At 31.8% G+C, this 72,089-nt stretch overlaps 3 protein-coding genes, 2 long non-coding RNA genes and 1 pseudogene across 7 annotated transcripts; 4 read left to right on the plus strand and 2 right to left on the minus strand.

Annotated features, from left to right (window-relative positions):
* The first annotated feature begins 1,040 nt into the window (after positions 1-1,040).
* Positions 1,041-2,311, plus strand: LOC146945988 (uncharacterized). Its single transcript, XR_015026561.1, has 2 exons — positions 1,041-1,543; positions 1,626-2,311. It is a non-coding gene; the product is annotated as an uncharacterized LOC146945988 (long non-coding RNA).
* A 12,380-nt stretch (positions 2,312-14,691) lies between these two features.
* PSBX (photosystem II subunit X) lies at positions 14,692-15,287 on the plus strand. Its single transcript, XM_085744247.1, has one exon. It carries the CDS (start codon positions 14,813-14,815, stop codon positions 15,170-15,172), a length of 360 nt encoding a protein of 119 aa, XP_085600373.1. The 5' UTR covers positions 14,692-14,812; the 3' UTR covers positions 15,173-15,287.
* Positions 15,288-15,599: 312 nt separating this feature from the next.
* On the minus strand, positions 15,600-19,995 carry RPA1A (replication protein A 1A). The gene is made up of 2 exons (XM_085744244.1): positions 19,655-19,995; positions 15,600-17,519 (listed from the first exon to the last, which is right to left on the minus strand). The coding sequence occupies exons 1-2, from the start codon at positions 19,924-19,926 to the stop codon at positions 15,815-15,817; spliced, it is 1,977 nt and encodes a 658-aa protein (XP_085600370.1). The 5' UTR covers positions 19,927-19,995; the 3' UTR covers positions 15,600-15,814.
* A 1,659-nt stretch (positions 19,996-21,654) lies between these two features.
* Positions 21,655-25,468, minus strand: LOC146945991 (cinnamoyl-CoA reductase 1-like). Of its 2 annotated transcripts, none has more exons than XM_085744246.1 (6): positions 25,238-25,468; positions 23,938-24,107; positions 23,547-23,732; positions 23,192-23,354; positions 22,483-22,672; positions 21,655-21,963 (listed from the first exon to the last, which is right to left on the minus strand). In XM_085744246.1, exons 1-6 carry the CDS (start codon positions 25,368-25,370, stop codon positions 21,825-21,827), a joined length of 981 nt encoding a protein of 326 aa, XP_085600372.1. In that variant the 5' UTR covers positions 25,371-25,468; the 3' UTR covers positions 21,655-21,824. The 2 variants fall into 2 exon arrangements, with proteins under 2 accessions (XP_085600372.1, XP_085600371.1); XM_085744245.1 differs by having other exon boundaries at positions 23,547-23,744; positions 25,238-25,456.
* A 7,415-nt stretch (positions 25,469-32,883) lies between these two features.
* Positions 32,884-34,538, plus strand: LOC146945992 (uncharacterized; annotated as a pseudogene). Its single transcript, XR_015028051.1, has one exon. The product of XR_015028051.1 is annotated as an uncharacterized LOC146945992 (transcript).
* Positions 34,539-58,685: 24,147 nt separating this feature from the next.
* LOC146945993 (uncharacterized) lies at positions 58,686-62,686 on the plus strand. Its single transcript, XR_015026563.1, has 3 exons — positions 58,686-58,837; positions 58,955-60,189; positions 60,851-62,686. It is a non-coding gene; the product is annotated as an uncharacterized LOC146945993 (long non-coding RNA).
* Positions 62,687-72,089: the final 9,403 nt, after the last annotated feature.

Raw genomic sequence — 72,089 nt, forward strand, 5'->3', positions numbered from 1 at the left:
ACTTATTTATGCAAAACAACGTATTTATGCAAAACAACTTATTCAAAACAGCTTATTTATGCAAAACAGCTTATTTGAAACAACTTATTTATACAAAAGAGCTTATTTGTGCTAAACAGCTTATTCAAAACAACTTATTTATACAAAACAGCTTATTTGTGCAAAACAGCTTATTCAAAACAACTTATTTATACAAAACAGCTTATTCCGATTAATTTTAAAAACCAACTTATTCAAAATAGCTTATTTATGCAAAACAGCTTATTCGAAACAACTTATTAGGATGACTTTTTTTAAAACCGCTTATTCAAAACAGCTTATTTATGCAAAACAGCTTATTTGTGCAAAACAGCTTATTTATACAAAACAGTTTATTCCGATTTCATTTTAAAAAACAACTTATTCAAAACAACTTATTTATGCAAAACAACATATTTATGCAAAACAACTTATTCAAAACAACTTATTTATGCAAAACAGCTTATTCGAAACAACTTATTTATAAAAAATAGCTTATTTATACAAAACAACTTATTCCGATTTCATTTTAAAAAACAACTTATTCAAAACAACTTATTTATGCAAAACAGCTTATTCGAAACAACTTATTTATACAAAAGAGCTTATTTGTGCAAAACAGCTTATTCTAAACAACTTATTTATACAAATCAGCTTATTTGTGCAAAACAACTTATTTATACAAAACAGCTTATTCCAATTTCATTTTAAAAACAACTTATTTATGCAAAACAACTTATTCAAAACAGTTTATTTATGCAAAACAGCTTATTCGAAACAACTTATTTATACAAAACAGCGTATTTGTGCAAAACAGCTTATTTATACAAAACTGCTTATTCGAAACAACTTATTTATACAAAATAGCTTATTTGTGCAAAACAGCTTATTCAAAACAACTTATTTATACAAAACAGCTTATTTGTGCAAAACAGCTATTTTGCACAAAATAAGCTATTTTGCACAAACAGCTTATTCGATTCCTAGGTCGCCGATCCCAAATGGAATTGCAGATTATCCCTATTCTTCTGAGGTATGTGTGTATTGTAATTCGTGACAAGTTTGCGTGATTGTGAATTTGTAGAGATTTCAATTTTGAATTGCGGAACGCTATGCGTGAAATCGTGTAGATTTATAATTATGAAGATGTGGTTACTGATTGCAAATCTCACAAGGTTGTTGTTAAAGGAGAAAAAGCGGATCCATTGAAGGTTCTTGAAAAAGTTCAGAGGAAGAGTCATAGACAAGTTGAGCTTCTTTCTCCGATCCCAAAACCACCTTCAGAACAAGAGAAAAAAATTGAAGAGAAAGAGAAACCTAAGCCAGAGGAAGAAAAGAAAGCTGAAGAGGTTAATTAATTATGTTTTTTTTCTTTTTAAATTTATCTGAATCTGTGATGGATCATTTTTATCATTTTTATTTTATTATATGGTGCAACCTAAGGTTATGATAATGATTCTGAAAGTTCACATGTATTGTGAAGCTTGTTCACAAGAAATCAAGAGACGCATTGAGAAAATCAAAGGTATGTTACTGTGTTCTGTTTTGATTGAAATTCATATTTTCTTCACTTTTATTTCATTCACTTGTTTTGGTTCAATTCTCAGGTCCCATCCTTTCAGGAATTTGTCAACTGTTACTACCGATGATTTTGTGTTTGAATTCGAATCTTGCTATGATTTTCAATTTTGGTTACATATAGATGATGGGTTTGATTGGTTTGGTGATGAAGTTTGCTGGAGATTTTCAATTTCCTTTGCATTCTTGATTTTTGGAAGAAAAAGGACGACGTTGATTGTGAAAGGACGACGTTGAAGAGGAGGAGAATTGGGAGTAATGAGTTGGAGGGATTAGGGATTGATTTGAATTTGGGAAAATTGATGATGGACTTGGTTTGAGAAATTGTCGAAATCAAATTGGGAATTTTTCTGAGAATTGTGATTCTGTTGCTAAGAATTCAAAGTTGGTGCCTGAATCTGATGGTTTTGAAAATGTTCTGTTATGGTTAGAAAATTCCATATGTTTTTTATTTTTGATTGTGATATGCACCATGTTGGATCAAAGAAAACCATTAAGTACATCTAATGGTTTTGGAGTACAACTCACATAAACCATTTCCACAGCAAAATGGTTTTGGAGTACAACTCACAGAAACCATACCCATAGCAAAACCATTAAACAATTAGTTTGGTTTCGTGTAGAACACTATCAAAACCATTAAACCACACTTATGGTTTCAGTAATAGTTTTTATTTAAAATCATTTGTCAATAATAATTTTCACTATTCTTTTATTTTATTTAGCATTTGACAATTATTTTTCTTTCACATACAAGTTTATTAAAACCATTAAAGCGCGATTATATTTAGAAAAAGTCAGAAATTCATTTTACAACGTAAGAAATAAAAGAGAGATGACGAGGCTTTACAAAAAAGTGGTTACTTATTGATTAATTCACATTAGGTTATAAGTGTGCACTATTAAGTGGTTACTTAATAATGATTTAAATGTTTATCACAATTTTTTTTATTACAACACCATTTTCACTGGAATTGGGAAATGATTCGATGTGAAATCTGTTGGTATAAGCTGGAATTCGGATTTGATGAATTATTGAGAATGTTGTGATGAATTTTGTTGTTTATGATCAATCCGGTTCGGATCTGGTGTTAGCATTACTCACGGAAACCATTTTCACTGCAAAATGGTTTTGGAGTCTAACTCACGGAAACCATTTTCACTGCAAAATGGTTTTGGAGTACAACTCACGGAAACCATTTTCACTGCAAAATGGTTTTGGAGAACAACTCACGGAAACCATTTCCACAGCAAAATGGTTTTGAAACCAACTCACAGAAACCATAGCCATAGCAAAACCATTAGACAATTATTTTGGTTTCTCATAGAAGACTATCAAAACCATTAAACCATAATTATGGTTTTAGTAATAATTTCAGTGTATAACATCTTAATCATTATTCAAAACCATCTAACAATAATAATTTCATTAAAAATCATTACACATTTATCTTGGTTTCACATACATGATTATCAAAACCATTAAACCATAATTATGGTTTCAGTAATAATTTCAGTGTATAACATGTTAAACAACGTTCCAGTAAAGAAACTCATAATCCATACTCATTTCTCTCTCTAACTCATAAAAAGCTTATTCAAAACAGCTTATTTTGTTCAAAATAGCTGTTTTGCACAAACAAGCTGTTTTGTATAAATAAGTTGTTTTGAATAAGCTGTTTTGCACAAATAAGCTATTTTATATAAATAAGTTGTTTCGAATAAGCTGTTTTGTATAAATAAGCTGTTTTGAATAAGCTGTTTTGCACAAATAAGCTGTTTTGTATAAATAAGTTGTTTTGAATAAGCTGTTTTGCACAAATAAGCTATTTTGTATAAATAAGTTGTTTCGAATAAGCTGTTTTGCATAAATAAGCTGTTTTGAATAAGTTGTTTTGCATAAATATGTTGTTTTGCATATATAAGTTGTTTTGAATAAGTTGTTTTTTAAAATGAAATGGGAATAAGTTGTTTTGTATAAATAAGCTGTTTTGCACAAATAAGCTGTTTTGTATAAATAAGCTGTTTTGAATAAGCTGTTTTGCACAAATAAGCTGTTTTGTATAAATAAGTTGTTTTGAATAAGCTGTTTTGCACAAATAAGTTATTTTGTATAATTAAGTTGTTTCGAATAAGCTGTTTTGCATAAATAAGCTGTTTTGAATAAGTTGTTTTGCGTAAATATGTTGTTTTGCATATATAAGTTGTTTTGAATAAGTTGTTTTTTAAAATGAAATCGGAATAAGCTGTTTTGTATAAATAAGCTGTTTTGCACAAATAAGCTGTTTCGTATAAATAAGTTGTTTTGATTAAGCTGTTTTGCATAAATAAGCTGTTTTGAATAAGTTGTTTTTGCATAAATATGTTGTTTTGCATAAATAAGTTGTTTTTGCATAAATATGTTGTTTTGCATAAATAAGTTGTTTTGAATAAGTTATTTTTTAAAATGAAATCGGAATAAGTTGTTTTGTATAAAGAAGCTGTTTTGAATAAGCTGTTTTGCACAAATAAGTTGTTTTGTATAAATAAGTTGTTTTGAATAAGCTGTTTTGCACAAATAAGCTATTTTGTATAAATAAGTTTTTTCGAATAAGCTGTTTTGCATAAATAAGCTGTTTTGAATAAGTTGTTTTGCATAAATATGTTGTTTTGCATATATAAGTTGTTTTGAATAAGTTGTTTTTTAAAATAAAATCGGAATAAGTTGTTTTGTATAAATAAGTTGTTTTGAATAAGTTGTTTTGCACAAATAAGCTATTTTGTATAAATAAGTTGTTTCGAATAAGTTGTTTTGCACAAATAAGCTGTTTTGAATAAGTTGTTTTGCATAAATAAGTTGTTTTGAATAAGTTGTTTTTTAAAATGAAATCGGAATAAGTTGTTTTGTATAAATAAGCTGTTTTGAATAAGCTGTTTCGCACAAATAAGTTGTTTTGTATAAATAAGTTGTTTTGAATAAGCTGTTTTGCACAAATAAGCTATTTTGTGTAAATAAGTTGTTTCGAATAAGCTGTTTTGCATAAATAAGCTGTTTTGAATAAGTTGTTTTGCATAAATATGTTGTTTTGCATAAATAAGTTATTTTGAATAAGTTATTTTTTAAAATGAAATCGGAATAAGTTGTTTTTGTATAAATAAGCTGTTTTGAATAAGCTGTTTTGCACAAATAAGTTGTTTTGTATAAATAAGTTGTTTTGAATAAGCTGTTTTGCACAAATAAGCTATTTTGTATAAATAAGTTTTTTCGAATAAGCTGTTTTGAATAAGTTGTTTTGCATAAATATGTTGTTTTGCATATATAAGTTGTTTTGAATAAGTTGTTTTTTAAAATGAAATCGGAATAAGCTGTTTTGTATAAATAAGCTGTTTTGCACAAATAAGCTGTTTTGTATAAATAAGTTGTTTCGAATAAGCTGTTTTGCATAAATAAGCTGTTTTGAATAAGTTGTTTTGCATAAATATGTTGTTTTGCATAAATAAGTTGTTTTGTATAAGTTGTTTTTTAAAATGAAATCGGAATAAGCTGTTTTGTATAAACAAGTTGTTTTGCACAAATAAGTTGTTTTGCATAAATAAGTTGTTTTGCATAAATAAGTTGTTTCGAATAAGCTGTTTTGCATAAATAAGCTGTTTTGATTAAGTTGCTTTTTAAAATGAGATCGGAATAAGTTGTTTTGCATAAATAAGTTGTTTTGAATAAGCGGTTTTTAAAAAATCATTCTAATAAGTTGTTTTGCATAAATAAACTATTTCGAATAAACTATTTTGCATAAATAAATTGTTAAGAAAAAATTATAATATGGGGCTTTAATTTAGTGGGCTTGATGGGAGCTTTTTTAAGTGGGCTTTGAAATTTGGGGCTCTATTGACACCTCTACTTATTAGAATTAAGCTTTCACTTGAGGTGTAGAAAGCAATTATGTTGGATGTAAAAAGCAATTATGCACGGTGCATAAGGATCTCCTTATGCACCATAACCACACCCTCTCTTTCCAATGTACATAATACAATTCATGAGTGTGATTTCGTAATTTTGCACAGACTTAGTTTTTTATTTTATTTTTAAATAAGCACATACTTATTTAAAAGGGCATTTTTTTAATGTTATAGATTACCCATGAATTATTTCACATCTTCGGTTATATTGGTCAAACAATTTGTTTCAATTACTATGTTGTATTGTTGCTTTACCATGGTATATGATCAAGTATTGCAATGTTACTTTTTGTTTCGAATATTGAACACATACTCCAAATAATTAGGGGTGGCAAAAATACCCGTGCCCACGGGTACCCGTGGATAAAATCCATCACGGGCACCGGGTGGGCAGCTAAACGGGTATCCACGGGTATAATAAACGGGTATTTGACTACCCATTATTATATGGATATGGACACGGATTTGATCGTACCCATATCCGATAATAAATTAAGTAAATTACTAAAATATCCTTATATATCTTATCTTATTACTTAAGATTGTTACCTTATTGAAAGAAATTTTACCGTCCACCTAAGATTCCTCATTAATAAACTATTTTTATTTTCAATCTTTTTAATTCATCTTATTAAGTTCACGTTTCTACTTCATTCACATCATAAAACATATCATATGGATTATGTAAGAATCATGAATTTTCTATGGATTATGTATGATTTATGAAATTTTGAATGGATTATGTATGGATGTTTAAAAGTTGAAGTTTTTTGGTAATTAAAAAAAAGTTATTGTTTGTACAAAAAAAAATCCATGGGTACCCATGAATACTCATGGATACCTCAATACCCGCGGGTACCCGCATAGTGGGTACCCACGAGAGTACGGGGCGGGCTCGAAATGGGTACCCATTGACATCCCTACAAATGATGTTAAAGATATGACAAAATGCACTTTTTCAATGAAAAATTGATTCTGCAATTTTGTTTTAGTTTTGGAAGGATTGCTTTTTTTGTTACACTATTTTTTCTTTTGAAGGATTTTTTGTTACACTATTAGAATTTAGTTGAAATTATTTATTCGTATTGCCTATTTTAGTTTATTCTACATGTTATTCTTGTTTCTCACAATGTGTGTGTATATATTTCTGTTTTTTTTTTTTTTTTGCCATTGGATTAAAATTGAGTTTTAGTGTCAAGTGCAAGTATAAAACTAGACGTCTACAACTAAATAGTACATTAAGACAAATGATTTTCTATTTATGAGATAATTTATAGGATAATAAAACTAAAAAAGTTAAAATAAGAAAATGAGAGCTTTGAAGAGAAAAGTTATAGTAGAACTTGTGAGATTATAATAATTGAGTTATGGGGGTTGGGTATCTATATGATTATAACTAAAAGTGATATTTTTTTTTTAATTTAATTAATATAATGAGAGAAAGAGAGAGAAAAGTCATTGTAGAATTTGCAGGGTGTTAAGATAGTAGGGATGATCTGGCTTCTCCGACACCTATAGCTTTTTTTGTTTAAAAAAATGACATATTTATAAAATCTCATCGTAATTAATGTATAGATAAAAAAAATAAGAACAATAAAAAAAAAGTTTCATAGTTATGCAAAAGGGTAGGATTAAGATTGTATCAAACATATTAAAATCAAATCAAAAGGAATATGAAAAAATGAAAATGAAATCCTCAAGAGGAAAAAGATGGACTAAGATTGTACCAAATATTGTAAAATGAAAACTAAATATTGCTTCTCTTTATTTTTTTTTGAGCAGATTATTATAGAAAATAATAGCATGGGATAAGAATGAGTAAAAAGTTGTTGAACTTTTTCATCAGATATTGTGTGCATGCATCAAAAGTGTTTCCTCTGGAAAAATAAATAAAAAATAAGAATCAATACATGAAGAGAGAAGAAAAAAAGATAAATGTATCGAGAAAGGAGGAAAGTAAACATGCAATTGTTACAACAATTGCATGTAGTAGGTGTGGTATGTGGTTCGAATAGTTTGCTGATTATGAATTTACTCATGTATACCGTGTATTTATCAGTGATGTTGTTTGTGGATAACTTGATCATGAGAATGGTGGGATAGTGGTATAATATGGGGGTTTTATTGTGTTGTATGTGTAAGTAATGTGAGTTAGTGGGGATATATAAGTTTTTTTTTCTATTTTTTAATTTAAATTTCTATTTTCTTAATTTAATGATAATTAATAGAATTAGAGTTTTGGAGGGAATATTTTTTAAGGAGAACATTTTTTTTGTTTTGTTTTTTTGTGTTGTCTGTCTAAGTGATGTGAGTTCGAGGGGATATATAAGTTATTTTTTCTATTTTTTAATTCAAATTTCTATTTTTTTAATTTAATAATTAATTAATTAATAGAATTCTAGTGTAGCCAACTGTCGTTCGATGATAGCAACAGTAATTAACAGCAGTTGACCTCCACAACGGTAGTTAGCTACCGTTGCGATTGAAATTTTCCCAAAATCAACATACCTACTCCTACCTCATTATTCATTCATCACCCTTTTTACCTCATCCATAAAAACTCCTAAAGAGTAAAAACAAAATTCTCCAATCTTTGTTTCAAATCATGGAAGAATGATTGCTAAAAGGTTTTTACACACATTTGACGTTAAGAAACAGGTAAGTTTCTTTTTTAAGGGAGCATGAATAAATTGAGGGAGCATAAGGGATTCTGGTGCTTAAAAAAACTCCCTCAAACTTGTTCATGCTCCATATGCATGTGTTTAGAGATTGTGATTATGTGAGACTCTTATGGGAGTATATCTTTAACATTGATCATTGGAGTAAGTTCTTTAGTTTGGGAACTTTGGCTTGGCTCGAATGAAATTTATCTGCTAATGATATTGCAAATATAGCTTGGTCTTGGATGTGTTTTGTTTGGGGTTGCCGTTAATATTTTGTGGAAAGACTGTAACTCTCTTATCTTTAACCAACACCCATAAATGGGTAATATTCTTTAGTGCAAAGTTATTAATCAAGTTGATGATAACCATAATCATATGAAACAGCAGTATGATTAGGTCCAGATCGAGAACCAGAAGTATCACTAGACATATTTTTCTCAGATCTTTTTCTGTTACACTGTTAAATGTTAAGACAACAGACCAAGGCTCTAGATACCAATTGAAGGTGAGAAAAACACAAGAAGGGGGGGTTGAATTGTGTTAGCTTTTTCTTCGTTTTCTCCTAAGCTAAAAACACTAATCAGAAGTAAAGTGAGAACTGCTTCTGAAGTGATATTCAGAACTAATATGCAGTGGATAAAAATAGAGAGAGAGAGAGAGAGAGAGAGAGAGAAAGAGAGAGAGAGAGAGAAAGAAGAAAGACACAAAGCAATTATACTGGTTCCTTCCACAAACCTGAAGTAGTCCAGTCCCCCTTGCACTTCCAAGGAGAGTTCACTAAAATGTAATGACAAATTACAACTGCTCACTGCTAAACTTAGCAAGAGACTTCAAATTGCTCAAGCACACAAGCAAGAGACTTCTTATGCTCCTAAACACAATCAAGAGACTTCTAATGCTCAAGCACAAATGCAAGAGACTTCTAATCAAACAGAATTACACAGAAAAATGTTTGAGGTTGAACACTTGATATACAATCAGAGGTGCTCACAATACAAATCAGATACAGACTTTTAAGACTCCAGAATTTCTAAGATATGAACTTGAAAACAGAAATTCTAAGTGAACTTTGAATACGGAACAATTTTAGCTGAGTTTTGGCACTTGTAAATTGTAGTTGAGTCTTGTGTTCATCATTGCCAATCTCTGAGTCTTCACTCCTTTATATAGAGGTGTGAAAGAGACGTTGCGAAATTGCTAGCACAATAAAAAGAGTCGTTTGAAGCTTTCATCAATCACCAATGATCTTTTACCTGATATGGTTGTTGTCCTATGAAGAACCAATTTCAAATCCATTCCCATTGTGAAGGAACATTGTTGCAGGCAGAGCTGTATTTCAGAGCTGTTTTCTTGTCTTGTAGTGGAGACACTGCAAAGTAGTGGAGATAGTGGTTGTACACTTCATACAGTTGTACTTTGTCAACGCTTTTTGAAGATAAGCTTCCAATGCCTTCAAATCTCTTCAAAATGACCGTTGCTTTGTATTCCCAGTCTTCTGCATTGCTTTCGAATCCATTGAACAACTTTTGAAGTATTAAATCTTGAATCTTCAGCTTCTGGTGATTTTCAGCTTCTGATGAAGTCGCTTCTGATGAACTCGCTTCTGATGAACTTCAGCTTCTGATGACGTCATCATCTTCATGAGCGCTTTGTCTTCAGGAGCACTTTTGTCTTCAGGAGCACTTCTCTTCAAACGCTTTAAGCTTCCTTTTTGTTGATTTCTAAGCTCTCTTTTGTTCATCCAAAACCTATTTATGATGTAAATTTTTGACTATGGTCCTGTACACTTAAACAAATATTAGCTGGTCCAGTTGTCAATTTTTAATACCTTGTTATCATCAAAACTCTCAAAGGTTTATTGTTAAACACATTTTGATCCAGCAGTCTAATACTATCAATGTACCCTTTTTTTTATAGGTATTATTAGTGTACTTAAACATGTCATAAATGTAAAGTAAAATATGTCAAAGGAAAAGTGATGCATATAATATTAGTTAGATGTTATAATTGGAAAAAGAAATTTTTTGTTATTGTATTAAAAATTGAAATGGATAATTTGTTTTGGAACATTATTATTATTATTATTATTATTATTATTATTATTATTATTATTATTATTATTATTATTATTATTATTATTATTATTATTATTATTATTATTATTATTATAAGATAATTTTGGGATGAATAAATGGGTAGCACGGTCTAATACAACAATCACCAAGTTTATTAATAGCATCTTGTTTTGTTTCTGTGTTTAACAAATTAATAGTATTATACATACTTATTTTCATATAGTTTGTATCATAATAGTACTATATATAACAATAGTGCTGATCACACAAAATCGAGCCCCAACAAGTATAGAATTATGACACATTCAACCGGTGCCAATTCAAGGAAGTTGATTGAGGTGAATTGAAAGGTCTGAGAAGACATAGCATCAATGCGGAGGAAACCACTGCTAGAGTTACCAAAGAAAAGACTATGTTTTCTTCATATGACGATTTCTTCTTGCTTTTATTGCAATGATGATATTCTTTCTTTTCTTGGACCTCTTCAACAATCACTATGTGATTTCAAAGTAAGTTCTAGACGAGTCCCATTTCTCTTTTTAATTCAAGATTGGTCTCTCTCATAACAATTTAATTCAAATTTTGTCACATCTTTCTCAAATGTATATAATACAATTCATGAGTGTGATTTCGTAATTTTGCTCAGACTTAAATTTTTTTTTTTAATAAGCACAGACTTATTTACTAGGGCATTTTTTAATGTTATAGATTACCTAGGAATTATTTCACATCTTCGGTTATATTGGTCAAACAATTTGTTTCAATTACTATGTTGTATGATGTTTTACCATGGTATATGAACAAGTATTGCAATGTTACTTTTTGTTTCGAATATTGAACACATACTTCAAATGATGTTAAAGATATGACAAGATGCATTTTTTCAATGAAGAATTGATTCTGCAGTTTAGTTTTAGTTTTGGAAGGATTGCTTTTTTTGTTACAATACTAGAATTTAGTTGAAATTATTTATTTGTAGTGCCTATTTTAGTTTGTTCTACCGATTATTCTTGTTTCTCACTATATATATATATATATATATATATATATATATATATATATATGGTTTTGCTAGAAGACACATTTTATGAAGGTGTCTTTTAGCAAAATTATAACTAAAAAGTGGAAATCACACCTAAAGGTGTGGATTGCTAAAAGACACCTTCATGGGGTGGCTTCTAGCAAAACCCATATATATATATATATATATATATATATATATATATATATATATATATATATATATATATATATATAAACTAAAAAAAACATTCAAATAATCAAAAAACAAATTTCACAAAAAGAATTCTTTTCTAAAAAAAAACCTTGATTTTCAATCAAGTGATTTTCCATTTTTATTTTCTTAATTAAAAAAAAACTTTAATCCATTTTAATTATCTTTGAGTCTTTATTTTAAAATTAATAAAAAATACCAAACAAATCATTCGGTCTTTTTACCCCGAACTACGTGGTTTTGATCCATCACGAGTACGTAGGCAAAAGATACTTGTCTTTCCAAATCAAAAAATAATAAAAAAACATTTTCATTCTTTTTACTCACCACATTAATCTTTTTATTTAAGCAAATAAAACAATTTAGCCAAAAATAAATAAAAGCAAGAGGTTCATATAGAATACTATAGACGTTTAGGGTGCTAATACATTCCCTTCACGTAACTAACCCCTGAACCTTATATATATATATATACATTTATGTTTTTTTGCCACTGGATTAAAATTGAGTTTTAGTGTCAGGTGCAAGTATAAAACTAGACGTCTACAACTAAATAGTACATTAAGACAAATGATTTTCTATTTATGCGATAATTTATAGGATTATAAAACTTAAAAAGTTAAAATAAGAAAATGAGAGCTTTGAAGAGAAAAGTTATGGTAGAACTTGTGAGATTATAATAATTGAGTTATGAGGGTTGGGTATCTATATGATTATAACTAAAAATGATTTTTTTTTAATTTAATTAATATAATGAGAGAAAGAGAGGGAAAAGTTATTGTAGAACATGTAGGGTGTTAATATAGTAAGGATGATATGCCTTCTCCGGCACCTCTAGCTTTTTTGTTTTAAAAAAATGACATATTTATAAAATCTCATCGTAATTAATGTATAGATAAAAAAACAAATAAGAACAATAAAAAAAGAGTTTAATAATTATGCAAAAGAGTAGGATTAAGATTTTATCAAACAGATTAAAATCAAATCAAAAGGAATATGAGAAAATGAAAATGAAATCCTCAAGAGGAAAAAGATGGACTAAGATTGTACCAAATATTGTAAAATGAAAACCAAATATTGCTTCTCTTTATTTTTTTGAGCAGAATATTATATAAAATAATAACATGGGATAAGAACGAGTAAAAAGTTGTTGAACTTTTTCATCAGATATTGTGTGCATGCATCAAAAGTGTTGCCTCTGAAAAAATAAATAAAAAATAAGAATCAACAAACAACATCTCTAATATATGGAAGAAAGAATGATGGGATGGTATATGAAGAGAGAAGGAAATAAAAAAAAAAGGATAAATGTATCGAGAAATGAGGAAAGTAAACATGCAATTGTTACAACAATTGCATGTAGTAGGTGTGGTATGTGGTTCAAATAGTTTGCTGATTATGAATTTACTCATGTATACCGTGTATTTATCAGTAATGTTGTTTGTGGATAATTTGATCATGAGAATGGTGGGATAGTGGAATAATATGAGGGTTTTATTGTGTTGTATGTGTAAGCGATGTGAGTTAGTGGGGATATATGAGTTATTTTTTTCCTATTTTTTAATTTCAATTTCTATTTTCTTAATTTAATGATAATTAATATAATTAGTGTTTTGGAGGGAATTTTTTTAGGGAGAACGTTTTTTTTTGTCGTATGTGTAGGTGATGCGAGTTAGTGGGGATATATAAGTTATTTTTTCTATTATCTAATTTAAATTTCTATTTTCTTAATTTAATAATTAATTAATTAATAGAATTCTAGTGTAGCCAAATGTTGTTCGATGATCGCAGCGGTAATTAACTGCAATTGGCCTCCTCAACGGTAATTAGTTACCGTTGCGATTGAAATTTTCCCAAAATCAGCAGACCTACTCCTACCTCAATATTCATTCATCACCCTTTTTACTTCATCCATAAAAACCCCTAAAGAGTAAAAAAAAAATCCCCAATCTTTGTCTCAAATCATTGAAGATTGATTGTTAGAAGGTTTCTACACACATTTGACGTCAAGAAACAAGTAAATTTCTTTTTTAAGGGAGCATGAATAAATTTGAGGGAGCATAAAGGATTCTGGGGCTAAAAATACTCCCTTAAACTTGTTCATGCTCCTTATGCACGTGTTTAGAGATTGCGATGATGTGAGACTGTTTTGGGAGTATATCTTTAAAATTGATCATTGGGGTAAGTTCTTTAGTTTGGGAACTTTGGCTTGGCTTGAATGAAATTTATCGGCTAATGATATTGCAAATATAGCTTGGTCTTGGATGTGTTTTGTTTGGGGTTGCCGTTAATATTTTGTGGAAAGACTGTATCTCTCTTATCTTTAACCAACACCCATAAATGGGTAATATTCTTTAGTGCAAAGTTATTAATCAAGTTGATGATATCCATAATCCTTGATGATATCCATACCGCGTGTAAATTTATCACGAGTTTTTGTCTCAAAAACCAATCAAAACTATATTGCGGATACCCCTACTCCAAATGACTTCGGTGGCTGGGAGTGGCATTCTTTCACCCCTAATTTTTGTGTCTAACGCATACTTTATTTGACCAAAAAAATAAATTTCATAATTTTAAATTTATATTGAATACTATATAAAGGAAGGAATTGTTCATTCAAAATCAATCAAGACAGGGATGGTGACTTTTTTCTAGGTTTTGTTGGTCTTCAACAAGATTAAGATTTGAAATTGTCCTTCCCATATGAACTTCAAAGTTGATTGAGTTTAAAAACTGCCCACTCAAGAGACAAGGAATAAATTATTTTACACGAATACAATCATATTTGACTACGGTGTGTGTCGACAAAACATATGATTTTGCCAAATTTCAATATGCATTTTATTTATTGAACATTGTAGAAATTTACAATTACAAATAATATGGTTATATCATTGTGATTACATTTTTTCTATTTTTTTTAAAAAAGGTTAACCCAAATACCGAATTTGAACAAACCCATTCAAAATCAGAATCTGTTATTTAATTGCTGCCCCACTAACAGCTATAGACAAAGAATAGTATGCCACTTGAGGACCTCAGAATAAACTTTCAATTTAATAGATGCTGATTGAACATTTGAACAATGAGATAACCTTATCGGTCAATTTCCAATGGAGAAGCTGCCACATCAGATTCATGCAAATATGCCCAAAATGTCCACCTCTCATTCCACGCATGCCTCCACTACCCTTCTACTCAAAGCAAAACAAAAAATCACACCAAACCCATTTCCTCATTATACACACAAGCATCAAGCAAGTTAAGAGCTAGCAGGGGAAGAAGAAACAATCTACAGAAAAGGAATGGCCTCCACTTCTGCAGTTTCAGTGGCAATGCCACTAACTTACACCAGCCAGAAGAGGGTGGTGAACAGCTCCGAGGCATTCTTCAATCCACTGTCTCTTTGGTCCTCAAAGGCTACGGGATCTTTGAAACGCAATGGAAGATTTCAAGTTAGGGCTTCCATGAAGGAGAAAGTTGTATCGGGACTCACAGCGGCAGCATTGACAGCTTCAATGGTGGTTCCTGATGTGGCTGAAGCGGCCGTTTCACCTTCTCTCAAGAACTTCTTGCTCAGCATTGCAGCTGGGGGAGTTGTGGTTGTAGTTATTATTGGTGCGGTGATCGCTGTATCCAATTTTGATCCCGTCAAGCGACGCTGATAAATTTTCGTTTTGCTGCCCGGGACCTTTTTTTTTTTTCCTTCTCTTATCATGACGTGTACATCAGTATATGTAATATTCTTCAGTAATGAATTGAACTGCTCTTGTGTGTTAACTAATATCTAACTTTTGAACTCCACTTGAGCAGAAGCTTTTCAATTATTTAAATGCGATGTTCATTTTCATACATCGTAGAAACAGATTATTACAAGACTCTGCTGATGGGAACAAAACTAACTCGCAAACTTATAGCAGATTTTATTTTGAAGTAATCCAATATGGAGCATAAACATAGCTGACAGAAAATTTAAAACATAAGATAAGACAATAAGTAGAATAATGGTTGATAAACGTAGTGTGATTACCGTTTATACATATGATGCAATAATCCATAATCACTAATAGTCAATTCTATGTAAAGCATGTATACTAATGCCAACATGTATGACTCATAGCTGACAGAAAATTTAAAACAAACTATCAGACTGTAAGTCGAATAATAATAGCTGATAAAAACGTATTGTGATTACACGTATGATGCAATAATCCGTAATCATGGATACTCGACTCTACATTAAGCTTATAGACTAATGCCAATATGTATGGCTAATCACTTGAAAATATGCTGCAACCAAGCTACAATCACTGCCTACAGAACTTGGAAATAAAATCAAGCATGTACCTACTCTCTGCAGAATAATTCACCTTATCTGCCTTAACTACTGTAATCTTCACCTTCTGTTCGTCATTATATAATTCCTCTTTGATTTTCAGCCTAAACACAAACTCATTGAAGAGTCTACTCTTAATTATATCTCCAAACTTCTCATCATCCTCCTGTTCATACTTCAACACATACAGATCTTTTGCTGAGTACCCCATAATCTCCTCCCCTGCTTCCTGGAAAGCAGTTACCCAAGTTAATCCTGAATGATCCTGGATTTGAGCTTGGAGAAGGTAACGATAATCACATTCCTCAAACTCCTGGTTGCATCTATCACACTGCCATTTTGTGTCTCCTGACTTCGTCACTTTCTTATTGCACGGTCGATCTCCAATCATCAGAGGGCAAGCTGTGTAACAAAATGGATCGGTCCTCATGAATGATACGGTTGCCCTCATTGTTATCCAGTCTGGCTTGCCTGAACGCCCTAGATCTTCATCTTTAATTTGAGACACAGTTTTGCGTATCTCATTCTTGGGTCCCCCATGAGTGATGTCCTTAGAAATGGATAGAGAAGCAGAATCTTTCCCAACTTGATCAAACCAGGTTCTTAAGGTCTGAGCTTCAGGGAAATCTGGATTTATGAAAAGCTGTGTAGTAGAAATAGAGCCTATAGACTTTCCACTGAATTCATTAACCTTACCAGCCTTTACTGCTAAAATGGGGAAAACCCCAGCATCCACCATCTCTTGAAGCTTTTGTCCTTCCCTGTTGCAGAATTCACCCCAAAGTGTTAGCTCAACACTCTTGCCAGAATTGTCCTTTAGATTCAAAACCCTTCTCAGTGTTTCCATTCCATTCTTCCTTACGATGGGAACTGAAGGATTTACAGATGTCACAACCCCAATAACATCAAGGATAGCATTACTCTCAACAGTCTCAATGTCACTGATAGGTCTGAAGGAGAATTGTTGTCTAGGTATAGAACCATCCTCATCTGGGCAAAGCTCAACCGTTGAATTTAAATCCAGCATAATTTCCCATTCATTCTTCAAATGATTGAAATTCTTCTGTGCAGGTTTCAAGCTACCTTTCGATATCAAGTAAACTTTACCAACCTCAATTGCTTCATAGAAACGGTCAACAACAGCATTAAAGCAAGTTACCCGTATTTCACCTCCATCGGAATCAAGGAGATCAAACGAGAAGACTTTTCCATCTCCACGAGCATTGTTATAGCGGCGCAAATCTCCTTTTGCAGTAACCCTTGCCTTGATGGCCCACCTACCCTGATAGGGATTTAAAGCAGCTATAGGTATTACACGTGCTGGCGCCTCATTTTTCATAACTGCACCACGACCTTTGTAAAGCGGAGGAGGTTGGTATGGAGGTTGAACTGTTGGCCTGAAATTCTGCCCATTACTACCAGCATTTGGAGCAGCCAAATTTTTGTTGTAAAGCGGAGGAGGTTGGTATTGAGGTTGAACTGTTGGCCTGAAATTCTGCCCATTACTACCAGCATTTTGAGCAGCCAAATTATTATTAATATTTCTGGACGAACCAGCCACAGTGTTATCAGGCAATGCTTTCTGAACTGGTAACTCTGAATCCACAAATGACTTTGGATTCCCAATGATTTCACAATCAGGTATTATGGTTTCCATGTTAAGCACCATAATAATCCTGTACAAGGAAAAACAAACACAGAAGCACACAAATCAAGTTTAGAGAATAAACCTAAAGTCAGTTATGATGCATTTCATCTGTAACATTCTTTCAACTCTTAAACATCCATAAGCTCTAATGTATCATCTATAATGTTTAGGGTGAAAATTGGAATGATGCAAACAACGAAATTCACATAAAATTCAAATCGCAACAATCTTAATTAAACTATCACAAAAAACTAAAACTTAATTCAACTACCACAATTCTTCACTGAAGTTACATATCACTCATCATTTGTCAAGTGACCAAAGAATATAACACTTATGTAAAGTAACCAAATGCATCATCTACAATGTTTTAGGTTGAAATTTTGGAATGATGCAAAAACTGATATTCACATAATATTCAAATCGCAACAATCTTAACAAGACTATCACAAGAGACTAAAACTTAGTTAGATTATCATAGTTCACTACCGAGGTTCCATAACATTAATCATTCGCCCAAGAGCCACAAGAAGCTAACACTTATGTAAAATAACCAAATGCATCATCCATAACATTTTAGGTTGAAAATTTGGAATGATGTAAAAACTGAATTTCGCATAAAACTCAAACACAGCAATCTTAAGTAAACTAACACAAGAAACCAAAACGTAATTTAACTATCACAATTCATCACTGAGATTCCATATCCTAATACTATCACTAATCACTCTCCCAGGAGATAGAAGAAGCCAACACTTGTGTAAAATAATCAATTGTATCATCAATAACATTTTAGGTTGAAAATTCAAATGATACAAAACTGAATTTCACATAAAATTCAAATCACAACAATCTTACTTAAACTATGACAAGAAACTAAAACTTAATTCAACTATCGCAATTGACAATTCATCACTGAGTTATCATATCCTAATTCTTACACTAACAATTAACCCAAGGGATACAAGAAACTAAAACTTAAGCAACAAATTTTGAACTAAAGCAATGGATTACAACAGTGTTATTGTCAAATAGCTACTATAGCATCACACAATTGTCAAATAGCTACTATAGCATCACACAATTTTTGAACAAATTGTTATTGTTTCACAATACACTATTTAGTACAAAGTGTAGTCAAATAGCAACTATAGCGGCACTATAACACTTTATTGTGGCGGAATTTGAACAAACCGCTATTTTATGCAATATGCGATTGACAACACAAATTTCAAACGTGTCTTAAGAAAATTTGAACTAAAACATTGTTAATAACACTTTTGTAATCCATAGTACCGCTGATGTAATCCATTTGAACTAAAGCACTGCTGACAACATGTATTACAAGAAACTAAAACTCAAGTAAACAATAGAACTATTACAACAGTGTTGTCAAATAGCTGTCAAAACATGGCACAATTAGAACAAATCGCTATTGTTTCACGATACACTTCAGTTCAAAATCTTGTCAAATAGCCACTATTTTCCACGATCTAACAACACTGATTCCAAATACATCTATCAGAACGTTTTATGTTCAAAATTAGAATGACCTAAAAAGTGAAATGTACATAAAATTCAAATTGCAACAAAATCTTAATTAAACTATCACAAGAAACTAAAAGTCAGTTATCACATTTCATCAACAAGGTTCCATATCCTAATTCTTAGAAATACAACTTCTAGAACGATTAGGTTCAAACTCGAAATGACCTAAAAAGTGTAATGCACATAAAATTCAAATTTCAACAATCTCAAATCAACTATCACAAGAATCTAGAACATAGTTCAAATATCACATTTCATCAATATAAGATTCCATCACCTAATTCTTACAAATGCAACTTCTAGAACGTTTAAGTTCAAATTTGAAATGACCTAATAAAAAGTGAAAATCACATGAAATTCAAATTTCAACTATCACAAGAAAATAAAGCTTAGTTCAACTATCACATTTCATCAACGAAGTATCATATCCTAATTCATATACTAATTCTTACAAACGCAACTTCTAGAACGTTCTAGATTCATCTTAAAATAACCTAAAAAGCAAAACGCACACAAAATTCAAATCGAAACAATCTAAATACACCGATAATCAATTAATCACTTAATCGAAGAACAAATTAAGCAACAAAAAAAAAACGAAGCGAAGAGTAATACTTGCGATTCTGAAGCGGAGTGCAAATGTAATCGAGAAGCTGAACGATGGAACCTTGCTTAACTCGACCGGTATTGACTCGGTCGTTGAGTTGAGCGGCGAGCATAGCGTGATGAGACGAAACGGCGTCGGAGAGAAGAAGACGGTAACGTTGTTGGTGAGAGTTTTTGGTGCTTACGATTGTTGCAATGTCGAGAACTTGAAGTAACGGTTTTGCGTCGACATCGCCGGCGATTATCGCCGGAATAGCGTTCGCGGTGAGATTCACCGCCATTGGTTGTGGTTGTTGCGATTGTGTGTGGAGAAAGAAATTTTGGTAACAGAAATGGAAAGAGAATGTGTTGTGTAATAGAGAGCGAGATTTTGATATATAGAATCGTTTTAGGTACTGAACCGGAGATAAAAAACCGAACCGGGTTTGCTAGTTGTGAAATGAAGAAGTCAAACAGTTCAGTACTACTCTTCGGCTCCTTGCTTCTACAATAATTTTCATATTATTGATAGATGTAGGTCTCTTGAGCCTAACTCAATTGATAGGGCAATGTATAACATACGCAGGGGCTGAGTTTGAACCTCAGACACCTCATTTCTCCACGTTTAAAATGTGTGAGCTCTAACCACTAAGCTATTTGACAAAGAAAAAATGATTTATAGATCATTTCACAAAAATTGTGGAAATATCAATCATTAGTGTAAAAAGTTTATACATTCATATATTCTTTAAAATAAAATAAAAATACATTCAAACCCATTTGGGTTGGTGATAGGTCCGTAAGTGCACGGTAATATTGGTTTTAGTATAAAAGATGTTGAATTTCACAGAGATCAATGTCAAGTACCGTTATCTATTGTCACGTTGTTTATCTAAGGCGATGCTAATTAACTTGGTTGTAAAATTCGAAAAAATAACTTTGTTTGTAATTAACTTTAATAGACCGGAATTTAATTTGCGTCAACCATTGATGCTTTGTATTTTATTATTGTAACAGGAAAATACTTTCGTGTGTAAAAATGATTAAATTAAAGGGGTCGCTAGCTTTCGCGTGTACGACACTGAATATTTGACTTTGTAATCTATTCGACCGCTTTCGCGCGTACGCCTTACAACTTCGAAGCTCCGTTTGAAAAATAATCAATTTACGCATGAAAAGTTATTTTTAGTAGAAATTTAATTTAAAGGTTCAGTTTGCTTTCGCACAGCTGGAACCGTATTTTAAACTCACAGACGCCAACTTTCGGGTGTACGGCTACAAGTTTAAAATAGCGTTGTTGAAAATCAATAATTTCAAAATTAATTATAAAAATGATGTTACCCATTTGGGGGGTTGGCCTGGTAGTTGGCTTGGAATCTTGGAGTGTGCTTCTCTAAAGGTCTCAGGTTTGCTTTGGCTTAGAATGGAGCCCGGCAAAAAAAAATATAAAAATGATGTTGCTGAATTAAGAATGGTACGACAGTTATCATATTCCGGACTCTATAATATTCGTGAGCTTGAAAAGATTGAATGCTTTTGATTTGTCAAATTCTTTTATATCGGATGAGTTTCTTTTCTCAGTGCGAACGGTGCTGTTGATTGTCTGAAAAAACTTGCAAGACTGTTGCAACTTTACATTTACAGGAATCTTTTATGTTTTATCCAAATATCAATATGTTCAATGCTTAGATCTTCGAAAAGCTGACTTTATAAATAATCAATGTATCAACAAGTTATCGACATTTCTTCTTAAATTGACTTCTATAAACCTTAGCGGTTGTTGCCAGCTAACGAACTCAACCTTTTTCGGACAATACTTGGGTGCCATTAATGGCACCGTGCCATTAAATCCTGGCCATTGATGGCACCCAACACACACATCACACACACACACACACTTGGGGCAATGTGTGACCCTGATCTAATGGCATGGTGCCATTAATGGCACCAAAGTGCCATTAATGTCCCTTACTCAGTGAGATCAAAATGGAGAGAACATATATCGGGGTAGAAGGTGAAGAAGATTCCAATTCCATGTCGAACTTTGTCGTCAATCATCAAGTAAAAGCAGTTTATTTTGGTGATAATATTTTACTGAATGATGCAAGTTTAATCAAATTTTCTTCCATTTGTCTTAGATTACAACTTCTTGACTTACATATATCATTTCTTGTTTATTTTATGTTCTATATTGTACTAATTATGCTGATTGTAGTAGTCCAGCCTCCTTATAGCTCTCAACAGAATCAATGAGTGTTTCCTCCAATGACCTGAATTTCCAACCCAAACTTTGCAGTTTCTCTGAGCTCAGAATTTTGTAATCATCCATCTCAATATAGCTGTCAGCAAGGAAAACTTTTAACATAAGATTGTAACCATCAAATCTATATAGGCAAGCTACGAAACACCGACAGATTCAACGGACACGGGCACGCTGACACCAATGATAATTTGAAAAACAGAATTATTGAATTTAAACATGTGTCAGTGTCGTGTCAATGTCGGACAAGGGACACACTTTCAACGTAAATTTTCGGTGCTACAAAGCAACTATTAAGATTGAAACTGCAACTGCAAGTACTCCATCGTACAACATTGTTTGCAATTTTTCCTTCCTCATTCTCCTTACTCAACAATTTTCCTGATACAAGTATTTATCTCTCACAAGAGCTTGCTTAACAAGTAATCTCCTTTACATATACTGCTTAATTAATGGCTTCTTTAGTTTTCTGTTAAAAAAATTCTTATTGTTCACATTTCTTGCATATTTCATATATATCTTGATATTATTAATATGACTGAAAATATTTAAATTTAGAGGTGGGTTTATGACTACTACTTTAGAAAATGAAGCTTACTTCGTAGGGTACTTGTAGTTTGGATATATACTCCTCAATTTCTCCACCAAATCTCGTGTCTCGATAGTGTGTGAAGTGCATATGTATCTCCCATCTGCCTTGTGATTCTCATAAGCCGAAAGTATTGCATCAACTACGTCTCGTACATCAACAATCCAACAAAGCTTATTCTCCAATGAGTCATGGCCTTCTAAGAAAGACAATTGAATAACATGAAAAATGATTTTAGTATTTATATGAAATCTATAATATATGAAATTAGTTAAATTATACTGGCAGAAAAACAAGTTATGCAGAGAAAAATCCGAGCATATTCGTAATTCATGATCTATCTATTTAGTAGCAGATAGTGTAGCTTAACGGCCGACTCCCAAAACACTATAACGGTGAAGCGGGTAGTGGTATGGACATACACATATAAAGGCTAAAAAATAGAAGAACACACAACTTAACACATATTTATAACTAATCATCAAATTTTTTTGCTACTAATATTCAAACATAATATCCAAATAAATATTGACGCCAAAACCTGAATCTGTTATGCACAAAAAAAATTAAACGCCACTGTTACACGACCAAAGGATTTTATATAGAAGTTATGTGGTTATCATTATCATGTAAAACAACAAGGAATTTTAACTCGCATTATACAGTTCAAAAATATGCATGTTGTAATAAGAACTTGATAAGGCATATTAGTAGGTACCTTTTAAAAGTTTGACGAGAACCAAGCTACTTGAATTTGCGGTTGACTGTAAAATTGGTCCCAAAACAAGAGTAGGGCAAATGGTTACCACGTTAAGTCCAGTTCTTTTCGCGAAATTCAGGGCCTGTTCTTCTGCTTCTGTCTTGGCATAAGAGTACCAGTTCTGGATCACATGCGAAGTATAAGCTTATTTACATTTCACAAAATTCTATGATAATTGAAACATATATAGCATATTTTGCAACTTAAACATCTGAATAAAAAATTGTATAACAGATACTACTATCATATGATTCATATCATAAGGCTAGTGAAAAGTTCATGTCATGCACAAATATAATAAAATCTTAATGACCTTAGTATTTTTGCAGTAGTCTTTGTTAGACCAACAAGACTCATCAATCGCTTTATCTTTTGGTAAATTAGGGTTGATAGCAACAGCAGCTGCAGATGATACAAAGACGACACGTTCCACATTAGATTTGAGACAAGCTTCAAGTACATTAGCAGTTCCCTTCACTGCAGGCTCAATCACTTCCACCTGCAGATTAAGCTTCAGGTATATTATGTCACTTCAGACTTTTTCATGGATGCCGTGTTTACTAACATGATCATTTTCGATGACAATGATTGATAAGCTGATAAACTTTCAACTTACTGGTGTCTTTTCACCATGAAGGCAAAACTAGAACCACGCGGTGACATATCAAGTTAGTCTTCATATAAGAGAACATTAGAAACGTTACCTCAGGATTAGGTACAACTGTTGAAGGTACAGGGCTAGCAACATGGAAAACTGCACTGCATCCAACAATTGCAGCGTAAACTGATTCGTAATCCAAGATATCTGCTTTGAAGAGCTTAAGGTTCTCAGAAGCTTTTTCCAGTTTCAGCAAGTGTTCATATTTCGGACTACCTGCAGTTGTCGGACATACGCTTCAAATGAATCACAACAACACTTGTACCTCAAAACAAAGAGAAAAGATGCATAACAATACTTGTATACAAAATAGTATACTAAGAAATATGGTATGAAGTTCTCTGAAATGAGTAATTAACCTTATAACATAAACTAAATAATATTAAGTATTAGCTAATGATGAAAAATCAACAATTTATATTTACATATACAAGTATAACATGTTGGTCTGTTTAAGATGGTTTGGTCTAAATTGAGCTTTACATAACAATTGCAAGAGTCATTTACTACAATTTTTAGGTCCACCAACTTGTTGTTATTCTAGTAGAGAGGCTTGGACTAATTGAAATGCTAGAAACCAATCAAAACTTTCTTCAATTTTTTTTACTGCTGAGCAGATTTTTGAAGAGGTCATATACAGGTCATGGAGTTGGTTGAAATTTGAAAACAAAATATAAAGGGTTCTCACTTCTCATATGATCTATGAAGCATAGACGCCTATGGGATTTGGCGTCTATGTGTTGACACGAGTCGGTCCGACAATCCCAAAAAAACTTTTTATTCTTTGTATCGGCACATGTTAGACACTTCTTTGACACATCTCAAATATATATATATATATATATATATATATATATATATATATATATATATATATATATTGGTGTCAATGTCCTATGTTTTTGACGTTAAAAGTATTGACTTGTCTGTGTCAATGTCCTACGATGGTCATAAATGGAGGAAATATATATTGTTAATTTGCTCTAGTTTTGCAAGTTGCTACGTATGGGTTGACTTTCATTTAAACAACTAGCTTTTGGATTGAATCACCATTTTAGTCCCTAAAATTGAAGGTCATCACAAGTTGTTTAGAGTATGTATCCATAAATTTGTTTAGACTTCTCTTGATCTCTCTTAGTGCATCAGAATTACGTGTCCTTAAGCCTTGTTTCTTTCCATATATAGTAATGAAATTCTTTGCTTATTAAAATAAACTTATACAATACATATATAACATTAACAACTAATGAATGTATTAGAATATTTTTGAATAATAACCAAGACATTTTTAATTAATTCTAAAAAAAATTGAAAATTAATAGGAATAATGAGATGAGAAATAGTACCAGGTTCTCTAACAGTTCCATGGACAAAGTAACCTTTGGAAAGGAGAAGTTTAACAAGCCATGATGCTACAAACCCTCCTGCTCCAGTTACACACACCTTCTTATTGTTAGTAACACTCCCACTTGTTTCCATTTTCTCCTCCTCTTGTTACTACAAAAAAAATCTCAATGAAACAAACACAACTCTGAATCCTTAAATAAAATTCATTCGTTAACTTAACTCACTTAACAATAATAGTGTGGAGTCAAAGAAAGAACAATTATATTATTCAGGAAAATTCCACTCATGTCATGTGATTTAGTGGTCCATCCATGTTACGTGTACATTTTATTTCTTAGCCATGTTAGGATAATAAATGGAACATTGTTTATAGCAATTCTAAAACGGCACTTCAATTACTTTTACTATTTCTAGAGAACACAAAAATGCTGAATAATTTAAGAGAAATGATATTGATGACAGGTCGTTATTCTTAACATTTTTTCAGTCATTTTCAGTAGGTTTTAGCAGCAAAAAGGAGGACTATTAGAGTAATTGCCTATGATTTCGGGACCTTTTGTAACGTTTTCTATATTTGAGTCTGTAATTCTAGTTTTCCAGAAACATAGCAATTTTAGGGTTTTTTTTGAAGTAATTTACGAAGAAATCATGCAAATCGGCAAATCAAGAACATCTCAAGATTTGTGAAGACTTTGAGAAGACCAAGAATGAAGATTCGAGGCCTCATGAGACTTTACAATGGGAGGAATTCTGTTCCCAGGTCTCGAGACAAGTTATTTGGAGGAAAAACCTAAAATGACGGAAAAACAGAGAATTTGGGCTCAGAACGCACAACCATGCGCCTATGGCATAGCCATGCGCTTAGGGCATGGTGCAAGCAGCACTCACATGCGCCTAGGGCATGTGTTGTGTGCCCCGTGCATCCAAAATGCCCGGGGCGAAAGTGTCTTTTCTTGCTTTTTTGTGGGTAAAACCCGCATTTTTAACCCAGACCCAGGTAGAAACTCTCATTGTAAATATCAGCCTTCCTTATTCAGGATTTCTCGTTCAGAACTGGAGCAGTTCAAGAAGAAGACAATTCTAGAGCTTCGGAGGAGTTTCTATCTTCTCCTTGTTTTTCTAGAGTATGTTTATATCTTTAGCAATTTGTTTTTAGTTACCATGTGTAACTAAATCTTTTTAGTTTTGAGTTCTAAGATGAACCTCTATTTATTTTTGTTGGATGTTTATTTAATTTAATGTCGTTTATATTTTATTTATTTTATGTTCGCTATTAAGTTTTATTAGGAATTTAGTTTATTTCTGTAGTAGTGCAACCCTAGAATAAATATTTAGGTTATGACAGGGCCTAATATTGATATTACTGTCCTGATGCTTATATATTGCTATTAATATCTATCTATCTAGGAAGTAATTAATTATAGCTAGAGAAAGATACCGAAAGCGAGTTCACCCTAGTAGTAAGTACTAAGGAGATGACATTACTAATATTGAGTAAAATCGGATGAACCTAAGAGGTAACTAGTTAATAATTAAGGAAATAAGTGTCTACTTGAAGGAAATAAGTTGTAGCCTAGTAGAACATTCTTTCAAACCCTTGGTAAGGTAGACGTTGATACGTTTCTAGAACTACTAAGAGCGAGAGAGAGAGAGAGAGAGAGAGAGAGAGAGAGAGAGAGAGAGAGAGAGAGAGAGAGAGAGAGAGAGAGAGAGAGTGAGAGAGAGAGTGTGCTATGAGTGTCCTAAGATTTATAGATGGGTAGACCTACACAAACATTGACCTTCATTGCCTTTGGAAATCTTGGAAAGTCAATTTAAGTCTATGCTTTAAATTACCTTTGAGGTGGTAAGACCTCATACGTAAGGATCATTGTGTGATCAACAGATGCAACCAAACATTGGAGGGGTAAACCTAGTCAACTGAGATAGTATAGACCCACGCGTAAGGATCACCGTGTGATCAGCAGGTGCAGCTTGACGGCTGATTAGGTTAGTAACGTCCCAAGCTCCCAACGACCTCATCACTTGTATTGTCTACCTATGATACATAAACGTGACATTACTGTTATTTAATATCCAACAATAAATAGGGGGATTCGATGAATCCTAACCGCTGCTTACTTTTCTGCAACTAAAACAGGTAACTTGCTCTGCTGCAAACAGATAAAAATTGTAAATCTCGAACTCTTTAACTCATTTATTTTATCGTCAAACTAAAAATAAGTAACGCGAATTGTTTGGATGAAACGACAATCCCTGTAGAAACGATACTCTACTTATCACTTTATTACTTGGTAAACGATTTGGTACACTTACTTAATCCACACATCAGATATTTTTACAATTTTCGACAATTTTAGAACAAATTTGTTTATATTCTCATTTTATTATATTCTTACTTTCTATATTGCTTACAAATATTATGACAAACGTTTGTGTTTTTAGTGGGATTTTTCTTAATTGTAATGTCTGTTTTATTGGTTAATGTTCCAAAATTCATTAGTTTGGGATCAGAAAAAATGACATATAAGCTACTAATACGTTTTTTTCGAAAGCGAGTTCACCGCCAACTGTAGCAGCACCATCTACTAAAATTTGTCCTTTTTTTACGCATTTACTTTTACGAACCAAGGATTTTTTATATTTATATTTATTTGTATATATGGTTGTCCAATAAATTGTTTCAAAAATGGTTATTCAAAAGCATTCCTTATAATTTAATGGTGGTCGTGACTGTTTGAATAGTATAAATACATGAATTTAATTCAAGTAAACCACAATTGAGTCCTTAAATGGTCAAATGTCAAACAATTTGGAACTCAAACTTATGAAATATTAAATTGCTCTCCCCATATCTTCTAATATCAGTTTTTTTTTTTTTTGAGGGATCTTCAAATGTCAGTTAAAATGTTTTCTTTGTTAAGTATATTTATTAGAGTGTTGATGTGTCAGTTAAATAATAGTGTATCTTCTTGTCCAAGTTTTAGTTTTTTAAACAATATGAAACTTGTGTTAAGAGTTTCTTCACATGTGAAGTGACATCGATGCATACAATTTGTTAACTTGGGATCTCAAATTGTCATTTAAAGATTAAAATGGTGGTTTCCTTAATTTATATACACCACCAGTGTAAAAAGATTTTATACTTTCAATGATAAATCATAATTGTCTATCATTAAAATGTTTGTTCACAATTTGATGCCGAGCTAAGTTGACAAAGAAATGTTAACATATAACAAAATTTGATATTTTTTTTTAATACAAAGGGGCTGTTAGACGAGATAAGATAAGACACCTCCAAAATCATCAATTAAAATCTAAAACACATCTAATCCACATCTACTTGCTTCCATTTTAATATGCATAAATTTAACATTTCAATTTAGAGAAATCAAATGCTTAATCTTCCGCATGATGCCTAATCTCATAGAACCCTCAATCCGCCAAACCTTTCTCTACTTTGAATTAACATTCTCTTCATGGAATCCTCACAACATAAATAAGCGCTAGCTACACAGTAGTAACACATTAGACAAGACCAAGTCATACAATTGATCTTGCTTCCAATCACCTCTATCATCAACAACATCTATTAGTATACAGTCATGTACTAATCTATCTAAGGTAACTATTTTAATTCATGAAAAATCAATGACAAGTTTGAGAGAGGAAATATCATAAATAATATCACATTAATGCAGCTTGCGAAAAAGATGTTATAAATTTTTAGCAAATTTAAACAGTAGTTATTGTTTTTCTCTCTAGATAGATATATGAAATGTGGGTTTCTATGTTTGTTGTATGATGAAATATGTCAATATTGTATCATTTTTATAGGATTTTTTCAATGAAAGATGAGTTTATATATTTGTATGATGAAGATTTGAGTTTGTTTATGAGTTTGATGAATGTATTTTTAAGTTTTTTATTTTATTTATGATAAAAAATTATAACAATATTGATATTTTATGACGTAAAGTATTAAATCGGGAAAAAGTGATAAAGGGCGGAAGTGTTACCTAAAATGAAGTTAAAAGACGAATTTTCTTAAATAATTATAAAAAATGAATCAAGAAAGGTCTTTCAAGGATATTGGTGTGACCTATTTAATAATTTTTTAAGAGATAGTAAGTTCAAAGGATTTAGTGTTTATTAGGCCCTTTTATAAAATAAAAAAATTATAATTAGTGATGTGTACTCACGAAATCTACTTAAATACTCACATGTGATATCTAGATTGCGGAGTCTTACTTTGCATCAAGCATATATATTAACATCAGATAAACATTAATACCGAATATATTCTATTAAATTAACCATCAAAATTTATAAAAGGTTATGTTCTACTTAATTAAACAGTAACTTACCTTACCAATTTCACAGATAATGACTTTCTCAATAGGGTTGTGCTTAAGGACTTCTCTCGCAGCATATCCTTCACCTCCTCCCATGATGAACACAGTTTAAATACTTGTTTTGGAGAGAGAGTGTGTATTGAGAGGTTGTAGGGTTTGAGATAATTTGATTTGATGGGTGTAATTTCTTTTACATAATTAATGTTATTTTCCGATTGCAATTAGACAATGATAGTGATTTTGTTTTAGAGTTTATTTCCACGTTATATTCCAGTGTTGTGATTTTATTTATTAATTTCTTTATATGTTGTTTTTTACAACAATATTTGTTTGATCTTCCACATATTAAAAAAAAAAAGTGTGATACTATTAAACTTTTACTCCCTCCGTCTCATAATAATAGTCTCTTTAGCATTTTTTATTTTTCTCAAAATAATTGTCACTTTAGAATACCAATGCAGCATTTATTATTTTTTTCCATTATTATACCCTTATTTATTAAATTTCATCAAACTTAACTAACCCACTAACTACAATTAATAAGGGTATTTTAGTAAATGATATTAATTTTACCATTGAAATCAACACAATTAATCATTTCCTTAATAACCGTGCACAAACCTTAAACGACAATAATTTAGAGACGGAGGGAGTATATTTTAGATAAGTTGTTTCTAGTAAAACATGTAAATATTGTGTCTTGTCTCTCTTTCCCGAAAACCTTCTTAGGTGCATGGTTTATTGTGTGGATACAACTAAAATGTCAAGATGTGTTTTGAAATTTGGCATGGAGGGATTTGATGGAATAATCAATTTTGACTTGTGAAATATACAAGTCAATGATACGATGGTACATTTAAGATAACATAAGGACATTTGTTGGATTGATGCAAATGTGTGTTGTTAGTTAATATATATTGATAACCAAATAAGTTGCTCAAAAATAAAATATGAAAGGAGCACAATAATATTTCAATTTGATTTTTCACATAAGAAGTATTGGACTTGTTTAACTTCAAATGAAGTGATGTAGGAGGGTTTTATTAGTAATTTTATTAGTTTTTTTATTTTTTTATTTTTATTTTTATTTTAGCTTAATTTTCTAGAATTTTCTATTTTGTTTTCAGTTTGTTATTTTTAGGCCCATTAGGGTTTGTTCTTTCCCTATTTAAGCTTAACAGGTGTAACCTAGAGACAACTTATAACTTTTATTCCATCAAAAATATTTCAGAGAGTTTTTCTCAATTCTAGTGGATTCCGGAACCCTGTTTTCACAAGTTAGTCGCTTGCAAACTTGTTCTTTTCAATCTAGGCTTAGCGCTTACTAGCCTACGCTTTCGTACTACGTCAGTTGGTATCAGAGCGTTTCTCCTGTTCTTTTCCTAACGGATCAGCCATGGGAGATCAACTGATGACGAGGGCAGAGTTTGCCGGCATAACCGCGACTCTTACCACGACCATCAACGCCAACAACAACAATAACAACAACAACAGAAACAATTTCGCTTATTAGGGTTTGTAATAACAACCATACTATTGTTACGTACTGAAAATCAAAATATGCCAATGAATCTGATTTGGAATATTATGAGCGTAGATATTACAACAAGTTGACGGATGATTACTACAAGTTTAAAATCTCTGATTCGATATATCGTTGTCCATTTTGTTACAACAAAGATTACTCCTTGTCCGACCTTTTGAGACATGCTTCCAGAATAGCAAGTAACTCACATAAGACGGTTAAAGATATCGCTAAACACTCTGTTTTGATAACGTATATTCTAAGAATTCTTATGTCGTTGAAAGAGGAGATCGATGCTTCCGAAGTGCTTTCGACGTCAGACGAAAGTGTTGCATTCGTAGAACCAGTCGAAGAACATTCAATCACTGAACCGATTGTTAGTATTGAGGAGAGTGATGCATTGTTTGAAATTTTAGATCAAGTCGAAGATGCAATTGGGGTTGATAATGATACAGTTTATGATAAAACCACTCATTCCTTTAATTCACAAGATGGAATGGCTGGCGCGCTCCCTGTCAGAGCCAATCATCTAGTTGAGAGGACTAAATCACATATACCTAAAGAGGTTGTTAGTGTTTGCTCCGATTCTAATTATTTGGCTTTGGAGGTATTTGAAAATTCACAACCTGATGCTCCAGGCCCTTACAAGGTGCTTCGTTTAATCAATGAACAAAGTAGAGAAGGTGCACATGTGAAGCTGAAACCTCATAGGAGTGCTACTGAGTATTGGAATCTTTGGGGTGTTGATGTTCTTGAGATTCATGCTACTGCAAATCAACAAACAAATCCGAAGAAACATTCATTCAAAACATCTTTTGATGACTTGTCGTTGATTTTTGGCACTTACCAGTCATCTGAATTCGAGGAAGTGGAAGGTAACAATTATCATGACGACAACAATCCTGCAGTTTTGTTAATTAAGTTTGACGTCGTTGATTTCCTTTCTAGTGATGGAGTGGCCATCCGGTCAGGCTTCTTGTTGGCCATGGGTGTCGTGGAATGTTGTTTGTTATAAAGGTGTATTGAAGGCTGATTTAATTGCGGCGCGGATAAGTACATTGAGCTTGAAAATAGATGTGCACAGAGACTTTCCTGATCTTTCTGCGAATGTCATATCAATGACTGTTTTTGGCAGCAGTTTTGAAGAGGGCAACAAGAACAACATATGCATCTTTTCTCACAAGCAGTCGGAGGTGTCCATATCCCTGGATTTAGATATTTGTCAACTTTTTTCTTTGTCAACTAAAAGCATGTTTGTTATAGCTTTTTTTTTAAGAAAAAAACCACTTATTTTAAAAAAATTATTACTTTTAAGAGTTTTTCATTCGTGTTACAACTTTTTAAAAAAAACAGAATTTAAAAAAATCTAAAAACAGCTTCAAATGAGAAGCTGTTAAGAGCAGCTTCTGAAAAAATATATTTTTTTTAGAGGAGAGAGAAAATATTGTTTAAAAGATTGAACTAATTTTGTAACAAAAAATCTATTTTATATAGTTGTATCCAAACAAACTAGATTATTTGTTTTAAAAAAGTGATTTTGATCACGGTAAACAAACGAAAAATAGATTCTGATTTTTTATAAAATCTCTAAAATATAATCTCTAATTTATTTTATGTCAAAATCACTTTTATTTTAATCCGTAACAAATGGGCCTTAAGAAGAACAAAGATAGGTGGAGACTAGATAAACATACTTGTGAATCAATTTGCAAACTGATTGAGACCAAGAGGAGTGTTAAAGAAAATACCAAAAATAAATTCATTAATGAGTATCGATGGTAAAGATGATTGTGCTGAGATTTTGGACGACGAATGGTTTAAGAAAGATTATAAGCTTCCAGTTTTTGAGGAAAGTGGGGAAACCAAGCTCGACGGTGTAGAAGCTGTCTTTAAAGATTCGGAAGAGCACCATATGACAGAAAAGAAAGAACAGCGGCCAACAATCCATGAATGCATTTGAGTTGATTTCCATGTCTAGAGGGCTGAACCTTGAAAATTTGTTTTATGTAGAACAGGGATTTAAAAGGGAACAAGGTTCACATCGCAATCTCCTGCAGACGAGATAATCAACAAGATTGAAGAAGCTGCTAAACTTCTTGGCTTTGATGTGCAGAAGAAAAATTTCAAGATGAGGCTTGCAAATTTGAAAGATGTAAGGAAAGGAAACCTTAATGTTGCCACAGAGGTATTTCAAGTGGCACCTTCTCTTCATATGGTTGAAGTAAGGAAATCAAAAGGAGATACGTTGGAGTTCCATAAGTTCTACAAAAAACTTTCAACAAGCTTGCAGGGTGTTGTTTGGAAAACAGAAAATTTTAATCTGAAGACTAACAAAAGGATGAGTCCTTATTCTCTTCTTTTAGTTCCATTTGCTACTACTATTGGCAGTTGGAAGAATGCCACACAAAACTGTTGGAAAGTTGAACAACTCTTGTTTTATGGTAAGATCTTGATTAGCTTGCACCATCAACTTGTTCCCTTATATGGATACAGTTTTTGCCACAATGTTGCACCACTGCATGCATACATATATACTCTTAAGACAATGGATTCTTATAAATGCCAATGGAATATTGGACTGCATCTTACCATGAAGTTTTCTTGTGTATTGTTGTCCAATCATATTTCTGCCACCATACAAAGAAATGTGTACTATCATGTGGAGCTTGATACTCTATGTGGGGTCCAATTGGCATTCAAGCATGCACGTAATGCTCTTTCCATTAAAGGTGACTTTGACACAATTTATCATGGCATCACCCATAGTGTATCTCACCATTCCATAGTAGCAAATGAACCTGATTCTTATCTCCCCAATAATGTGAAAAGTCATGCCTCATATGCTCATAATAATTCTTATCAGAAAAATCATGGTGTTGGTGGAACTTGTGACTTTGATAGTGCTGTCTTTTTTGAAGTTGCAAGAGTCCTTTTAATTCAAGTTAATAGCAAATACACGGAGATAACAATGAAAGGAAGATACTCCATGAAATTTAACTATGGTGGTACTGGATATTTTTTTCTTTCCATGAAGAATTCACAATTCCAACAATGGGATCCGGGTGGTATCTTGTTCATTGAAGGAGTCAACATACATGAGAAATTCTTTATTAGAATGAGAACTCGGGGTCGAGTTCTTTAGAAGTGGAGGAGACTGATGCAGGAGAGTTTTATTAGTAATTTTATTAGTATTTTTATTTTTTTATTATTATTTTTATTTTAGCCTAATTTTCTAGAACTTTCTATTTTGTTTTCAGTTTGTTATTTTTAGGCCCATTAGAGTTTGTTATTTCCCTATTTAAGCTTAACAGTTGTAACCTAGAGACAACTTATAACTTTTATTCAATCAATAATATTTCAGAGAGTTTTTCTCAATTCTGGTGAATTCTGGAACCCTGTTTTCACAAGTTTGTCGCTTGCAAACTTGTTCTTTTCAATCTAGGCTTAACGCTTGCTAGTCTACGCTTCCGTACTGCGTCGTGAAGTATACTTATATATGGTGGAGTATGATAGCTCTTTTGAGCCATGATTGCAAGGATAAACAATAAAATCGAAATATCTATCAATTTTAATTAAAGCCAAGATTGTTGGAGTTGTCTAAAATATTACTTCTTGGAACAAGTCTCACATCGCCCAATATAGTAAAGGAAGAGGGAGACCAAAACAATATATATGAGTTAGTTCTTAGTTATGAGAAGCACGAGCCAAAAACACTTTTTAAGTTTGTTGGAACAAAATGTGTTTAACAATGAACCTTAAAGAGTTTTGATGATAACAAGGTATTAAAAATTGTAAATTGGACTAGCTAATATTTGTTCAAGTGTACAGGACCATAATTATAAAGTTACATCATCATTGGTTCTGAATGAGCAAATAAAGAGCAAAGGAAACAACAAAAATTTGAAGCTTGGATGCTCCTGAAGGCAACTTGTTACTGAAGAGAAAAAGCGCTCCTGAAGTTAAGTCGCTTCTGAAGTAAGGATAGTGCTCCTGAAGTTAAGACGCTTCTGAAGTAAGAATAGTGCTCCTGAAGACAAGAAGTCCAGAAGTCATATCATCAGAAGCTGCAGAAGTCATATCATCAGAAGCTGCATCATCAGAAGCTGCCTCATCAGAAGCTATTTCACCAGAAGCTAAATCTCAACTGGATTTGCAAAAGATTCAAGAATTGAAGAATTATCAATGCAAAAGGTGTCTATTGGATTCGAAAAACACAAACAAAGGATTAGTGGAATTTTGCAACGGTCATTTCAAAGGTGTTTGAAGGCTTGTGCTTGCAATTTGGACGAAAGCGTTGACATTGTACTTTGTACGAATTGTACAACCACGTTCTCCACCACTCTGTTTTGTGTCCACGCTACAAGACAAGAAAACAGCTCCAGAATACGGTCTCGCCTGCATATATGTTCCTTTGGATAAGGAATGGATTTCAAATTGGTTCTTCATAGGACAACAACCAAATCAGGCAAAAGATCATTGGTGAAAGATCAAGCTTCAACAACGACTCTTTGGTGTGCTGGCAATTTCACAACGTCTCTTTCACACCTCTATATAAAGGAGTGAAGAATTAGAGTTTTGGTAATGCATGAACGCTGAACGAAAGACTCATAACATTTTTACAAGTGTCAAATCTCTGCTGAAATTGTTCTGCATTCACTTAGAATTTCTGTGTCTCAAAGTCATATCTTAGAAATTCTTAAGTTCATTGAGTCTGTATCTGATTTGTATTGTGAGCACCTCTGATTGTATATCAAGTGTTCAACCTTAAACAATTTTCTGTGTAATTTTGTTTAGTTAGGAAGTCTCTTGCAGTTGTGCTTGAGCAGGAAGTCTCTTGCTTGTGTGCTTGAGCATTGGAAGTCTCTTGCTTGTGTGCTTGAGCATTTGTAATCAGATATTACTCATAGTGAAATCTCCTTGGAAGTGCAAGGGGGACTGGACTACTTCCGGATTGTGGAAGGAACCAGTATAATTGCTTTGTGTCGTTCTTCTTCTCTCTCTCTGTTTTATTCCGCTGCATTTAGATTCTGATTATCACTTCTGAAGCTGTCTCACTTAGCTTCTGATCAGTGTGTTCAGTTTTTAGGAGAAACGAAGAATTTTTCAAAACACAATTCAACCCCCCCTTCTTGTGTTTTTTCTCACCTTCAAAGTTTGTATCTCACTTTTCTCTTATACTCTTGACTTATAAAGTGTTGTGAGATGTAGTTCATGTATTTGTTTTGAATAGTGTAGATGTATTGAGGCTATTGAATGAATATTTTATGCAAATTTTTTCAGTGTTTTATCTGTTTTCCATTATTCAATGACTGTGATTGTACTACTATTTCTTAATTTCCTTATATATTTTTCCCGACATAAACAGGGGAGTTATGTAGTTGATTAAGGATGGATGTCTGCTCTTGTTGATAATAGGGTTCTGTTAAATCTCAATCACTCATTTACTTGATGAAGGGAGAAAACACACAGAAAGTATCACATCTACATTATGGTTAACAATTACTTGATGAATTTGATTGGAAAGGACCAATATTTTTTTGGAAATGCTAACGAGTATCCTGAAACATCCTATAAATTCTTTAAAAGGTACGTATTTTATTAAAATTTGTGTATTCAATGCATTGAAAATTGAAGTATTTGACTTTTTTAAAGGATGATTTCTTAATTAAAAATCTTTAAAGAGTGTCTCGAGGACAGTTATTAACAAAACCTTTGTTTTTAATGGAAAAGTGCCAATCAGAAGAAGGTGATATAAATTAGAGAAATGCTAACCAATATAGAAAGATTGTATCAAGAATTGTGGAAAGTGAAGTATTTAACATATTGAAAGTCAAAGTCTTGTTGTTTTCAATGAAATTTTTATACTTTTGACTTTCTTAACTCTAATGTCTCAAAGACACTAGTTAACACGACCCTATAAAATAAATTTTTTATTATAAATTCCTTAACCATTATCCCGGAAATATTGGTTAGCAACACCCTTTCTTTTAAGGGCAATGTAACAGGGTTTGAGTACCTCTTCGACTCAGGTTAATTAAGTTTCCTTCAAAAGAAACAAAAAAATTATTTAATTTATACATTCTTCGGGTATTTATATAATCAGTTATTGGTATCTCAAAACTGTGTGCCCTGGTCCATTAGTAAGCCTGTTTATATAATGTCCATTTATTTTATAGATGAATGTCCCTACAGAAATCTATATAATATAAATTTACGACCTGTTTCATGGCCCTTTATGGAAATGTTTTCCTCACTTGACATTTGGCACTTTAAACCAAATTTTCTCACTTGACACTTGGCACTTTAAACCAAACCAAGCAATTTCATGGCTTTGGCAATTAATGAATTAAACTAATTTTTATTTTTATTTTAAGAATAATAATAATAATGTGAGACGATTTGGGAATTAATTAAGTTCCCAAAGAAAAAGGAAGAAAACTTATATTCAAGCCAAAAAAGGAAGAAAATGTTTGTAAGTTAATACAAATACATGATAGTGCTATAATGTCAAATTAAACGTGGTTATTTTACCAAATTAATCAGTGAATAAACCTATAAAGTAGACCTATAGCTTAGCAAATTTTTCACATCACAGACAGCTCATCCATTTGTTTTTCTATTTGTTTAGTTTTTCTAATGTTTCTTCTTCTAACTTCTTTACAATTCATATGGCACCGAAAATCAATTTCGTTTCTCATATCTCTTTTAAAAGAGCATTGTTTTGTTATTATGATATAGGTTAATGTTTAACATTTGGCTGTCATTATTTTATAATTTTATATATCAATTTTCAATTTCTCAAGGAATCTTTATTTTTAGGAATCTATAAAATATTGAAATGTGTATTCCTCAAGGAATCGTATTTTTAAATTTTTTTGGTTTTATTTTTTTGATCTTTTTTGATATAGTAGATAGTTTGTTTGTCTGCTTTTTATTTTACTATTTATTTGTCTCAATCAAATATTACATCCAATGAATTTGTTCCCGATATCTCTCATTCGTAGAAAGAATTTTGGAGTATCATTATTGTTTGAATCATGTGCTTAATATTTTTTAGATTTTTTTTATTTAGTTTCTTATTTCTTGGTTAATCAAATATGACAATAACTAATTGAATTTGTTTTCGATATGTTTGTAAGTCAATGTGAAGACGTTACAATGCTATGATGTGCTATGATGTCAAATTAAATGTGGTTATTTTACCAAATTAATCAGTGAAAAATAAAACTCAAAAAAAAAAAATCATAGTCAATCAGTAATCACCCTTGAATAACATTTAAACCATCATAAAAAAGATCTCTTTAATTTTTTCAAAAATAAAACTCAAAAATTAATTGCATTAAAGGTAAACAAATTGTAGAAACTTTGAAATGCTTAAGTCACAAAAAACAAATTCATGGAATATTTAAATTACTCAAGAATATATAGTTAGGTCTCATTATCTTATTTGTGTCTTATTACTCTTGATCCTCATGTCATCCATTAGGATTAGTTTTACATTGTTTAGTAGGTCAAATTCCAGGATCTTATATATATATATATATATATATATATATATATGAAGTTAGGATCCGTTGACACCAGGTGTTAAACTTTATATTGACACCAAATCCTAGCCCTTCATTTAAGTTTAATCAAAGGCTCTCATATCTCATAATCTCCTTAGTTTTGATTCCCATCACATATTAATTTTACCCTTTTTTTCATTTATTGTTGATGAATCGAGAATCACATCACATATTAATTTTACCCTTTTTCATTTATTGTTGATGAATCGAGAATCACGTTGATCATATCTTTTCCTACCTTTCTCAATGATTCCTCTCTATCATTATCTCCTCCTCAATGTATAATATTTTTTTTTGTTATGCTTGATAAAAATTTAAACCCATAATGCCGGAAGCACCCGATTTTGTTCTTTGCTCAAGGATTTAAAAAAACTAGCAAGCATTTTCTTGGTGAACAAAATTAAATCGGCATGCACTAATTCTAAAGATAAAAGTTCATATTTTTCCATATTAATGGATGAAAATTTCCAAAAACTTTGTAAATAAAACTTTGAATAAAAAGTGTTGACTTTATCTATCCCTAATCAGTACTTATTTTATCTATTTTTACGATCAAATGGAAATTCAACATCATTTTGCCGATCCTGTTTTCAACAAGAATTCTTTTATTTATTCATAATAAAATAACTATCATGAAGATGAATTTTACTAACACCAGTTCTTAGCATCCATTTAGATTTCTGTTTAGAGGAGCATGCATTTAGATATCGATAAAGTTAACCTCCATTGTTGACCATGATAATTTTTTATGTGTTTGAAATAATTCTTTTTCAGCACTTGAGTAATATAATTAAAGAACAAGATTTGTTTATCATAAAAGAAATAAAAGAGCGAGATTCACCTACACCAAAAGAATTGCAGATTTCTTGAGGCCTTAAATGAGTAGTTATAAGCCTTTGATTAAACTTAAATGGATGGTTGAGATTTGGTGTCAATATAAAGTTTGACACCTGGTGTGAACGGATCTTATCTCACACACACACACACACACACACACACACACACACACACACACACACACACACACACACACACGTTAATTGAATTATAAACTATTTATGATTGAAGAAAAAACAGTGATTTGTTGTTCAATTTGATCTCATCATTTGTAGCTATTTTTCATGTTTCTACAATGACTCGCTACATGTACATGTGTTCATCACATTCTTTAATTAAGGTTTCTAATATTCTTGATAACCAATAAATAATCAAACCATCTTTAAAATAAAATCATCAAACCAAGCAAGTTCTAGATAACCAAGAACATAAATCAAAGTTTCTTCACAAAAAAAAAAAAGAATAAATCAAAGTATGGACAAATAACTTTTTGATATCATGTGGTTGCTAATTTAAAATTGAATTGGAAAAAAGCATATAGTCAACCTCAAATCAACAATATAGCATGTCATTGTTTTTTAATGAAACGGAAAAGTTCCATTTACGAGGGGAATATAATCAATCAACAATAACTGACCAATAATACTAAAAATAGAATCATTCAATTGAAATATACTAAAAATATAGCATGAAAGCTCATTGCTGCAAGAGTTGAAGTTTGACTACAAAGATTTGCAGAGTTCCTCTAAAAAAACAAAGAATTTGTAGAGTTGTAATTTTTTTTACACGAGTTGTGTATTTTAATCAAGTTTTACATTTGTAAAGTTGTATATATTAAAAATTTGATTAAAATGTCTAATATTATGTGGATTATAAGTAGTTTTGTTCGTGTTGAGATTTTAAAAATGCAGCAGTAATATTGTAATTGTTGCAAGTGTCTAACTAATGACACTAATGACGAGTTATGAGTGTTTAAATCTACCGATTCAAAATAAAATATTATTGCATATGTTTGAATGTTCTTTTGTGAAACCTATCGGATTAGATCATATTTTGATTTGGTTATTCGATTAGTTTTTATCTTAAAATTGATCGAAACCGCATCATGAACACCCATATGACGAGCCACTGTTTTTTTTTCTTTAATGAATATGTATGAGTATAGATTTGACTAAGTTTGGTGGTTACTTTTCAATTTCAATGAAATTTGGGTATCAGAAGGTAAAGCTTTCAACGACAAAAAATAAAAAATAATTCTCATCATTTTCCTCTTCTACTTTACACTTACACATTGTATCTTTTGAAAATACTTTGTAAAGTCCAATCATTGGCCTCTCATTGCTTCTCATGTTTTTGCTTACATAGGTTACCCTCATAAAGTCACTCAAATTCAAATAAATCGGACACTTTATTATGCAATCAATGTTGATGATATGCATTAATTTAAATATTTATTATTTGCTATAGTCAATCACCTTTAAATCAACATAAAAAACCGTCTTTTAATTTAAATCATTCAACAATAATTTATGTATCTGATCTATACAGTGTTGTAAGATAGATCGATTATTTAATGAATCTAAAAAATAATATTTTTTCTACTTATAATGGTGATTGAGGGAAGTATATAGTTATGTCTCACTCTCTAATTTGTTTCTTACTCATGATCCTCATCACATCTATTTGGATTAATTTTACGATGTTGTACAACCCAAAATCAAGTAGCATAATTTTTTTTTTTGCAAATTTTTATAATTTTTTCTGTTTTATTTTGTTTATAATTGAAGAAATAACAATGATTTGTGTTCAATTAGTTCTCTCATCATTTTCATGACTCGCTGCATGTGTGTCAAAATAAGCATGTTATGGACTTTTAGTGCAAATGTTTTAAAAAATTGTTTGTGGTTGTTTATCTGTGTCAAAATAAGTACCGTCAAGCACACAACTGATAGATGAGATCTCTAGAAAAAGAGTTGTTAGCTTAACGTAAATTTTCACACAAGAGCGCACACACACTTAGTCAAGAAGAAATGCATCAAATTTTAGGAAATACCAACGCTAAATTAGAGCAGTTTTCAACTTCATAGGAAATTAAGCCTCAATAAAAATTATGGGATTGTCTTTCTACCGTGTTTGATAAATCATTGCTCTTCACCTCATGTATCTTTCTTGGTTTTTTAAAGTTGAAATTTTTGGGTTGTCTTGATCATATATATAGCATCTATACTCACACAATAAAATATTGAAACATGAGTACATGACATAATTTCATTATTATTTACATATGTCGTGCGTTATTAGTATATGCTTGGGTCTTTGATTTTACTCCCTCCGTCCATGTATGTAAGCACCCTTTGCATTTTTCATATTTCTTAAGAAAAGCTGCAACGAAGTATGCCAACCAAAATCTTTTACAAAAGAATCAATCAAAGTATGGACTTCATAATGAAAGTAAATGTCTTTTTTGTACATTATGTCTTTTAATAACATAATAATGCACTTAAATGTATTTTAATACAAAAATAAATTAATGATCATTGAACCATAATGATTCTTGTGGTATGACTTTTAATGTCGTTATTAAAAAAATAAAAGTCCCAGCAATTTTTTTATGGTAAAAAAAAGTTACAATGATTGAATGTTAATTTTGCACCACGTAGAAAAGATCTTAGAGATAAAAGAACACTTAGTGTAATATTTTCATTACCTATCCCCAAGGGTACTTGAATGGTTCACAACCTATAACCTCTAAATCTATAGTATGTATTTTTACTACTAGACTAAACCCTTTGAGTTAGAGAATTGCAAAGAACTAGAAAATGAATTACTATTTCAAATTATAATCACGACAAATGACATACTTCTTATACCCAAACCATATTTCATCTTGATTTTTTTTATTAAAAGCAGTTATTGGTTGGTTTAATTGTTCTTGCTGATTGGGATTGCTTAGTCAAACACATTTGTTGGTAATTTAATGGGTTTGTTGAAGGGATAGAAAATTTTGGATAATTAATTTACCATGACAATAAAGTGAGTTGTTGGTAATTTTATGATTTTGTTGAAAGAGATAGAGTTTTTTTTGGTAATTATTTTACCAAAAAATTAGACTCAATTAAAAACCAATATTTTTAAAATGTCTCATAAGCATATATTTTGTCAACTTAGAAAAACACACCTGCATTTCAACCAATGACCATATATGTAGGAATTTGAAATGATATAGGTTGACTTAAAAGGGCATGAAAGTGAATAACATCCAAAAACTAAATTTTAAGATAAATAATTTAAAAATGACATCCAAAAAGTAACAAAATAGGTCGTTAATAGTTCAGAGAGGAGCATATACTGGGTTTGATCATCAAATTAATCTAAAATCAACCACACCAGTGAGATTGATACCACATCTTCACTTAAAATGTCTAATAAGCATGTATTTTGTTAACTCCACATATCACATCTATATTTTGTCATTGTCAGATGTCACTAAAGACCATATAAGAAGGAAAGTGAAATAATGGAGGTTGGATTAAAAAATAGAATGAAAGCGAATGACATCCAAAAACTAGATTTTAAGATAAAAAAAATTAAGAAAATGACATAAAAAAGTTCATCGTAACGTTGGGACTTCCAAAGGGGCATTAACACATTAGGTTAAGAGCAACCACAAAAGTGGGGTTAATACCACATCCAAATTGTTAAGGTACTAGGTATCTGGGTCATCTCATTTATATGTTTCATCGCTTAAGTTTGATACTCTCTGCATCTATGATCTGGTAGCATAGCTAAATAAGACCACGGAAGGTGTAACATGGTAAAAAAAGTGGGTTGGTGTTGAGTTGATTTAATGGAGGAAATTTTTTGTTCCTTTCATACGAAGATAAAAAGAATTTGAAATGAGAGAAATGATAAGGAATAAAGGGGTTTATGCTTTTTGATAGTGAGAATATAGAGAATAAAGTTAGTTGATGGTAATTTACACATTTGTTGAAGGAGTTGCGTTTTTTTGGGTAAATGTTTTACCAAAAATTTAAAATAAAAAAGAAGTTACGTTATTTTAAAAATTCTAATAAACATGTATTTTGTTAACTAAGCATAATATGTATCCAATTTTCCATTGTCAAATTCCACCAAAGATCAAAAGTGAAGGATTTTGAAACAATAGAAGTTGAATAAAAAATATAGCATGAAAGTCAATGATATCCAATAAATAAAATTCGAGATAAAGAAACAAAAAAAATTACTCCCAAAAATACAATCTTTACATTAGACCATTGGTTTTGTAAAAAATATAAACAAATAACAATCGACGTTTCTGCAGCCCAAACTATATTTATACACACCCGTAAAAAATTTAAAATTTGCATTCACAAACTATGTTGTATACATCTGACACTGACTATTATATAAAAAAATACAAATTTTTTAGTTTTTATGATTAATAAAATACATTATGTCAACAAATAATAATATACAGTACGTCGGCGTATTTTTGCAAAAATATTACATATGCTAATGAGTACATCTTATACGACAAATAAATAGTATAAGTATAAATCCAAATATTTTAATCGTTATGTTCAATGTTTAGATATTTCAAAATATATACAAAATTAACAAAATTAAGATGATATTTTATTCCATATCAAATTTAAATTATAACCACACTTATAACTTTAAGATAACATAATATAAAATCTATACATTTGATCAAAAAAAAATTTATTTCCCCGTGCTTGGCACGGGTCACAATACTAGTTCATGCCTAATTCATAGCAAACATTAAGACAATGTTTTTAAAATCGAACAAGAGATCGAACCGACAAGACATCCATGTATTATGATTTAATTGGTTCAATCGGTTGAATGAGGATTGAATAAATGACTTTAAATAATAAAAAAAGTGCTAAAATTTATACTCCCTCCGTTTCTTTTTAAGTGTCACTTTTGGAGAAAAATTTTGTTTCAATTTAACTGTCACTTTTAAAGTTCAATGCAACATTAAATGTTGTTTTACCATTATTACCCTTAGTTATTTATTGTGGAGAGAGAAGTATATGAAAGAAGATATTAAATGAATAAGGTCATTATGGTAAAAGTATAAATTATTGTATCAAAAGTAGTAACATTTATTTATTATCTTGGTATCTGTTAAATGTCAAAATGTGACAATTAAAAAAGAACGGAGGTAGTATCATCTTTTGAAGAAAAAAAAATGAAAACATGATTTGACTGAACTAATCACGATCTACTTCAATCTAAATGTGTGGGAATAAGATAGAAAATAATAATCACGATTTATAGTTGTAATATCACTAAATTCTCAATTAATAGTTCAAAACATATCTTAAAACAACAAATTTCATATCAAATGCAAAATCAAGGGTTAATTATGTTTCTAGTCCCTATAAAATAGCGACCTTATAAGTTTAGTCCTTACTTAATTTTAATAGCATTTTTAGTCCCTAATTTTGTTTTTCTGCACTGAGTATTAGTCCCTACTCAATTCAAATTTGTTTAATGTATGCTTAAACTCTTAAATTTTTGAACAATTTTTTGCTGACATGTTTAGAACATTACTAAAAGTTCCTCTGCAAAAAATTATCGCAAAATTTGATTTCTACATCCAGATTTTATTACTTTTTATCTTTAACTTTTGTCGTTTTAAAAAATTCATATTTAATTCATTTCATGTCAGAAAATTCTAAATTTTAGTAAACGAACCTTTCATAGTGTTCTAATCTTGTCTCAAAACAATTGTTCAAAAATTTAAGAGTTTAAGGATAATTAATCAAACTTTGTTTTAGCAGGGACTAAAATTATAAGTAAATTTTTTTTATAGGGAAAAAAAATGCTATTAAAATTAAGTAAGGACTAAACTTACAAGGTCGCTATTTTATAGGGACTAGAAACATACCTTTTCAAACCACTATGTACTAAGAATAGTCAGATGCTGGTTAAGGTCACTTGATCCCGCAAAGTCCACATTGAGGGACCAAATTCATGATATATAAGATCGAATTAATGAAATTTAAGACTTAAATAAAATGGATACAAGAACATGAACTTTCATAAATGTACCCTATCAATAGCCAAACACCATTTTACATCATGATAAATTTCTTGTTCATACCAATTCTTGGAATTGACGACTGTCATATGAACTTTATGACCATCGTCAATAGTTTTTTTAATGGTAAAATAAATATATAGAAATAAAATAGGAATCGCGAGTACAAAGATGTTAGAGTACCAGAAGTACCCCGCAACTCCAAAAGCAAACAAAGGGGAGAGAAAAAAACTAACAAGATTTGAGAGAAAAGGAAAGAAAACCAACAAGCACCAAACCCTCCACCAATGGTTGGTGAACACCCAACACCTGCATGATGACCGGCCTAAAAATCCTCCATCAAAAGAGCTAACCCCACGGGGTCGTCAACATTATCATCATTTTCATCTTCATTTTCATCATCTCTATTTTCTACATGGCCATTACAATGCAGATAATTCTCTACATATTCACCATTGTAAAACTCTCCATTGTGATAGAAAATTATTGGAAAAAATAAAAGAACAAATTTCACTATGTTAAGCAATCTCGCCATTCCTTGAACAATCTGATATCTCAAAATTTTGATGAAATCTTTATATGCCAACAAAGATCAATTCTTTGTTTTTAGGTGTGACCGTCACTTCCTTTTGACTTATATTTATACTTGAATGAATTGAACTAAAGAAGTGTGGACAAAATAGTGGTCTTCAATTGAATTTAATTCATTTGCTATATTCCCTAGGTTCTATATTGACCATCATAGTTTAAATGTCATAATAGTTTGTGCCCTTGAAACACAAATTAAAGAGCTAAAAAACAAATTAAAATCAATGATTTATTGAAAAAAAATAAACTTTTTACCTTTCAATATACTCCCTCCGTCTCTAAATAATAGTCGTTTAAGGTTTATGCACGGTTATTAAAGAAATGATTAATTGTGTTGATTTTGATGGTAAAATTAGTATCATTTACTAAACCACCCTTATTAATTGTAGTTAGTGAAGTACACCCTCCGGTCACTAATATAAGCAAAAATCTACATTTTAGCTTCATTCATTTAATGATGTATGTAGTCTATAATAAAGACTATGTGCATCATTAAATGAATGAATCTAAAATGTAGATTTTTGCTTATAATAGTGACCGGAGGGTGTACTCCCTCCGGTCCTAAATATAAGCAAATTTGACTTTTTACATTCATTCAATTAATGATGTATGTGGTCCATAATATGAACCACATACATCATTAATTGAATGAACCTAAAAAGTGAAATTTGCTTATATTTAGGACCGGAGGGAGTAGTTAAGTTGGATGAAATTCAATAAATAAGGGTATAATAATGGAAAAAAAATAATAAATAATGCATTGGTATTCTAAAGTGACAATTATTTTGATAAAAAGAAAAATGGGTAAAGAGACAATTATTGCGAGACGAAGGAAGTATTGAATATACAATTTAACCAAATAATTGAGTTAAAGTGTTTAATCAGCTTTATCAACAGACGAATTATTCTTAAGATGCTTAGTTTAATTTTTGGATGGAACAATATTCTATCATATTTTAATGACCTTTCGACCGAATTCCGCATTACCGGTGCCCATTTTCTCAATGAACTGGAGGCTTAACTAAACAATACTTGAATATACAATTTCAGCTAAAATGAAAAATGGACCACATCTAAAACTAAAAGCGAGTCAAGTTGTAATTGTTCAAATGGATTATGTAATATCCGTTAACCCATATTTGGCAACTCCATGAGCAACCATTCATGGCCATCATGGAGAAACCCTTTATCAATGAGATATTTTGGTTACAATAACATATAAAAAATCAAGATCCGATGATATAACACAGTGTATTTAACTTTTTAAACTTGTGCTCTAAGAACATAAGTTGACATTTATCTTAAAATGAAAGTATCTCAATAAATTTTGTTTTATCTAAAAATGATATTGTACATAACTATCAAGTTCATTATACTTCACTTTGTATCTATAATAATATATAAAACACCCTTTTGTGACGAGCTTTTTCTTCCATTTTTACCTTTCATTTAAACTACTTTATCATCATTTTTATAATGTTATTTAAATTATCAATTAATTTTTTTTGTTAAATCCCATGAAAATATGAATAATCCAGAACAATAAGAGGAACAATTCACAAAAATAGAAAAAAAATAAAACAAGGGACACTATAAAAAAAAATCTTATTTTACGTTTATAAAAAAATAAAATTGTATTTTCATGTAACATTTGTTCTTCTAATTTATCCTTCTATTTGTTCTTCTAATTTATCCTTCTATTAATTACTTTTTAATTTTTATCATTTTATCGTTTCTTACAAATGAAAGCAGAAAGATGGCACATTGGTGTCCCTCCCCTCAACCAAAAATTGCTCTTTTTCAGCCCCTTTTAAAAAGTTGAATCAAAAGTTTGTTTGATATCCCCTTTACGTTGGGGATATCTCTGGAGCGTTAAGGCAACGAATTTCTTAATTTTTTTTCCTTGTCCTTTTCTTGCTTTTCCTCTTAATCAAAAAAAAAACAAACTAAATTTAAAATATTTCCTCCTCTACAAAAATCCTCAACCAAAAGGATCATAAATGATATTTGAATTACACTCTTCTAACTTAAAAAATGAATACTCATCTCTCCCTTATTTGTAAGACTACCTATTAATTTTACGGGTATTTAAAAATGTGGTTGTAACATTAAATTTATAAAAAAGGGTGTGTTACTCTTTACAAAATTACGCTTACAATGAATGATATGTAGTAATAGAATAGGGGAAACATATTTACGCTTACAATGAATTTAATTTACTCAATAAATATAGTCAATGTTATTATTAAATGAATGCTAGCCAAACTGTTACATAATTATTTTTTATAAGTAGTGAATGCTATCATTATTTTAGGGCTTTTAGCCCTCTTTTTCCAAAAAATTAAAATAAAATGCTATCATTATTTTCATGCTTCTACAACTAAAAAATAATGTAATAGGTCGGTTTTAATTTTCTCTCTTTAGGTTCTCTTTTATTTGTTCATCGAGAGGGTGCTTTTCGGTCAATTTTGGACATTAAATCACTCATTTTCATCCTTTTCTCAATATTTAAATTTAAATAAGTGATTTCACATAAATCTATGCTTTTTTCTTCGTGATTTTATCGTCTGAGCGTGGTGTTGTGTTGTTCATGGTCTTCTGCGACATTGTTTGATTTTCTGTCTTGTTGCGGTGTTCATATGTTTCATATTGAAAGATCAGTTATTCAATAAATGATTTGAGTGACAACGTTGCAGATCCAAAGACATTGGTACATCGGTTAATTTAAGTTTATCATATTATCTGTAGACATTTTTCCGCTGTATATTATTAACTTGGATTCTGTGAGTTTGTTCGCATATTTGCCCTTTATGTTTTTTGTGATGTTGAATGATGTACTTTATCAATTCGAATAAATAAATATCGTTTATTTTTGTCAATTTTTTTTTTTACTAGACACGTAATCTTTCCAATCGTTGTTATAAGAAAAAAATGCTTTAAATACTATTTTAGAAAAAATTGAATGCTTTTAAACTGTTTAATGTTATTATTCCTAATATATATATATATATATATATATATATATATATATATATATATATATATATATACTTTCTTGGGTCTCATTTATAAGAGAAAACTCACTTTTTAGATTAATTCAATAAATGATGTATATAGTTTTTTTTATTGATGTATATTGTTCTTAATATAAACTATATACATCATTGATTAAAGGAATCTAAAAATTTAACTTTCTCTTATAAGTGAGACCGGGGTAGTATATGTTACACCCTCCGTCCCAAATTATAAGTCGTTTTGAATGTAAAATAGATAGTATGAGCTGTTTCACAAAATTGTCCTTAATAAATGGTATGAGAAAAATAAATCAATGAATTGAAAGAAGATAGAGTAATAAATAGTTAAGGGTATAATAGAAAAAGTAACATCAATGTTTCATTGGTATTGTAAAACGACTTATAATTTGAGACGGACATGTTATTTTTTAAGCAAAATTATTCATAATTGCTATCATTGATTTCATGATTCTACGACTACGAAATAATATAATAAACACATATTTAAAACGTTTGATTAGACACATTCTTCATTCGATAACTATTATAAGCAAAAATATGCTTTTAATATGAAACATTATTAAAAGCAAAAATTGACTAGTTTTAATATAATTAATGTTGCTATTATTAATATACCCTTAATTTAATTGAAGAACATTTGATGCACATGTAATTGAATGATTATTCTAAAGAAGGATACTCAAATTTGATTGAAGTTTTACATATGAAATCTGAAAAACAATTGCAGAGCTGAATATCTGCATCTTCATGAAAGTAAATTTTATTTTGTTATAATAGTTATTAGGGGCAGTTTTTTTTTTTTTTTTTGTAAATGACAAGACAAATATATATTCTTAGATAAACTAAAGGCATGAAGAAGCAAAATTATGTAGGAAGGAGATCACAACTATGTTGGAACAACAAATCCATAACAATCACATAAAGGTGACAAAAAAACAAGATGGGAGGGGGTGTGTGTGTTTTGAATTGTGTTGGTTTCTTTTTGAAAATCTCTTAAGTGTTTAAACATCTAAGAAGCAAGATAATCAGAGAGAGAAGGGGGACAACCCAAGAAAATTATCATGGTTTATCTCATAATTTGAGGCTAGTCCCGCCCCCTTGTACTTTCAAGATATTTTTCACTATAATCATACAAAATTAAAAGTGCTCAAATACACAAGTTTGAGACTTCCTTGCCTCAAATAAGAGTACTTATACAATCCGAGTTTTATCAAATAAGTTTGATTGTGTTTGAACTTTGTCCTCAAAGAGTGGTAAACTAAATTAAAGCTCAAGTAACTTCTGACACTAAAAAATTCTAAGATATAAAGTTTGTAAGAATTTTCTAAATGTTTGTGCACTTTTGAATTTGCAAAGTTTTGGCACTTGTAAAAATACTTGAATTCTCTTGATTTCTTCAAATTTTTCATGTCCTTATATAGGAGAGAAATGAGAGAGTCATTGTTTGAAGAGTGCCAACGCATCAAAATTCGTCCTTGAGAAGCTTTGATCATATTTGAAAACTTTGCCTCTAATGGATAGTACTAGAGGGGTCCTTTGTTTCTTTTGAAATGATCCGTTACATATTCTCTTTTTCAATGAATTTATTTGTTTGTTTTTGCACTTGATCTGAAGAAGACAAACACTACGATCAGAACTTGAAATGGCGTTCCTTTAAAAGAAGACAAAAATGGGCAGAGTCTCTTAGAATGTTGACGTGTCCTTCAGATCTTGCTTCCTTCAGAGTCCAATTCCATTAGAACTTGTTCTCATCAGAGTCTTCAAGGTTTGATGCATCATCTATCATCTTTTAAGTCTTCATAAGTCTTTATAGCCTCTCTTGAGTACCCAAATGCTTTCCTTTGCGTTCAGTGCTTGATATATCATAACTAAAACTTGACTTTGAGGTCAGAATTTAATTATATAATTCTGCACACTTGAACACACATTAGAGTACCCAATTATTCTTTTATATGTTGTTATCATCAAAACCTTGGAGAAATTGTGCTAAACCCCACTTTAGATCAACATCACAAACAACAAACCAATAAATATAATTATGTTAATAAGAAGAAAAGGAAAACAAGATTCGGGGACTGAAACAAATCAAAATGAAACATATAAATTAGTTAAAAAGAATGAAAAATAGAAACACCATTGCATTGGATATTGTAACTAATAACAGTATTTGTGGCTTGCTATATCTCAAAAAAAAAAAATCCAGGGCTTGGAAATATTTAGCAAAGTCGTCTTCTATGTCTTTAGTAGATGGTGCAATAATTTTTCTAATATCCACACCCTTAACATTTGCACCTTCTCATAGTTTTTCTACCATTCAAAGTCATACATGCAGAAACAAAAGACAACCTTGCATAACTATGAAATTTCGAAGACAATTACCGGCTTAGGACACTTGGTATGTATGCATGTTAGGCATGGCAATGGGGCGGGGTGGGTACAGGTTTTACCTTCCCTATCCTCATCCCCGATTCTCATATACTTATCCGTTACCCTACCCTATCCAACGGGGATAAGAAGTTGAATCTCATCCCCGTCCCCGACGGGTTCGGGTATCCCACCCCCATCCCCGTACCAGTAGTGATTGATTTTTTAATAAAAAAAGTTATTTTTTCCAACCCCAATGGCAATTTTGTAAAGAATTATGTTCCCTTTGTGAGCAACGTTGACTGCTTGAGAGAGAACCCAGAAAAATGTCGTCTGACAATGACATCTTCCGTTTGGACTGGAGTGAAATGATCTAGGGTTGTGTTTGTATTTATATAAAAAGGGGTAAAAAAAAAGCAATTTTTATATATTTGGGACGGGTATGGGTATGGGTTCGGGGTAGGTACATATAACCCTGTTACCCGTCTCATACCCGTGTTTTGAAATCGGGGAAAATTCAAACTCATACCCAAACCCAGTCAAAACGGGGAAAATCCGTCAAATCGTGGTGGGTATGGACGGGTACCCACAGATACGGGTATTGTTGCCATGCCTAATGCATGTTAGTCGAAGTTACCATATATATATATATATATATATATATATATTATATGATAACACATGAAACGGTCGTTTGCTATATGTACATGATTAAGTACATTGTTTTTCTTTTTATTGTTTAAATTTAAAAAATCATTTACTTTTTTTGCACTTTAATTTTCTTACACATCTATATTTTATGCACTTTTAACTCGATGTTTTTCTGCACTTTTAAATTTATGCACACTTACTTTCAACTCTTTTACTTTTTATGCAACTTACTTTCAACATTTTTGTTTCTCTACACATTCCTACTTTTTCAAAACCTTGAACTCCATGTTCATTTGTACGAAATAAAGTCTTTTTATAAAAAAAACATACACTTTTATACACTAAAAATACACAGAAGAATTCCTTATTCAGGTACTCCCTCCGTCCTAAATTATAAGCAAAAAAAAACTCATTTTGTTTGTCCCAAATTATAAGCAAAAAAGACCAACTTTTATCATATTTAATTATGTTTTTTCAAAAAATTATATTTTTCAAAGGAAAATTAAATGCAAAATGCATTCAATTTGCTATCTTTTTCATTTTCTCTATAATCAACTACCAATGAAAATTGTTTTTACATCTTCCTATAAAACTTATTTCAAAGATAACACAAAAACTATGTTACAAACTACTACCCCCTCCAACCCCCCTTTGTTTTTTTCACATTTCTTAAGAAAAGTTGTCAGTGTAATTAATGTGTTTGTTTTATGTATTAATAATACCAAATTGTCCTTTGTTTGTATGTGTAGTAAATTTGATTATTCATATTTCAAGACAAATTAGTAGTATTAATTAGGGGTATGTTTACGAAAAAAGTAATAAATGCATATAGTAATTTGAAAAGAAGTTTACATTTAGGGACAAAAATAAAATCAAATGGGTGTTTAGATATAGGGACGGAGGGAGTATGTTTTAGTTTTCTTAACAAGTGTAATTTTTTTTTTTTTTTTTGCTTATAATATGGGATAGAGGGAGTGTTGGAACACTAGTTAATTCTAGTGAGAAAATTGGAAAGAAAGAAAACACTATGAGAAACTAGTGTGTGGGTATGTGACTTAAAAATGTCCCACATTGGAGAGTCACCCCAACTAGTAAGTGTTTTTATAAGGGTGGGGTGACCTCCAAGGGTGTGCCCTTGGGGTACCCATTTTTGTGAACGGGTGAACGCTTACAAAATATATATATATCACGCGCGCGACGACGCCGCTGTCCGACCGGCCGGGCTTGGGTCGTGGGTTAAAAAATTGATATATATTTTTTTTTGTCACTTGAAAATGTTAAATTAATTAATTAATTAATTTTTCATTATACGAAAGCGTTACACGTAACAAGTTGATGTGTTACAATCCAACCCGATCCAAAACGCGTATCCAGAAACTTCCGGATATTTCCAGTTAAGAAACAAAACGCATTTGCTTAAGGATTAAGCAGACTTAATCCCCAAGTCACGCGTAAAACGCGTTTGCTTAAGGATTAAGCAGACTTAATCCCCAAGTAACCCGTTTTTTGTTACGAACTCTGCCTATATAAGGAGAGCTCGCTCCACTCATTCGACACACCGAATCTCACAGTCGATGCTTCCTGTGCGGTTTCTCTCTTCTCCCTCCAATTTGTGTTAACGAATCATTCTTCTGCTTCTACTCCTTTCTGTCCCTTTCGGTTTCGAATAGAGCGGTTACGTACCGTATCGAGTGGCTTCGATCAAACGATTGAACCATATTTTGAGGTGTAATTCTCGAGCGACTATATACTGTGCAGTATATACTCGTAACAGTGATCTGGGCTATTTTATCCTGGAGACGGCGTGGTTGATAGTCTACCTTGCACAAACTAGGGTAGTGCCGCGAAACGTCTTAAAGAAAGCGACCTGGTCGTGACTCACCCAGTAATTTCGTTCGGTATAATTTTTAAATTGAAAAACAACAGGGAGTATTTGAAGATAGAGTCAACGTTGTTGATTTCCATGACATATGTGAGCAACGGGGCAACACATATATCAACCCAATTCCTTGGTTGAACACGACATAATCTTACTTTTTAACTGGTGAAGGGCCAACATTTAAACATTTTCTCTTGTAGATAGTATCAAAATCTCCACAACAAATTGGCATGTTCAATGGAACTTATTTGAGTTAATTCTTTGTTAAATTTTAGTTAAATAAAACAGAAAAGTATTTTTGTTATTTTTGGAATAAGATAAGAAAATAAAATATAACTAACTAAAATTATGAAACAAAAATAAATCTAACCTATAAATTAGGGAAATAAAAACGACTCTAATCTAAAATAGAAAAGGTAACAAATTTGACCTAAGAATTAGAAAAAATAAATTCAAACCTAATCTAAAAATAAATTCTACCATAAGAGATAGAAAAAAATATAAACTTAATGAATTTTAAAAAGATCTACTTCCTAAAAAAAGATAAAGCAACGAAACTAACCCCTATTTCTACTCTAGAAAAAATCGCTACCCTAGTAAACAAGAAAGATAAAATCTGAAAATTTAAAAACAATTAAAGAAAAACTTACCTAGACTTAAATCCTAACTTTTAAAATAAGTTTCACCGATTACCTTGTAGAAATATCAACAATCCCGACAACAACGCCAAAAACTTGATGGACGAAATTGACAAGTGCACCAAATCGTAGCAAGTAATAAAGTAGTAGGCTTATTGTTCTCCACAAGGATTGTAGTTCAACTTAATAATTAGTAAAACTTATTTCAAAAGTGAAAAGTAAATAAAAGTGAATAGAATTGCAGGGTTGAAATGTCCTGCCCAATGCAAGATTAGGTTTTTGTGATTCCGATGATTAACAACGATTAAGCTTTCCATGAATCCCCCTTCGTCTTTATTGGAATTATCTTTTAAGAAATAAATCAACTTATGTGTTGCATCAGTGATTTAATTTGTCACGATGGTAAAACCACACTGGTTTCTCTAGGTAACTTGTGTAGGACCAACCAGAGTCGTGTACCACATTTTTCTAAAGAAAGAGGTAATTACGGAGACGACTCAAACCTTAAATTTCTAACTTCTATAAGAAGTAGTAATTAGAAAAACTAATGAACTGATATAATTTCGAGTTGTCAGTGCCTATTTTAATCCTATGGATCAATTCCCAAGGTTACACTCGTAGTTAACCAATTGACGAAGCTTAAGAACATGCATAGTATAATTTAAATCTCAACACAATCAAAAGCATGAATTGAATGAAAACTTTATTAATAAATTCCAACAAAAAAGAAGGGGTTCATCGTGGAACCCTAATCAAGAAGTTTAGTTGCTCATGGCAAGAAACATCAAAACAAAACAATAGATAAACATATCCTAGAAAGAAATAAAATGAGGAAGAATTCTGCCTTGAATCTCTAATGCTTGGCCCTTGCTCTAAACCTTCAATGTTTTTGAATGAATAAAATAGTGTGCAAGGGTCTCAATTTATAGCACGGGGTTACTTAGCGATTAAGAGTAGAAAATTGGGCTTTATCTGCCGATACAACTTGAAAAACAAGCAAAAGCAGTTTTTACCCAGTACCAGGCGCGGGGGGCATAGACTGGGCGTAGGGGCTCCTGAGGCAAAATGGAATGATGTCACAGGCACATGACACAGGCGTAGGGGCGCCTGAGGCATCCCCTCAGGTGCGATTTCTTGCGTTTTCCTCCCGTTTTTTATCGTTCTTCCGTCTGAAAACTCATAGATACTTGAAATGAATTTTCTTCACTTTGTATTGTCTTCAAAAACCTTCTAAGAACCCTTGATATTCAATTATTCATCCTTGATCCTTCACGTCATGTCTTGATTTGTTGATTTACATGATTCTGCACTATAAAACACTCAAAACAGTTGTTGAGTTGCATGATCTAGGATAAAACTGAATTACAACTAATCGAGTGAAAACAATACAATATGTTCCTCAAACCTTTGACAACTCCTCTAACTCTCATCTTAGTTGTCTTCAAATGCAAAGAAAAAGTAATAAAAACATAGCCAATATGTCATATGATGCTCTGTCATCAGAAGGGGAAACCACGAAGATGTACATGACTTCTTAGCCAAAGGTACTAAATGAAAGTCGGACCTAGACGTCCTGAAGAATGTTGTCTAACATAGAATAATGGCACCCAAAGATGTCGCAGATGTGCTTCTCGAACCACATAAATTATATGGACCATTAAGACAAAGAATCTGTTAACAACATTGGAAGAGGTCAACCACACCCACCAGGGTCGAAGAAAATTTAGGGAATTCCTAGATATTCCTCGTCAACATATGGCAATCAGGCACAAATACCCAGGGGCTATATGGGTTCGTCAACCATATATGTAACTTTCCAGCCGTTTAATTTATCCACACAAAAATATGGAAAAGTGAGAATTACGGAAGAACATAATGAAAAGAAGGAAGCTATAAACTTCTCACTTTAACCCAAATCCTAACCTTTTTCCTTTAAATAAAGAGAAGAAAGAATTAGGAATGCATGATCTAACAGTGAAAGATAAAGAGTTCAGAAATACTACAATACAAGGGTCTTAGTCATTTCTCCGAACCTACGCCTTGACAATACAAAATTATCCATCACCATTACACTGTTACGGAGAATCTCACTGCATTTAAGAAGCGTGATCTCAAACTAGATGTATGGGAACACATGCATAACGAGTCTCAATAATGTCACATCGAGACAAAACACAATGACATAAAGAAGTCTTCCCCATGCACATGTGCCCTCCAACAAATACAATTGTCCATCATGACCCTATGTGTCAAATGGAGACAGAACAAACATACCGAAGGAGAAGCAAACTCAGATGCGTGAAACCTACATGTTTGGGGACACTCCTCCAATGATAAAAAAAAATCTGCCACAAGTTGGTCAGATCAAAAGTAACCATACCGAAAACCACTTCCCGACCTCATTAAACCACGTTCCAGCGACCTCAGATCGCTATACTAGACCTGATGGTTTGAGAACCAGGACGACTTATGACCTGATTCCAACAATCTAGGGTTTATATTTAGCTTTGTATACAAGCTATCATTTGGATCCCTCAACTAATAGCTTGTGGTAATTGTTCTAGTATGGGCATGTGCCCAACCATACATATGTCCCAAAAGGCTCCTCGCACAAGGAGCCATTGGGGTCGTGGGATAGAACACACACGGGACCAAGTGCAGACAGCTACATAATGAAATAACCTGGTTAATGACACTAATCTTTCACAAGACCATGCATTAACAGTTTTCCCTCAAGGACTACAATTTTCGCTCAATAACATATGTCCAGGTAAAGGTACAAGGACCAAAACCCTTAAACCTACTCTATACTGACTAACTGATGCACATTGGGTTAGGGACAATCACTTTTACCCTCCATGGCACTTACTAACTTGACCATTATAGTGTGTACATGTAGACCCCTATTCGCCCAAAAAGGAAGGTGGCCACTGGCAGACTTGCACCAATCAAAGGTCATTCACTGCCATCTCCCAAAGTTCTCATATCCGGCAGGATCAAAATTGAATAAAAATAAGTAGATAATAACAATCAACATAAGGTTATATTATGTCCCTTTCTTTAGAAAAATGAAACCCTAGCAAAGCATTCACACATCCTTACAATTAATTCCTATAAACTAATTAAATTTAAGTAAGATTTTGAAATATTTAGTATAAAAATTTACACTAAATTAACTATTTTGACTCCTTAGAGATTTATGATTCTAATTATTAAAATTCGTTTTAAGAATATGGACTAAGTAAAGCTCATGGTGTTTAAGCCAAAATTCCATCTTCTCTTGAAAAATAATAAAGTCACATGCTATATCACGTATCTAATCTCCTTTATTTCCTTGTGCATGAAAATAGTTGTTCAAATCATTCAACGTTTACATTTGTAAGGTTTAATTTAATATCTTAAATAGCCTTTGTAATTTAGTCGAGGTTTGAAAAAAGACCTTGTAGAATAAAACACACATGTTCAATTCCTTTAATTTTGGATTCTTCATAGTTTAACCCTTTATAGGTACTACTTTCATACCTAGTCCAAATACAGGGGCTATTTCAAGAATATTTTTTTTAACTTTGTAATGACTAATTATGAAGAATCTAAAATTATAGGGTGAAATTTTGTTTATATTTTTAAAAGGGCAATTTTTAGACCTAGTCTAAATTACAAGGGCTATTTAAGATATTAAACTTATTTTTATTGTTTAACTTTGATGAAATTATATTTTTAATTAATTAATAAATATATTTTTGCACCCCCTATATAGACACACACGTCATTGATAAATTATTCGTAACCCAATTTCTTTTATTATGAAACCCTAAATTTTCTCTTCTGGGATTTTCCGCTGTCCATCATGAAAGTATAACATAGAAAGAAAATATATTAATAATGAAAGATTAATAAATACCACAACCTACTAATACACCGAAGAGACACTTAAAAATATTTATAATTTGAAGAATGGAAGTTTTACACTATAAAATGATCATACAAATTTTTATTGTATGTAGTAAGCAAGATAAAATATGGCTAAAATAATCAAATTCATTTACATTATGATTATCATGCTTTTCATCTTTGTCATTGTAACTGACGGTAATAATTCCTTATTCTCTTCTTTGTTTTTGTTTCAAATTTTCTTCTTTAGCTTATACACGATGTTTCATTTTCTATTATTAATTAACATTCATTTTTTCTTATTTCATATAACAGCAAGTTATCCATGCAAAATTCATAGAGATTGTACTACTATTACGTGTTTTTATCCTCTAGTTCCAAGGTGCTTAATTCAAAAATGTTATTGCGGGTTTAATTAAGAATTATGTTCAAAAATAATTCCATGATACTTATAAGAATATAATTGTATATGCAATTATATTATTGGTACTTTTATGATTTCTCTCGCTCGTCGGTCTTTGTTTGTCGTTCATATAAAATAATTGTAAAATGGTCATTAGTGCCACCGTTATTAATAATATTTTTTTCCTAAATTTGAATTAAAAAATTGTTAGTAGTAACTTTAAATTTATTTGATCGAGTCAAAATCATATTATAATATTATTCAAGTGTTAATCCATTCATTTGCTTTTAGAAGTAATTGAAAATCGTGTAAAACAACTTTTGGAAACATATATATAGATAAACACACTTCAAAATAATAGATGTATATAATGAATAATTGTTTTTAGGGTTGAGGATCACAAGATATGATGGAAAAAATATATCTCGCAGGTGGAAGAACTTCATAAAAGATAACTGCACACAAAACAGTTTTTTTTTTTTTTTTTTACTGTTGACGGAGTATCATATGATATTTTAGTGTATGTTTGTAGTTATTTTTTTTCTTTTCTGTTTGAAGGTAAATGAGAGGTCATTTGTAATATCCCGCTGATTTATAAATAAATTGTCGCATCAGATGAATATGTCGGAACAAAAATAATTTCTGAAGGGTTAATTATTTATTGAGAAATGCGACGTTAATCGATAAATATCTCACACATTATTCCAATGAACTTGAAGAATTATATGGTTATAAATTAATAGTGGGTAGAATTGTCTTTTTCCTTAAAGGGCATTTTGGTCTTTTGGAACTCAAGATTTAAAAAAAAAAAAAGAATTTGGACCATTTTCTCTCATTTTCTCCAAGTTTCTAAACAATTCCAAAGCATTCTTCTCTTCCTCCCTATCACAAATTTTTGGTCATCATCACCATAACCTTACCACCCTAAATTCTTCAATTTCTTCAAAGAAACATCAAGCTTAAGCATCAAGTAAGCAAGTGGTGGTGTTGTAATCAAGAAGTAAGTTTGAAATTTCTTTCCCCCTCTATGTTTGGTCTTAACCGCCCTTCCCTCCATGACTTTTCCAAATCTTCAATCTCACTCTAATCTCATGGGAATTCATTTGTAAGAATGATTTTGAGGCACACATGAAGGATTAATCAGAAGGTAAATGGCATAATAACTTTTCATGGAAATTTATTCAATTTAAGTCGGTGCATGTTGTATGTGTTTTTGAAGATGAATATGTGTAGTAATGGTTTTTACAAACATGGTATGAAGAATGATTATAAGCTATGAGCAATGGTGTGTGAATTTATGACTAGTGTGTAAATTGTTCCCATAAGCCATTATAAGTGATTATTGAGAATAGATGTTGAAGTTTCGTATAATAGGTCTAGAAGGTGTGTAAATACGTTTGGACTGTTTCTGGAAAATTTGATCAGAAAATGAATGGTTTAGAGGGAATAAGCTGTCAGTTAAGCTGTTTTGATCAAAAGGCCTTAAATGATTAAGTTGTGGATTCAAACTGATTTGTAAGTGATTAAAAGGGGCTGATTATTCATGTTGGAATTATGTGTAAAAGTTTGAATTGAAATTGATATGCTAAAAGTCATAAGTTTCTAGTTAAGCTGTTTGGATAATAGCTTAAATTGAAATTTGAGTTGTTTCAAGTATTGTTTTGTAATGACCAGCTTAGGAGAGGTATGTTAAACTGGTATATGAGTAATGGTAAAAATTATAAGCTCTTTTAGTGATGATAAAAGTGCTTAAATAGTAATTAAGTTGTTTTGGAAATGCTTAAATAAACGGCAAACTTCTGGTGCAGGGACTGAAATGGTAATTTTTCTATATGCTGGTTGATGAGTTAGGAGTATGTCACAAGTGGGTTGGACTGTTTCCGAAAAGTCAAGGCCTATAAGTCAAGGCATAAGCTATTTTGGAAAATTGATTATGGAGTTTTGGAGATAGCAGATGCAGGCTGTTGATAAGATGCTTTGCAATTTTTCCAAGAGTGATTCGAGGTGAGTTCCTTTAGATAGAAACCTCACCCTGGGTAGTTCAGTTTCCATGAAATTATATTAAATCATTTATTTTAGCTTATTAATTTATATTTTAGTTCTCTTATACAATATAAGTTTATCAGGTATGGGAAATTATTTATAAACTTTTAGGAATGACATATGACAACGATATGCCTAGAACTTGAATAGGTTCATATGATTAGACACATGAAATATTAGAATTATCAGATTAATTACAAGTTAAAGACGAGATTCACTTCGTCTTTATTATCAATTCATAATTATTATCATTATAAGAAAATCAGTTAAGATAAGTTATTCCTCTCTAGCTCCTCGTCAGTAGTGGAGTTGAGGATTAACTCAGTTATCAAAAATCAGTTCAGTCTATAATATTAAATAATTTATAAATCGTGGCTTTTGCAATCCTCGTCAGTTAGGATACAAAAGGTTCCCGCAGTTGGAACGGGCACTATCCGTGAGGATGACCCCACGATAATCAGAGGAGTTCGGTATCCCCGTCAGTTGGGTTCCCACCAGTTGGAATTATTACCGGTTAGCAGTGGAATAAATTCCGGGGTTACTCCACCTGGGTTTATTCCGTAAAATCAATTCAGATAATATTGTTTGTTCAACGCTAACAGTTCTAACATAAAATCAATTCAGATAATATTGTTTGTTCAACGCTAACAGTTCTAACATAATATGGCAGACATTATGATTATAATTACGGTTATGATTTTAGTATTAGTATCAGAGCCATATCAGTATTTTAGATAGCGATCCTAGTTATCCCTCGATCGCTCAGTTATGCATGACAAAAATGTATAAACCCAAAAAGGGTTGAGTTTAGAGACAGATGGCGATCCTAGGTTCCCCGAGATTGCCTACAGCCTAGGATAGGTGGAACTCACTGAGACATCCCGTCTCACCCCAATCCCTTTTATTTTATTTTATTTTATTTAAGATCAGCAGGTGGTACGTGGCAAGGAGACAATACAGGAGGCTGAATATTTTTACATGCTCGTGTTGTACTAGTTCAGATTATTTATTACGGTTCCAGACATGTATTCAGATAGCAAATGTACGATCCTGCAGTGATGTATATATTTATTCAGTTGAAATTTTTTTATTATTGTAATTTTAATGCATCCAGTACTAAATTTAACGCACATTCTAAATATTCTAGATAAGTTTAGTATGGGCGTTACATCATTTAGAGGATTTGTTCATGTTTTGACAAACATTTTGTATTGTTTTCACTCGAGTCATTGTAATTCACTTTAATCCAAATCATGCAACTCCATTGGTGTTTTGAATCTTTTTAACAAAAAATCATGTAAATCGGCAAAACAAGATATCGCGTGAAGCATCAAGGATATGAAAAATGAAGATAAATGGTTCTTAGAAGATTTTTTATGACAATACAAGCTGGTGAAAATTCTTCCCAAGTCCCAAGGCATTTTTAGACGGAAGAGCGCTCGAAAAAGTGACGAAAAGTGCAAAATTCGCACATGAGCTAATGCCCCATGCATCCCTGCGCATGGGTCATCCCTGGCTACTACATATGTAACACCCTAAACCCAATATGCAATAATCATGCAATTAATTCAATAAATCAAAGAGTTTAGATGTTACGTCTACATTTTTCCAAAACATGCATAAACTGGTTTCCTTAAAAATTCGCAACTGAAGACAATCATCATATATAATATCTCATCAACATGAAACAATCCTCAAAATACATGAGTAATAAATCTCAACATCAAATCTCATGCTTCAAATACATAACATGGTCTCCTCAATTAAGATCCAACAACGGATAAATGAAAATAACGTAAATTTCTGACACCCTAATCAGAGCCTAACTAGACTCGAGCAAAAGCGAAAGGAGTTAGCTCCACGCTATCCTCAAGCAACTCACTAGAAAAGCAAACTTAATCATGCAAACCGTCTACACATTCGTACAAATAGACAGACGGTCAACCAAACGATCACTGGGGGTTAGATTATATTTCACGTAATAAACATAATCAAATAAACATTATTCAAGATTCCAAATGAATTTTCGTATCGACATTAGTTATCAAACATATCAAATACAACATATACAAGTCCACAAATCCACATATATCAACATCCACCAATCACGTAGTTTACATAATTCACCAAGTCACGTAATCAAGTGTGGCACATTTCTCACAATTTCAAGTGCATGCATGTTCTAGACACGACTCTACATGCATGTGGTACCATTGGATGTTGGAAGTAATTTTACCGATTGATCCCTCTACACATCTCTGCATATTTCTACATATCTCCACATATAGGACTTATGAATGCATGGATGACAAGTATTTACTCGATAATGCACAACCCAATTTACTCTACATAATCTCCACATATCTCCACATATTGCATTATCAAACAATACAGGCACACATCAAGCATTCATCAAATGATAAATCATGTCTACTTATTCATCATCAAGCATTCATCTCCACGTATTCATAAATCAACAATCATAAACAGTTGTCAAGTAATCATCATTACAAGAAACAACATTGCTTCATATAACATAATCACATAATAGATGGACCATCAACCACATCATGATAACCAACCTTTTAAACATCCAACAAACATTGGTCCATTCTTATTTCATCATGTTATCATGTTCACAAAGTCATTTGCAAGTTATCCGTTCATAAAACCCCATTTTGACCAAGTTCGTCTATTTTCACAAAGTCGCCCATAATCAAATTTCCTCAACAAAAGTATGATTCTATTTTCTTACATATCATCCAACATCTAAGGTAATATGTCATAACATTTTCGTTTCACAAGGTTCCTTTATTTTCCCTAAAATCTTCATGTTCGTCTCATTTTTAATTCATTTGCAAAGCCAATTCATTTTCAAATCAAAGCTATGATAAATCACTCTTAGAAGTTCAATTATCCTTCCTCTAATTAGGTTTAGGTATCTGGGAACCATTGGTGTACGTTTTAGATAAAAAAAAGTGCGAACAATCAATGTTCTAGAACCCTGTAGCACTGGCACGGTCAGGCTCAACACAGGCACGGTCATGCCACCCTTAACAGAGTGTCACGCACGACCTTTGCTAGGGAGGCGCACGGTCGTGCCTCATCACTACAACAGCAGAAACACATTTTTGCATTTTCGCGTGTAAAAATCTGTTTTCAAATCCGATTTCGATCTGTTTTCACCAAACTCGTCCCTAATACTTTAACCATTGATACACACACAAAAACATAGTTTTATAACTCTAAACAACTTAATTCAAACAACCCAAAATGACTTATTTCACAAAAGTGCTTAAAATGGCTTTTGAGACAAAAACTCAATTTTCTCCTAAACGATTTCTCACCAAAACAAATTGATTAGAGACAGAAATTCCTCTCAATTCAAATCATCATAACACCTTCGTCAATCCACTCAAATTCATAAAAATCAAACTTCTCCATTTTTAACTCATTTTCACAAAAGTCATAGAAACACCACAACAACACATTTATCAACACCCATTGCATGAATTATCATCAATAACATATATCCAACAACATTCATGGCATATAATCATGAAATCACCGACAATCAACAACAACAACAACATCATTTTTCATCATTTTAAGCTAAAACCTCAAAGTAACCATTTCAACTTATATCAACAATGAAAATTAAACATCAACAACAAGTTTACCACAAATTTCACATACCCAAAATCATCATTCAATTATGAGCACGTAAATTAACATTTAAAATCATAAAAATCAATTATGACCCATAATTAAAAAGTAGATTATAGCTTATCTAGTAGAATTGATATATCCCCCTTACCTCAAATCTTCAAAAGTCTCTAGCTATGGCTTCACTCTCCCCTTCTAGCTTCCTAGCTCTTGATTTTTTTCTCTTCTAAGTTCTTCCTCTTGTTTCTTCTATTCTTCTCTCTATCTCTCTAATTTATCTCTCTAGCCTCTCTATTCTTATGAAATTGTGAGATTGAATGTCAAACCCTAGTTTCTTTTCATGAGTTATCTATTTATACCACAATAACTAGACCGCTGACCTGTGCGATGCACGGGTCTTATGTGCTAATATATGTTACAATAAATAAATATTTCTTCGAAAACATATCAACACTAAAAACAGTATATTAACAATTGAAAAAAATATACATTATCTACATTAGACAAATTCAAAGAAACTTTTAAAAAATGGAATAGGTTTCAAACTCACATATCATAGACCAATGTCGACAGAAAATTGAATGGAGAATGGTCATGTCACCGCATTTTTTTTTAGTTTAAAGATATTTAAGAATAAGAAATACTGAAGATTAATACGGTAGTGTCAATGTACATATCATCTAACATCTAAGTTAATTAATCATAGCATTTTTGTTTCACAAAATTCCTACATTTCTCAAAATTCTCAAAGTTCATCTCATTTTCATCATGTTTTGAAATCAATTTCTTTTCTCAAAGTAAGCCATGTTAATCCAATCAAATAAGCTCAATTAAAATCTATTCAAGTAGGTTTAGGTGTTAGGAACTCATATGGATGCATTGGGAACCTTAAAAGTACAAGAATTTGCCGATCCGGACCAAACAGCACATGCACAAACATGCCCATTTTGACTGGCAAAAATACATGGCCACAGTAATAAACGCACAGTCTGTGCGTTTTCACTCCCAGGCCGTGCGTTTTGCCTAACAGCAAAAGAACACATTTTTGTTTTATCGCGTGCAAGGAAAATCCGATTTTCGATCCGTTTTCGATTCCGCTTTCACTGAATTCATCCCAAACACTAGTAAATAATCACCCCAAAATATAGTTTTCTAACCCATAACAACTTAATTCAAATCACCCAAAATGCCTTATTTCTCAAAAGTGCTTAAAACGGCTTTTAGCTCAAAAACCCGATTTCCACACAAACGATTCCGCACCAAAACATAACGTTTCAAAGCATAAATTCATCTCAACCCAATTCATGATGACAACTCCATTAATCCATTCAAATTCATCAAAATCAAACTTCTCCTTTTTGACCCATTTTCACAAAAATCACCAAAACACAACAACTTATCCAAACATCACATTTATCACATTCAAATTCATGAAATCTCAACACTAACATATATCCAACAACATTAAAAGCACATAAATCATGAATTCATCATTTATCAACGGCAACATCACCATTTTCACCAATTTAAGCTAAAATCTCAAAGTAATCACTTCAACACATATCAACAATGAAATTTAAGCATCAACAACAAGTTTTCAACAATTTTCATATACCCAAATTTACCACATAAATCCGAGCACGAAAATTAACATATAATCATCAATTTTCACAAAACAACCACAACCAATTATGACTCATAAGCTAAAAATTGATTATAGATTATTAGGGAGAACAAACCTATCCCCCTTACCTCAAATCTTCAAAATCTCTAGCTAAGGCTTCACTCTCCTCTTTTAGCTTCCTAGCTTTTGCTCCCTTCTTCATTCTCTTCTAAGTTCTTTCTCTTCTTCCTTCTTTTCTCTATCTCTCTACTTTCTCTATCTAGCCACTCTTTGATAAATTATGAAATGATTGTGTAACCCTAATTTTCCTCATGAGTTATCCTTATATACTCCAATCTATTGGGCTAGGTTATAATGGGCCTAAAGACTCCTACCAATTAATGAAAAATTTATTACTCACTTAACTCTTATAATTTCTCATTAATTACCATCTCAAAATAATTACTTCAAGTTACTACTAACTTAGTAAAATAACTATTCACACTAAAAACTAAAATATTCTACATTCTAAAATCACTAAATTACCCTTACTCATCAAATGACCAAAATACCCTTAGTACTAAAAAAAGACTAAAATATCGTTCTCGCATAAAAATTCACTAATCCCAAGTCAAACACACAAACAAGCAATTAAACACATATAATAAATAAATAAATAAAATAATCCTAGCAAAAAATGGATGTTACACTTTTACCACAAAAAAGCAGGAAAAGACGTTTTCGCCCCGCGCATTTTGGATGAATGGGTGCACATCACATGCCCAAGGCGCATGTGAGTGTGTTGAAAGCCATGCCCTAGGCGCATGGCTCATGTCCTAGGCGCGTGACTATGCCCTAGGCGAATGGCTTGCTGCCACAATGCCCTAGGTGCATGGTGCATGCCCTATGCGTATGGTATTGCTGTATGGGCCCAGTTTTTCCGATTTTTCATCGTTTTAAGTGTTTCTCTTCAAATAACTTGCCTCATAACCTGGAACAGAATTCCTCCCTCTGTAAAGTTTCCTGAGGCCTCTTGAATCTTCATTCTTGGTCTTCCCAAAGTCTTCACTGAAGGTGTGAAAAACACAAGAAGGGGGGGTTGAATTGTGTTAGTTTTTTCTTCTTTTTAAAACTAAGTCCAATGTTCAGAGTCTAATAGAGTTCAGGGTTTGGAACAGAGTTCAGAGTCTTATGCAGCGGATAAAGTAAAGAGAAAGAAAGAAAAGAAAGACACAAAGCAATTATACAGGTTCCTTCCACAATCCGGAAGTAGTCATGTCCCCCTTGCACTTCCATGGAGAGTTCACTAAAATTAATATCTGATTACAATTGCTCAAGCACAAAAGCAAGAGACTTCAAACTACTCAAGCACAAAAGCAAAAGGTTTCCTATGCTTAAGCACACACGCAATAGACTTCCTATGCTCAAGCACAAAAGCAAGAGACTTCTAAACAAACACAATTACACAGAAAAATGTCTGAGGTTGAACACTTGATATGCAATCAGTGGTGTTCACAAATACAAATCAGATACAGACTCTTAAGATTCTATAATTTCTAAGATATGAAAGTTGATAAGAAATTCTAATTGAACTTGATGTGAAAACAATTTCAGTAGAGTTTTGACAGTTGTAAAATTGTTGTGAGTCTCTTACAATCTTCAAGTCTTCATTTCTATATATAGAGGTGTGAAAGAGACCTTGATGATTGTTAACACATCAAAAGATTCGTTGTTAAAGCTTGGTAATCACCAATGATCTGTTGCTTGATTTGATTATTGTCCTAAGAGAGAACAATTTCAAATTCATTCCTTGAATATAGAATAATCAGCGTAGGCATAGCTGTTATCTTGTACTACGACAGACATGAGGAGTGTGAAGTAGCAATAAGCGTCACAAGGAAGGTGGGGTTTGAATTGTGACCCTTTTTAAAATTATTCCTGAAACTTTAAATTAGGTTTTATATACTCAAGAAAATTCTTGGTTAGTATTAGTTCAACAGATAAATAATTAATTGATGTATAAAGGACCAGAACGTTCTGGAGAAAGATAATATAAGAAGAATGATAAAAATGATATTAAACCGAATTATAAAGTTAGTTTAGCAAGGACCAAAATGTTCTGGATAAATATAAAGGCAGAATGATAAAACAATATTATAGACTGAATTTAAACTTTAGTTAAATATTAAGCAGTTGTTTATCTTGGACCAGAATGTTCTGGAGGCAGTTTAGATAATCAATAAAGTAAGGATTAAGTTAGGACCAGAGAACTCTGGATTAATATGGTTGAGATTAATTGCGACCAGAATGTTCTGGAGATAAATATTAATGCTTATGATCGTGTGTGTATATTGTGTAAAAATAAGAGAGAGAGAGAGAGAGAGAGAGAGAGAGAGGGAGAGAGAGAGAAAGAAAGAAGAATAACACAAGAGAGTTATCCTGGTTCACCAAACCCGGCTACTTCCAGTCCCCATACTTCGTGTGAGATTATCCACTATAGTATTTAGCTAGTAGAAACTTCTAATTAGCACTATAAGGTCTTGATCACACCAGATCAGTCTGGAACACCTGTATTATCAACCTCAGTAGGCTTCTGCAATTCTTTGCTTCCGCACAAGAAAGGTTGGAACTTTCCTATCTCAAACTCTTAAGCCCAATAGACTTGAGATCTAGATTTTACAATTTGTATGATGGATGGTTTTAGATCGTGATGTCCCAAAACAAAAGAGACTTTTACAAATACAAACTCAAAAAGATATATCAAATAAAATAGATAAAGAGAATAAATATAGTGAAAGATTATGAAGTTTGCTTTGTGATTGTAGAAAAAAATGATGAAGAGATTTATAGCTTTTTGCTTTGAGAGATAAATGCTTTGTATTTCAAACTCTTGCTTTTCTACTTCAATGACCTCTTCTATTTATAGAGCTAGAATCCCTTGGAAAGCAAGCCAATAAAGATCTGTTGTGCTTCCAATTCAAATTCGAAAAAAGGCTCCAATGAGGCTTGGAGAGAAAGCATGCAGAGAATGTTTATTCAATTTGCCCAGAACATTCTCTCGGTTCCAACCAATCTCAAAAGAAATTGTAGAAGCACGTGGCTGCTAGCTTGTGATGAGCTGTGACCAAGCCTTGAGAAACTTGCTGCCCACCTGACGACTCTTGTTGATGTCATTTTGATAATATCATGTAACTTGATGATAAAGATTGATCCTTGGAATATTCTTTTCCTTATTATTCCTTAATGGATCGAAAATACATATGGGGCCCAAAGCTGATTTTATTCCTTTTGTTTTTCAGCACATGTGCAAGAAAGAATTAATTTCCTTTGTTTCTTTTATCCTTTAATGCATTATCAAGAACCTTGATTTCTTTCCTCGTGAGTCGAAACGAATATTGCATTGGTCTTGATCTTAATTATGCACAACTTGACATTAACCCAAAAAACTCATATTTGTTCATTGCTTTTATTGAGAAAGATTTTGTTATCCCTTGTGAGGCCAGAACGTTCTTTTGCTTTTACCGAACATTCTCATGAAACATTTCTCACAAAATTCATTAGTAGATAACAATATAAAAGTAAATATGTTTGTTATCTTTAAAACATCAATAAAAGATTTTGCTTTCAACAATCTCCCCCTTTTTGATGATAACAAACTGAAGGTGAGAAAAACACAAGAAGGGGGGTTGAATTGTGTTTTGAAAAATTCTTCGTTTCTCCTAAAAACTGAACACACTGATCAGAAGTTAAGTGAGACAGCTTCTGAAGTGATAATCAGAATCTAAATGCAGCGGAATAAAACAGAGAGAGAGAAGAAGAACGACACAAAGCAATTATACTGGTTCCTTCCACAATCCGGAAGTAGTCCAGTCCCCCTTGCACTTCCAAGGAGATTTCACTATGAGTAATATCTGATTACAAATGCTCAAGCACACAAGCAAGAGACTTCCTTTGCTCAAGCACACAAGCTAGAGACTTCCTTTGCTCAAGAACACAATCAAGAGACTTCCTGCTCAAGCACAACTGCAAGAGACTTCCTAACTAAACAAAATTACACATAAAATTGTTTAAGGTTGAACACTTGATATACAATCAGAGGTGCTCACAATACAAATCAGATACAGACTCAATGGACTTAAGAATTTCTAAGATATGACTTTGAGACACAGAAATTCTAAGTGAATGCAGAACAATTTCAGCAGAGATTTGGCACTTGTAAAAATGTTATGAGTCTTTCGTTTAGCGTTCTTGCATTACCAAATCTTTAGGTCTTCACTCCTTTATATAGAGGTGTGAAAGAGACGTTGTGAAATTGCCAGCACACCAAAGAGTCGTTGTTGAAGCTTGATCTTTCACCAATGATCTTTTGCCTGATTTGGTTGTTGTCCTATGAAGAACCAATTTGAAATCCATTCCTTATCCAAAGGAACATATATGCAGGCGAGACCGTATTCTGGAGCTGTTTTCTTGTCTTGAAGCGTGGACACAAAACAGAGTAGTGGAGAACGTGGCTGTACAATTCGTACAATAGTACAATGTCAACGCTTTCGTCCAAATTGCAAGCACATGCCTTCAAACACCTTTGAAATGACCGTTGCAATGTTCCACTGATTTTCTGCTGTGTTTTCGAGACCAATAGACAGCTTTTGTAATGTAGATCCTTCAATCTTTGAATGTTTTGCAAATCCAGTTGATCTTCAGCTTCTGGTGAAATGACTTCTGATGAGGCAGCTTCTGATGATGCAGCTTCTGATGAAGCAGCTTCTGCAGCTTCTGATGGTGCAGCTTCTTCAGCTTCTGATGATGTGGCTTCTGGACCTCTTGTCTTCAGAAGCACTATTCTTCAGGAGCAGCTTGACTTCAGGAGCGCTTTGCCTTCAGAATCATCTAAGCTTCATTTTCTTTTGCTCTTTATTTGTTCATTCAGAACCAATGATGATGTAACTTTATAATTATGGTCCTGTACACTTGAACAAATATTAGCTAGTCCAATTTACAATTTTTAATACCTTGTTATCATCAAAACTCTTTAAGGTTTATTGTTAAACACATTTTGTTCCAACAATCTCCCCCTTTTTGATGATGACAAACAAAAGTATTTAAAATTGATCAATTGTTGTTAATCTAATTAACAAGTTGACTTTGGGGTTCTGAGGTTTGTAAGCTCAGAGTCTGAGGTTTGTAAGCTCAAACTCCCCCTGAGTCTGATAGTCTTTAAGGTGAGGTTTGTAAGCTCCCCCTAAGTTCTATCCAGGTTAATTAAATTCATTTTTCGCACAATAAAAATATTAGAGCTTTTAAAAAATTGAATCATTGAAAGAATTAACTTATAGATAAGAAGAATGGTTCAATTAATTTTACTTGAATTTTGATACTTCTTCGTTCGTTCATAGCTCATACCAATAAGGTAAAAAAAAATGATAGAAGTTTTTCAAAAATTTCAAATGCCATTAATGTTTATGGGGCTCAGAGCCTTTAAATACTTGTCACATATACTCCCCCTTTTGTCATTATCAAAAAAAATGAGATAAAAATAAGCATAAAAGACAGAAAGATTTGAGAAAAACTCAAACATGAGAGAGTATACTAAGAAATTAACTAAATAAATCAGACAAAAGTATATGAACATGAATATCCAATTATCAGAAGCAGCTAAGCAGTCAGAATCATTTAAGCATTCAGAAGCATTGAAAAATAAAACAAGATGGTTTCAGAAGCAAGGACTAAAAAATTAA

The sequence above is a fragment of the Medicago sativa genome, chromosome 2, assembly GCF_051527215.1.
Source record: "Medicago sativa cultivar Bolivia chromosome 2, Bolivia_mono, whole genome shotgun sequence".
Lineage (NCBI taxonomy): Eukaryota > Viridiplantae > Streptophyta > Magnoliopsida > Fabales > Fabaceae > Medicago > Medicago sativa.

Bases quoted from the DNA above. Each gene is read 5' to 3' on its own strand.
- PSBX (XM_085744247.1), top strand. From the start codon at position 14,813: ATGGCCTCCACTTCTGCAGTTTCAGTGGCAATGCCACTAACTTACACC.
- RPA1A (XM_085744244.1), bottom strand. From the start codon at position 19,926: ATGGCGGTGAATCTCACCGCGAACGCTATTCCGGCGATAATCGCCGGC. The intron at 17,520-19,654 runs GTATTACTCTTC...TTCCTTGTACAG, and splicing joins ACTCCGCTTCAGAATCGCAA to GATTATTATGGTGCTTAACA.
- LOC146945991 (XM_085744245.1), bottom strand. From the start codon at position 25,370: ATGGAAACAAGTGGGAGTGTTACTAACAATAAGAAGGTGTGTGTAACT. The intron at 22,673-23,191 runs GTACCTACTAAT...TGTCTTTCTTAG, and splicing joins TCTCGTCAAACTTTTAAAAG to AAGGCCATGACTCATTGGAG. The intron at 21,964-22,482 runs GTAAGCTTCATT...CCTTGCTGACAG, and splicing joins AACTACAAGTACCCTACGAA to CTATATTGAGATGGATGATT.